Source organism: the organism of the source record quoted next, unplaced genomic scaffold, assembly GCF_019419815.1.
Source record: "Pyrus x bretschneideri cultivar Hongxiangsu unplaced genomic scaffold, Pyrus_bretschneideri_v1 Contig46, whole genome shotgun sequence".
NCBI lineage: Eukaryota > Viridiplantae > Streptophyta > Magnoliopsida > Rosales > Rosaceae > Pyrus > Pyrus x bretschneideri.
Genome location: NW_025999783.1, coordinates 3,230,020 through 3,290,967, shown reverse-complemented (window position 1 = coordinate 3,290,967; position 60,948 = coordinate 3,230,020). Strand labels below are relative to the sequence as shown.

At 37.3% G+C, this 60,948-nt stretch overlaps 4 protein-coding genes across 4 annotated transcripts in view; 1 reads left to right on the top strand and 3 right to left on the bottom strand.

Moving 5' to 3' along the window:
* Nucleotides 1-4,266: 4,266 nt before the first annotated feature.
* On the bottom strand, nucleotides 4,267-7,538 carry LOC103934854. The gene is made up of 3 exons (XM_048567730.1): nucleotides 7,158-7,538; nucleotides 6,574-6,671; nucleotides 4,267-4,771 (listed from the first exon to the last, which is right to left on the bottom strand). Exons 1-3 carry the CDS (start codon nucleotides 7,438-7,440, stop codon nucleotides 4,718-4,720), a joined length of 435 nt encoding a protein of 144 aa, XP_048423687.1. The 5' UTR covers nucleotides 7,441-7,538; the 3' UTR covers nucleotides 4,267-4,717.
* A 4,011-nt stretch (nucleotides 7,539-11,549) lies between these two features.
* Nucleotides 11,550-18,028, bottom strand: LOC103934855 (adagio protein 1). Its single transcript, XM_009344611.3, has 2 exons — nucleotides 17,477-18,028; nucleotides 11,550-13,604 (listed from the first exon to the last, which is right to left on the bottom strand). The coding sequence occupies exons 1-2, from the start codon at nucleotides 17,728-17,730 to the stop codon at nucleotides 11,993-11,995; spliced, it is 1,866 nt and encodes a 621-aa protein (XP_009342886.2). The 5' UTR covers nucleotides 17,731-18,028; the 3' UTR covers nucleotides 11,550-11,992.
* A 598-nt stretch (nucleotides 18,029-18,626) lies between these two features.
* On the bottom strand, nucleotides 18,627-20,963 carry LOC103934856 (pentatricopeptide repeat-containing protein At2g18940, chloroplastic-like). The gene has a single exon (XM_009344612.3). The coding sequence runs from the start codon at nucleotides 20,707-20,709 to the stop codon at nucleotides 18,769-18,771; it is 1,941 nt and encodes a 646-aa protein (XP_009342887.2). The 5' UTR covers nucleotides 20,710-20,963; the 3' UTR covers nucleotides 18,627-18,768.
* A 37,521-nt stretch (nucleotides 20,964-58,484) lies between these two features.
* The window catches only part of LOC103934858 (homogentisate phytyltransferase 1, chloroplastic), a 6,605-nt gene continuing 4,141 nt past the window's right edge, over nucleotides 58,485-60,948 (top strand). The window contains exons 1-6 of the mRNA XM_009344613.3: nucleotides 58,485-58,632; nucleotides 59,128-59,175; nucleotides 59,906-60,192; nucleotides 60,390-60,473; nucleotides 60,564-60,638; nucleotides 60,794-60,877. Of these exons, the coding sequence (XP_009342888.2) occupies nucleotides 58,590-58,632; nucleotides 59,128-59,175; nucleotides 59,906-60,192; nucleotides 60,390-60,473; nucleotides 60,564-60,638; nucleotides 60,794-60,877 (621 nt within the window). The 5' untranslated portion in view covers nucleotides 58,485-58,589. The remainder of the gene's footprint in view (nucleotides 58,633-59,127; nucleotides 59,176-59,905; nucleotides 60,193-60,389; nucleotides 60,474-60,563; nucleotides 60,639-60,793; nucleotides 60,878-60,948) is intronic.

Here is a 60,948-nt window from a genome sequence, read left to right as displayed (position 1 = left end):
TTTGTTACCATCCTAGGAAACCCAGATTATCCAACCGAGAACACCATACAACCATGCGAACTCTCTCTTTTCCATGCTAAATGGATGAACTTCTAGCTTCCACACCATGATTCTCTTCATCAAGTTATTATTTGCCCAATCATGCTATCTTTGAGTCATTGATCTAAGTGGGATATTTCCTAAGACATGCTAATTCCTTCGAGGTACTTGGTACGAAACCGAACTAAGGAAGATAAGAGGACATTCTCAAAGCCCAATTCCACCTTGTCCTAAAAGTCCCGCAACAACCCCAAAAACTGTTCGAATCTGCCAACATAGAACGCCATTTTCCCAACAATATAGCAATATAGGATCAGTGGTGAAACTAGGAATTGTCAAGAGAATGACGAAATTTAAAAGGGTAAAAGGTCCCCAAAAAATGTAGACAACCATTCAAGGTCTAGGTCCCCAAAATATGGGAGAGAGAAACTCTCTCTTCTTTTTCCTCTCTTCTACATTGGAACCAAAAACTGCAGAATTGCAGCTCTCCATTCCTTCTTTATCTGATTTGAAAAAAAAAAAAAAAAAAAAAAAATTTGATTTCCAATCGTAAAATAATCAGAGTCAAATAATAATGGGCGCACGCAGCATAGCAACGATAACAGCAGCCTTCATTCAAGTATTTTGTCGAACACCTTCCGTGCAAGTTCAGAGGGGCGAATTCCTCGCTCTTCATGGGATTTCTCACAAAAGGAGTTACGATCGCACCTCCTTCCGCCTCTGTGGCTTTGCCATGACATGTGGCCACAGTTATTTTCCTTCATCCCACTCCTCCTTGTACTAAACGTCATCCTCGTCATGATGTTGTAGATTACCCCAAATTCTTCAATTTTGTAGTTAACAATACACAGAGCAATAGAACTACGAGGATTCTGGACAATTTTTAGATTGTGAAGAAAGTTGGAGCTTCACCATAAAATCAATTGACAATATGGAGAGTAGTCTAACTACTTATAAGTACATGCAAGGTCCCTTCTTTCTCCGATATGGGATTGCCACTCTAAACACGCCCCCTCACTTATGAGAGATTTTCAAGCTTAACACGTGAACAACACAAATCAAATATGTAATATAGTCAATAGCGGAAATAAGCAAATCACAAATACAATTAACCACTAACCTTGTGAAGCCATTGCAACAGAAAAACTAGAGCTCTTCTACATTTAACACTGCTGTATACAATTAACAAGCAATGAGGCTTGTTCTCTTTGTTTTGCGTAATCAGTGTGAATGCAGGGACCTCTATTATATATCCATAGTGGTGGTGTTTGATTAGGTTACTTCCCATCATGTAATCCTAATCAAATTGTATAAACAAATATCCTTATCACCACAAACCAAAGTTATCATATCAGAATAGTTAAACCTATTCATACCAAGATTACTTCCAGCTTTATATTCGATCAAATACATTCCCTGATAGCTTTACAAGTCTAATCTATCTCAATCTCTTAAGACTTCAATCCCTTAAGCACGTGATTAACTAAGTGTGCAGCTCTAATTAGATTACATTCTCCCACTAGAGCCAACACTTGTTTTCACACATGCCACCATATAAGAAATCATACTTCAATGGCCATGAGAATAGGAACATCAAAATCCCAGTAACAAGTTTCTGTCATATGCCAGCATTCACGAAGAACTAAAAGGAGTCATGTCTTTAAAACATAAACACTATCCCCTGAATCACTATCATGAAACTATCATACACATGAAACTCTAACAAGACATGAAAAATTAATACAACACGCATGCTTGAATGTTTCCGTAATGCACTTTGTATTATAGTCCACCTTTAATAAAACTAGTAAACTAGTCTTCTTCATTGTCTCACATTGAGACCTTTAAGTTGCCTTCTGTAATAACAATTAAATATAAATTGTTTTCCAAATAACACATTAAAAAATGTATTGTATCATAACTATAAACCGCAAACATGGGAAACTTCTGCAACCAATAGTTTATTACACTTTATTAGCTAAGATAAACTGTAAACTTTAATGCATGTATCAAATAACTAAGGTTGAAAACAACAACATAATGTAATCAAACCATAGGCTCCCACTAGTCCACGATATCAAGGCTTTCTAGAACCCCCCGTCTTCTGTATGTGCTTCTTAAAGACCACCACTAGAATTGGCTTGGTTAATGGATCATCAATCATGGAAGATGTTTCCATGTAATCTATTTTAACCAAGCCCTCTACCACCTTCTAACGAGTAACAAGGAACTTAATATCCAAATTTCTGGTAGCATTGGACCTTTTGTTATTCTTGGTAAAGAATATGGCTGCATTGTTGTCACAATAAAGTTGTATTGGCCTTGAGATCGAGTCAAATATTCTGAGACCTGTGATAAAATTCTTCAACCAGACTCCTTGATTAATTGCTTCATAACATGAAAAGTACTCAGCCACCATTGTTGACGGTGCCACTATATCTTGTTTAACACTCCTCCAAGAGATAGCTCCACCACCCATCATGAACACATAACCAGAAGTTGACTTCAAATCATCGGGACAACCTGCAAAATCTGCATCACTATATCCTTCTAGAACCAGTTGATCATCAATTCTTTTGTAGACTAACATGTGTGATTTAGTCCTCTGAAGGTATCTCAATACTATCTTACCTGCATTCCAATGTGCCTCACCAGCGTTGGACTGAAACCTCCCCAAAACACTAATTGTAAAAGCAAGATCAGGTCTTGTACAACCTTGTGCATACATTAGGCTCCCAACTAGTGATGCATATGGCTTGTCTTGCATGGCTTCTTTCTCTAAGTTATTTGTAGGACACTGTTCTTTACCCAATTTGTCTCCCTTGGATATCGGCATTTCTGTAGTTCCACACATTGACATATTGAATCTTTTCAACACTTTTTCTATATATCCCTTCTGCGACAACCCTAGTAACCCTCTCTTCCTCTCCCTTTAATCTCGATACCCAAAACATATGCAGCCTCACCCAAATCCTTCATTTCAAAATGGTTTTGCATGACAGACTTGGTGTCATCTAAGAGACTCATACTGTTCGTGGCCAATAAAATGTCATCTACGTAGAGCACCAAAATAATAAAGTCGCTCCACTAATTTTCAAGTAAATGCATGCATCAAAGGAATTCTCAACAAAACCATGCTCCCTTATAACTCAATGGAATTTTAAGTACCACTGCCTCGACGCTTGCTTTAATTCATAAATGGATTTTTTCAATTTATAAACTAAGTGTTCTTTCCCTTCCTCCATAAAACCCTCTGGCTGAGCCATGTATATGTCTTCTTCTAAATCACCATTTAAGAAGGCTATTTTTACATCCATTTAATGTAAAAGCAAGTCAAAATGCACCACCATTGCCATAATAACTCTGAATGCATCCTTCGTTGATGCCAGACTGAACGTGTCTTTATAATCAACCCCTTCTCTTTGAGTAAATCCCTTTGCAACTAGACTCGCTTTATGCCTTTTGATGCTTCCTTTCGAATCTCTTTTTGTCTTAAGCACCCACTGACAGTTATGAATGCCTATCTCTATCTCTCTCACTCTTCCTTCCTCCCTCCCCCTTGCCTTTCCACAATTATCAACACGCGGCAGAAATAGACAGTGGCAGTTTCGTAAATAAAGTGAAATTCACTCCAAATCACTGTTCATGTGAACAGTGCAATTTCCCCTCCTCCTTTAGACTAAAGTAATTGTGTTATGCGAGTTTCCGGAAGCACACAAATTGTTGTAAAAGGATTCTTGGGAAGGGGCCACGACCATTAGAGCTAAGGTTGATACCATGGAAAAAAAAAGTACTGCAACTGAGACACAACCATTCCATGCGTAATATTTGATAATTTGACAACCAAGTATTTTTATTTGGTCTAGTGATTTTTCTCTTTCCAATGTATGGAGAGGTCCCAAGACTAAAGTGATACTTCGGAATAATTTATCACCTTCACCACTCGATCATGCACTAAGTTACCTCATCCACCTTGCATGGGAGTGAGTTCAAACGCTGTGAGTGGTTAATCTAACATCTAATCTACAAAATCTACCGCTTGATGCAAGTAAAACGAAACACACACATACACACCCCGCCCCCCGCCTTCCTAGAAGTCTCAGGACAGTGCATGGTTATGATCTAGTTGATGAAAGCAAGCTTTCCAGGGACTGATTCAGTTGATGGAAACGAGATTTCCCGGGACTGACCTAGCTCTTATGTGACTGACGTTTAGAAGTGAATCAGTGATGACAAACAACAAATAGATCACAATAAAAGCATGTCCTACAATCGCAAGCCACAAATTATGGCTTTCACGAAAAATACAAATACACCAATAAGCCGAAAGTACAGAACCCACAAGTACAACAGCAACAACAATCTGCTGGCAGCTTAAAGGAGTACATATAGAAAAGTTTGGTTGAAACTATGGACTCAGATGGCTTATAAATTGTTAGACAACCAAATTCAGCTGTTGCAACAGGCAGAGGATTGCATTAACCGGAAACCCAGAAGTTGGTTGGATTCTACAGATTCAGATGCACTTCTACTCCATATATATGTATATATAGTATACTCAAAAGATGTCTGCACGAGCTCTCTCTTGCAATTAATTCTGCAAACCAACGTAAATTCCCAGTTGAAACAAAAAGGGGTATTTAAACATCATGTTATCTTTACCCGTCCAGAAACCATGTTACACACTCTGCATTTTGCTAGATATCTCTTTTGGTTTTGCATCGTCCTTTTCCTGCAATCAAGTAAAAGCATCAAGTAGTTGGTTACAGATAACAGCAACAAAGGTCATTTGTAATCAAGTAAGCTAAATGGTACCGCTGTACTCAAGTTAGCAAAAACATATGCACAAAATCCTTGGAGATAAGGAAACCAACTTAAGAGTTAGACATGCTTATTTCCAAACAAGTTGGGGGTTCAAGGGGTTATATGGTTGTTAGACTAGGCACCCTTACATTGACAACCTGCCCCAGTAAGTTTTCTGGGGGTTATACCGAGGATAGGGATTTCAATCAAGGACAAGTATCTGTTATGGTTTCCATGTCACTTCAGCGGTAGGCAACGGCAAACACGGGTTTCCATGTCACCTCAGGATTTATATCAGAATAAGTTGGGAAACAATGCCAAAGATGATGCAGAAATAATAATAATGTAACACAAGTTCATAAGAACAATCTTAAGGATCAGCTGCTATAAGGCTGAATGTCTTACTCACACAAGTTTAGCACTCATTGGTCATAATTTCAATACTTGTATTACATCTCAGACATGTTCTGACATCATAAAACAAAATGGGGACGTGGAGGTTGTTCTTGTAAAATATTTTACAATTGAGTATTAATTTTCCCTTATGACATCGAAAGTATGAGGAACTGATACTACATTATAATGGATCTTTGATATTCTATATCATAAATTTGAATCATTTTAATAGAACAGGCTAGCCTTAAGTTGGATTCTCTTGGACCAACAAGTGAGTATATCCTAATTTTATGTCCTTTCTTTCATCGTTCTACCAATATTCCTTCACCCTTGTAGTATTATGTGGATCAAATTACAGTGACTATTGCGGAATTTTGATCACCATATTTCAAAAGGAATTGTAAGTTGCAGTAAGTCGACATGCATACTCTCCCAGTTGTAAATTTCTAACAAAAAATTAAAGGACGTTCTGAAAAAACAAAATAACAACCTTTTTCTAACCAGAGGACTTAAAACCCTTGATTTTCATGGCACTGGTCTTGGTCACTGTTCTAAGAATCCCAGCCTATTCCCTGCTTAGGCGACTGGCCACCACCCGATTATTCCCTAGGCGTTTGAAAATTAAGAAAGGACGCCTAGACCTGCCTAGCGCCCGCCCAGTACACCGAGACGCCTCCTAGGTCGTAAATCTCACTTAGATAGAAAATAGATAACTTTCATTTTGCATTCTATTTTTTCAATAAATTGTAAAAAACTTGTTGAATACTTGAAAGATCACTCATTATATGCCTGTTCCCATGTTTTCAATATGTCCTAATACTTGATAATCTACATGTCATTCAATTTTTCAATTTATGTATCCCAATCCAATTATGTATTTATTTTCAGTATAAGTAGACATTTAATTATATGTTATATAATAAGTTTAATTAAAATATTTAAAAATAAATAAAAAAACCACCCGGGCCCCCGTCTAGGCACTAGGCTCTGCCCGCCACCCAACTAGCGCTTAACGTCTTTTAGAACCTTTGTCCTAGGAAGGCATTTATAAATGCAAAACCGGAACATTAACGAAGAACTTAAACAATAGATTCAATACAAGACAACATATACATAAATATTGGTTGTATGAGCGTGCGTAATGAAACAAAGGACAAGAAAAATAATCCAATGATTGAACTCAGTTGCTTATATCAGCATCAATCAACATCTGCACACTTCAATCTATTAAATGCTCAATCCAACAACAAATCAATCTAAGCCACTAACCAGTACAACATAAAAACGCAACGAAAAGTAAACAAGTACTATGAATGCAAGGAAACAAATGGTTACCACTCCCTTGCTCTGGTAATAATCATCTAGCGCCCACTGATATTTTGACTGATTTAATCCAAACCAGCGTGCCAAATGGTCGTCCAAACTTGAATGAGCTGCAACATAATCAAAGAGCCACCCTTAGCTGTAGTTCACTAGGGAAGAACATATCAGTATAAGTATTCACCAAAACTCTGCCTAAAAGACTTCACAAGATGCAGGATTGGCGAAACTACAAAACAAAATTCAGCTTGCTGAACATTTGTTTTAAGTTTCTGCAAACCAGACACTGTATAATCTCCTATCTAGTTTCTCAGAAACCTAGCAGGGGCTGTAAAATCACCAATGGTCCCTGCGTACTTTCGGCAAGTAAAAAGAAAACAATAAAAACATCAATCCAATGGAAATTTCATCTTCCTAACAAATAAAATTATTTACAAAATTACTTACTCAACAATTCACAATAAAATCTGGTTGGCTTTCTTTCATTAATTTCATGCCAAAATCCCAAATTATCCTTCTTTTTCCTCCACTCCCCCACCCACAACCACAGAACAACCAAAAACCACACAAAAACATAGTAAAACAAAGACACACATTACCCTTCTGCACTTTGGTGACCGCATTCTTAAAAATCCCCAACACCGAGCCATCGGACGAGGAATCCGAAGATACGGCAATGGGCTTCACCAATTGCTGAGGCGGCGGCTGGACCGGGGGCGGGGCCACCTTCCTGGGGGACTCAAAGACCGGCGCGGCCACCTTCCGGGGAGAATCAAAAACCGGTTCGGGCGGTTTAGGGGTGGAGGGCGGCGTCATAAAGACAGTGTAGGGCCCAATCTTGCCGATCATTGGAGGGGGAGTGGAGTCCCTGTTGATGGCCATCTGGCTTGTGTATGGTTTGGAGGAAGATGGGAGAGAAAGGGAAAGTCAGGGAAAGCGAGGGATCTTCGTGAGTTTTGAGTGAGAAGGGGAGCGGAGCTGCTTTAAGTTAGAGAGACCGAGTGAAAGTAGTGAGTTGGTCGATAGGAGGGAGGAGGAGTAGTGTCGACTGCACGCAACCCCAAGTGGTCATATCTTTTGTCTTTTGTGAGTATATTTTTAGAAAAGCTAATAAAAAACGATTCGAAGATTTTGAATTTTAATGATACAGACAAAGTAAAAGGTAAAGTAAATAATACCATAATTGACTTTTTAATGTAAAAATATTATTTTTCGTTAAAATGAATAGTACCGAAAATTTTTCGTTAAAATTTTCTATATTTTTATGTGTTATTATTTTGAAATAATTGTAATTTTCCTAGTTGGCAGATGCGGGATGGACTAGTGGGAGTGTACCTATTTGTACCCGTATAACGCGGAGTTTGCTTCCACTTGACAGGCAGCCTTTAGCGTTTGGCAGTGACGTACATGAGTACATCTCCATCCGCTCATACGACTTTGGTTCCTCCAAATAGCCCAAGCCTATCAAAATTCCCTTGTCATCGTCACGGCCATTGTCTAGCTTTGGAGCGTGCTTGTTTGCGGCGCTGCACTTCTTGGGGTTTTAGGAGCAACCTCTGCTCTTTCTTTCTCCCTTTTGAGATTGAGTTCCAAGTTCTGGGTTGTGAAATTTAAATTCCGCTAAGTTTCTATGCTGTTTTTTATTTCGTCAACTTCGATTCAATCGTGCTAGGTTGTTGTAGCTGGGGTTATTTTCGTAGAAATTGAGATTTTATATAAATATTGGTGAAACTCGTATTGGATTGTGATAAATAAAGTTATGTCTGTGTAACTTTGAAGCAACAAGTTATTGATTTGAATTTCGATGGAGGATAACAAATAAGTAAACGAAAATATAGAAGAAACTGATGATGTACACAAGATGAAATTGGTGCAAGGAGGGCTGAATTTGTGATGCTAAATGTAGAAGATCGATCAGTTGAAACTCAAAGTGAATATGGAGTTTGATTCGTTGTTTAACAATAGTTATGCAAATCGCAGATGGATCCGGGAATATAGTAGTAAAAATGGCAATGGTGGTGAGGGCTTGGTAAGGAAGAAATTTGTTAGTTGCAAACCACGTTCAAGAAGGTGGATGCTTATCCAAACCCAATTGAAAAGGTAAGAGGCCAGACACTAGGATTGACTGCAAGGCAAAAGTTGTGTTGTGGAAGCCAAATGATCATGATTAGTTTGTTGTAACAGTTTTCAAAGAGCGACATAACCACTGTATGACAAGCGCCTCACACTTATTTAAATCTTATCTTCGAGTTTATAAAGCAAAAAAGGGGATGATTGAACAATGTGTATAAGGCAAAGAAGGTGATGATTGCAAAATGTGCGGAGATCAATATTTCCATAAGTAAACAAGTGGATTTATCGAAGGTACAAAGTGGACAAAGTGGAGGAATCGAAGATATTGGTTGCATCCCTAAGGATATGTTTCATGCCGAGAAGGACTTGCAAGTACTAATTGCCCACTGTCTTGCTAATAAGAACTTAATGGATCTACACCATGTGAGGTTGAGATTGAAGAAACAACGGGGTTGAGTAAGGACGAATAGATAGTTTAATTGTTTTTGGCTAGGATTAACTAATATGTTAATTAATCAAATGAATAAGTTCGTTTTAAATCTCATGTTAGTTTCAGGCCTCAAGGCCCATTGGGCTTTGAATAGTCAAGCCTAATGACTTGAGTTGTATGACAACTTAAATCACAAAAGGGCAAAAGGCTCACTAACACCTAATGGCCGGTCACAGAGGGTAATTACAATTCATGCCACTCAAACGTGAGTGGCTATAAAAGAAAATTTGTATGCCAAATTTCATTGGGGTTACATGAGGGAATTTGAGAGAACAAAAATGCTCTCCTTCCACCTCTAGGAGGCCGGCCACTTGGGCGAATTTTAACTAGCATGAAAACCCTCCCAAATCACTCATCTCTTTTTCATTCACCTCATGGATGTGAAAACATAGAGGTTTCCTTTCTTGGGAACTTGGAGAATCCATTCTTCCATCCTCCACCAAGAAATTCATGGAGCAAAGAAATTACGAATAAATGCCCTCTCTCATGGGTGATTAGCATTTGCTTATGCATAGAGGATTCAACAAATGTATAATAAATCTCAACTCCTTTCTTTAATATTTGAGTTGAGTCTTGGGTCACAACTACTAGGCTTTGAATTTAATGGGTAAAGTTTAAATTTGAGTACATTCAAGCATGGTTCCGCCTTTAATTACTAATTGCATGTGTAGATGTTACTCAAATGAACTTAATAAAATCAGATTTTTGCTTCAGAAGGAGATGAACAATTTTGAAGTAATATGTCAGAAGAAGAGTTCAACAACATTGAAAACATGACGGAAGCTTAGAACAGATGACTACAAATAACTAAAAGATAGAAAAGTAGCACAATAATATAACAAAGTAAAATCTCCTACAATAGCATAATGCATGACAACGCACAATAATTCAAGTATCAATAAAAAATATAAGCATCATTGTAGTCTTTTACATGAAAAATATCCTAAAATGAAATATAAAAAAAATTTAATTAATTCTTTTAAGAAATCCTCCCTGGGGTTTATTTGTACACAAAGCTCAAATTTCCTTATTTACATCATAAAGAATGAAAGTATTAATAAATACATACATACATACATACATACATACATACATATACATACATATATATATATATATATATATATTATAATGACCCAAGTGAACAACCACATAACCAACAATATTTACAACACTCCCCATGTCCACCAGTCAAGGGTTGTTGCATCATAAAAACAGATAGGAAAACCTAGTGGGATAAAACCAAAGCAAAGGGAAATTACTACAAGCTCTTTGTGAATAATTGATAAGGTGTTGGACACACTTATAGCTAGCCCTACTAAAACCTGTTGGATTATAGGATCCCACATTGGTCGTATGAAAAATAGTATACAATTGATATATGGGAGATTTCACCCCTAATATCACTGAGGCATTTTGTGATAAAATTCTTCACCTAGTAATAGGTTGTTAAGTAAGGACAATATCAGTAATGTTGGGGGTGGACCATCTTAACCTAAAATGTTTAACATGATATCAAAACAGATTATTCTCTCGACACATCATGGGCCCAAGTTAGTAGCACGAATCATGCTTCCACAAGTTCAAATTTTAAAAGTTGTACTAACTCCACCTTAAGGGTATTAATTAAACAATTGGGCCTTTGAAAAAGTTGGCATTGGCTCCAGTGAGTGAATACTAACCGAGAAAATTGGGTCTTCGAAAAGATTAGCATGGACTCCAAAGACTGAATACCGACCAACTAACTAGACTCTCGAAAAGATTGGTGTTAGCTCTAGTATAATGACTTGAATAGTTCTCAATATGGGAATTGGTTTCTCATGTGACCTAGTGGGGGCCACTCGTAAAGGGGCATGTTAGAGTATAAGATCTCACATTGGTTGTATGACAAAATAACATACAACTAATATATGAGAGATTCCAAAATATCACCAAGACATTTTGTGATAAAACTCAACACCTAGTAATACGTGGTTGAGTTAGAACAATATCACTGGTGGTGAACCATGTTGGGTCTGAAAATTTTCTCTACATCTTGCATGAAAACGGAGTAGGATAACATTTTGATCGATAGGAAAAAGGATGTGCATACAAACGATATCAAGTCACAGCGGCAGTCAACTTTATATAACAAATGTATCTGGCTGAGGGTAATGAGGAAAATGTAAGATAACACGGAATCACAGAGAACCTAAAGAGCAAGGATTCAGGGCAGCAAACCAAAGAAGCCGCATTCCTTCGAGACTGGAAATTCTTGAAACTCAGTCAGAAAACTTGGTCTGCACCCAAATATGACCGCCATGTTCTGCAGAGTTGAAGGCTGGCCTCTACACAAATCTGCCACACAATCCTTACTTGTATATCATCTAAGCTGGATGCCATGTCTTACTCAAATGGAGGTTAGCTGAACAAGGATTCATTACATATAGAGGAGAGGACTAGCAATACGTTACTATAAACATGCATCATTTTTCACGTTTGGTTCAAATTACAGAACGTAAAACAAAACATAAGCATAATAAGACTAGGCCTACATATATAAACCTACCTATCCACTATGTACTACTAACCTGACCAAGGAAGAATAATTCACTCTCCGTACTGAAGGGTAGTCACACAAACCTCACAAAAAACAAACATGGTTCAAGTCACTCATGAAATCATTGAAAGTTCATCTCGAGCCAGGAGAATTCCATATAAGAAACGTGCACTACCACTAACACCCAAAACAAGCCCCGACTAAAGTAACTTTTGTCAAGAGCTATTAGCGACTGAAGCAGCAACCTCTGCCCGGCCGATTCCTCAGAATGAACCCCAATCTTGCACTTGAAGGCTAATGTGTGGTTACAGCGTGTTCCCATATACTCTTAATCAGATTACAGAGTTTGCCAGTGAAAGCTCATGGAGTTCACTTAACATCCACTCTTCTCCAGTTTGACCACCAAGGACAATTGCCCTTGTCCCTCCAACAACACAAGTACTATGTCCCCAGGCGAATCTTGGGGGCCGCCCAGGTACATTCAATATCCTCCATGTAGGTTTTTCATCCGTTGGATCTAAGAGATAAAGTTGCGACGCTGAGTGAAGACCAGCAACAGACCCTCCAAAGATCAGTATTCTCCCACCTGGAAGGCTCACAGCTACATGATCCAGTCTAGGAGGAGGAGCCATGCCCCCTGGATTTCCAGAACCGGGCATTCCACTCCCTGTAACACACCTCCAACACGGTTCATCCTCACTCAGATCCATTGTGAACACATCACTGGAACGAAAACGAAGTGGACCACTTTTGGCCAGGCCCCCAAACATCAAAATTTTTCTACCACCATATACAGACAGGGTGTGGCCCAATCTTGAAGGGGGCTTCCATGCTACTGGTATCTCTCTCCACACAGGTTTCTCCATTGAGAGATCAAGCAAAAAAGTATCACTTAGGAGTACTCCAGAATCTGCACAGCCACCTGAAACTATCAACTTGGTGCCATCAAGAGTGCAGGAACTGTGCCATGATCTAGGAAGCGGAGGAGCCAACCCAGATATTTCACGCCAAGTTGGAGGCTTTGCGTCCAAATCCAGTATGAACACATCATTTAGCAAGCCCTGCCTTCCACAGCCTCCAAATACCACCAAATGGGACCCATTCACACAAGATAGTGTATGGCCCCAACGACCAGGTGGAGGAGAGCTGACTTGGACATGCTGCCACTCTGGGTTACTGGCATTTAGATCCAATATGAAGGTGTCATTCATCGGTTGCATATTAACCCCTTCACCACCAAAAAGGACAACACGATTTCCAACTGCACAAGCACTAAAGTTACAGCGTGAGGGTTCAACAGAACCTCCAACAGTCACCTTTCTCCATGTCGCTGCTTCAAGAGTAGTCAGCTCCCGTGCCAACCTACCCCAACCTAGCCTCTTCGCACCAGGCACGGCCTCTAAAACCCGAGTTGTTTCACTACCCCATGCATTTTGGCAGACCATTCTCCAAAGGTCTTCATTCTTCGAAAGCTCATACAGCCGCTTACAGACTGAACCAATAGATGCAATGTCTCTAGGTGCCAATTTCGATAGAATCTTGAGAGCAAGTACCTCATCACTCAATTGCAACATTCCACAAACCCCACGACACATATTCCGCTCCCCCAGGAAGGCAGCAGGACGGAAAGCAGAAAGACAAGAACGAAACCGATCAGAAAATTTTGCTGACTCCTTGATTGAAGTGCCGGGCACAGGACCTAGATCAATGTCTGCCTCCGTGAAGAACTGAATCCCGATGACGTGAGTTATCACATCATCATCCCCATATATTGGTGTCAGCCGCAATCTATTCATCATTGGAGATCCATCTTTCCTAAAGTTTAATAACTCGCCTTGGAATTCAATACCCTCCTCCAGACATCTTTTAATTTCTGCAACTACTGCAGAGTCTACTAGTGGATGCCTTCTTTTTGCAAATGGCCCTCTATATTGCAAAAACCGGCTGCAAAAAAAAAAGCACCTACATCAGAACAAAGCAGAGGAAGGAAGAGAAAGAAAGATGCACTATTTCTTTAGTTAATATCCAACTCTAACAAAAGAGAGCCCTCAAACTAAAGGAAACACAAAGACTATTTGGTTTGTCTCCAAATATAAAAATAAAAATAAAAAATTACACTCTAGTATATAGCAACAAAATCATATTTTTATTTATGCTTTGCCTTCAATAAGGTCAGGTTTAAACACAATAGAACCAAATGTCAAAGATGTAGCAAAGTTTATACTGACCTCCCCAAAAATTAGGATATCTTACAGCAGTAAACTTTGTAATAACTCGCATGTTGCAGCTTTGCTATTGTAATTTTGACTCAATTACTGTCATTGTTAACTTAATCTCAATTTTGCAATACTATAAAGTGAAAGCAACAATTTTATCAGATCTATAAATAATAATAAAAGTTTAAAACTGTCAAAAGTACCAAAAATTATGAAACTTCAATCTTTTGTTTCCCCTCAAGGTGAATCGGCTACTCATATAATGAAATCAATCTTTTCTCCCATGGTTTGTGTTGAAAAAACCCCTTTCACTGGACCTTGTTCTTTGATGTAACCAATGGCAATAGACTAAACTAGCAAATATAGAAAACTTAGAAACACACAAGAATTATACTGGTTCGGCAGAACTTATGCCTACGTCCAGTTGTGATTTCCCTAGGTAGAGAAATCACCGCTTCTTTGATTAATAATAGAGATTACAGAACTTATGCAAACCCTAGAACTAATCTCAAACCTCTCTGCTGTTTGGCTGTTTTCTCTCTGCTGTAAAACCAGCCTTGCCGCACCCTATTTATAGATATAGGGTTGGCTTACATGTCCTTTACAGATTATAATTCCTATTCTAAGTGGAATAGGAATTTAGACTTCCTTTCCAATTCCAAATAGACTTCTAGGATTTCTAATCTACAACAATCCTAGACAGAAAAGGACACAAACTGACGAGCCAAAAACTAACAGTTTGAACTTTGGAGTACACACTCCATGTGATTCGTAAGGCCCCTAATGGATCAAATACTAGGAATCACAAGGGCAAATAAATTATTATTGTCATGACATATGGCCATTAGATATTACTATCCTAAGCTCAGGGCAAGGCAATAGGTAAGGTCATTTATACAGTGACCATAATTTCAATGATTCAACTCAGGTTCAATTGAATGCTAGTTGCATCCAGTACAAGAGAGCCATTGATTCAACTCAAGTCATTGATACAGTGACCATAATATCAAAATATTCAACTCAGATTCTATCGAGTGTTCTAGTAGTTGGTTTTTTGATTTCGGTTGTTCTTTTCACATATCCAAGTGTGGTTCTCTTCTGACAAGAGTGAAGAATGTGTTGCATTCACTGTCGATGGCCAACCCTATAAAATAGCCAGTGGATGAACAATTAAACGTGTCTAGTACTAATACTTAAAAAGACCAAGAAAAGAAAAATAAACAAGCATTTAGCAATAAAACTTGAAGCACTATCCTCAATGCCATGTTACATGTAACCAAACAATAACCCTAGCACATAATTTTTCCTTCTTTTTATATACACACACACACATGTACATAAATACATATAGTCCTCATCTTAAGAGGGATCTATTTCGATAAGAACCAAAAGGGGTTGCATTGGCAGGGTCACCCAGCAATGTGGCCCAAGGGTCCAAATTGACTAATTTTTAGATTTCTTTATAACTCTCCCATTTAAATTTTGATTTTGTTGATTTTCCACATAGATACTTCCTAAATGGAAATCCAAATTAAACACTTTGCATCATTGGACAACAGTGTAAAGTGGGACCCAAAATTACAATCCCTCTTACATCAGGTTTTTATATTCGTAAGCAATCGAATACACACCAACTCGTTCTTGATTACAATCCTGATAGCTTAGTTATACCTAAATGTGATGATCAAACATTCTTAGACTGGATTAGATCATTTTTAGAGCTTGTTCAATATCTTCATAACCCAGTTAAGCCACAAACACCAAGAAGCTCACAAACAGAAACATACGCGAATTTCAGAATGCCCAGCTCCTTAGTAGTCAACACTTATATTTTATGACTTAAATGAGCCAATACAATGGTGCAATAAGAAAAAACATTTTTCTTATGCTTTACAGCTGAGCTTCGATGACTAACACCTTATGATATGCATAAGATTGCACTATTCCAAGTTATATAAATAAAATGAATACAACAACAACAACAACAAAACCTTTTCCCACTAAGTTGGTCACACAAATTTTTTTGTAAAACAACTGTTTCTATTATACATACTTTGTTAAAACCCCGAGGGAAACTTTGAAGGAAAATTTACTTCAATCAAGTTGGATATGTACAACCTCCAACAACTCAACTTTGGTGTAGAATTTAGGTAATCTTCCCTACCGACACAATCTCTATGCTCAAACAGGTTTATCAAATGACAATTTAGTGGTGAATATTTAAGCTTTATCCTACTTCAAAGTGGCCAATTATGGTGCCTGTAATATCATAAGAGTCTTATGCTCTTTCTTCTTTATCTGCTTGTAATCATGGAAAATCTAAACACTTTTGAGCGACATTAGGCACTTCACTACTCAACTAGTTAGGACAATGAAAGAAAAATAGATGGACCATATCAGATACCATCTAGCATATGAATCTTCAAAAGTTAACTTGATGCTTGCAATTTGATGTTTTCATTGTATGACATTTACTCATGATGCTACAACCAGGAGACAAAACCATAAAAAAATAAAAAAAATAAAAAAAGCATGAACCCCTTGCATAAAAATATTTCAACTAACAGGTAAAGCACCAAAAAACATACCTACAACATAATCTTTCATATTATGACTAACAGAAAGAAAATAAAAGCATTTAATTCAACAGTATTATAGATTTTAGCTAAACAAACCTACTATACAACTCGTGTCAATGAACTTACTAATAGATTTCAAGCACTATAGTAGCAACAATCAAATTCCCCAAGCTTACACCCTAGATTAGAGGCGGAGAAGACTTTGTATTAAAATACACATATTCAGAAAATAAAATAAATTTTGAAGATACAAGGGACGATTAGAGTTTTCATTTGGGAGAGCCAGACTTTTGGCCTCCTTGAGCACTCTAGAGATGTATTTGGTGTGGTTCATCAACTACAGTGGAGTTCTGTATCGAGTGTGGCTTGTTTTATTCCTTTTATGTATTGTTTTCTAATTGGGGTACCTTGAAGGGCTACTTGTCCATCCCATTTACAATTATTTTCTAATTTATATAAATTTCTCGTTTCTTATGAAAAAAATTAAATTAAAAACTTCAATAAAATAGAGCAACAAGGCAACACCCAAACACACAACAGAAACCTATCGCATCAAATTTTGTTATAATTATATCCTGATATTATCATTTGCTTTGACATCTACACCATGAGAAATTTGTATTGGTCCTACAGGAAGTAACACTAAACACAACACGCCGCCACTAGTCTCATGACTGGGTTTATGACCACAAAGAATCAACAAAACAATTACTTCCAGCTCCAATTTGCTTAATTTTCATCCAATTTCCGAGCACATACAAAACCCTCGAGAACTCACAAACCCAATGAGCTGCCCAATACCAACCACAATCACCACAGAAAAAATCTATTCAATCCAAAATACACATCACGCAGCTTCTTTAATAACGCAAAATACAATCCCCACGGTTTTCTCAACAAAAAAATAAGTATTTCTGAGAACCCCAAATCAATCCCCCACCAAAAGCACCCAAAACAAAGACGCACCTATAAAACCCCCATTCAAAACCCTAATATCAAAATCCCAAGATAGAAAACTGACCAATTGCGACCAAGAACCTCCTCGGCACGGTACCCCGAGACCATTTCAAACACAGTGTTGACGTAGATGATGGGGTGGTCAGGGTCGAGAGCGTCCGTCACAACGAAGCCACACGGCGCCGTTTGGAACAAATTCTCGACGGGGAACGGAAGCGGACCCGGGGCAGAAACGTCGTCGTCGTCAGGGAAAATCAAGCTCCCATCCTCGTCCTCCTCCTCCTCGGAGCTCAGATCGGAATTGCTATCCCACTCCATAGATATTGCTTTCAATCGGCCAGGAGAATTTGAATCGTCGTCTTCCTCCTTCAACCCATGGAAAGTTCGATTGGAATTGTTGTTGGCAGAGATGGAAGGGGAACGGAGGAGGTGGGAGGTGGGAGGTGTGGGTGTGGGTGTGGGTGCGGGTGCGGGTGTGTGTAAAGGTTGAGAAATACGAGTGGTGGCAAGTGTTTGTGGAATTTAGATTAAAGCCTAACGGATGGTCGGCTGGACCTTTAACTGCCTTGATCGTAAAAATGGAAACTCTCTGGACCGGCTGGAGTTTGTAGGGAGCCGGGTCGGGTTTCACCAGTGCGCGCAAAATAGATCAAGTAATATCACGAAGTTAAGAAACAAAAAAGTGAGATAACCTATGTAATGGGATGCATATTAATTTGAGAATAAGAAGTTAGGAAAGTCAACATAATCAGAAAACAAAGCAGAACGAATATCTAATAAAGGGGAATCATGTCATATCATAATTTGAGAAGACAAGCTCATGTTAACAAAATTGTCCGTAATATTTCCTTAGCGATATATGTGAGAGATGTAGAAAGTCATCTTCTAAATGTAGTCCAAACAAATAAACTATTGCATACAATGAGGCCAATGAAGATCAAAATCAATAATCAGGAGAATAAAAATAATATTAGAATGATAACTTTCCAGCCAAAGACAATTTTGAAATTGACCCCGGATTCCTAGGGCTTTCAGTGTGGATGCCTTTCCGAGTATTAAATCCTTATCACTCTTGATTATTCCAATTGTTACCAGCTTGTGGTCTGATTAATAGGCACATTGTAGCAACTCCATTTTACTATCTTTTAAGTGAAAACGGCACCAACGCCCTTATACTAGGAAATAACCATATGTACCTAGTATCTAATGACGGCTTCAGCCAAGATTAACCTTTTCTATTTGAAACAGGACAGCCAAATAGGTGATTTTACATTCTTTTACAATTACATTAGCCTTGGAAACCCTATATATGACGGTGTTAAGCCAAAAAGAAACCAACGGCGAACAATCAATAATTCATGAATACAAATTGCCCCGAATGCGAGAAGCAAGTCTTTGCACATATTGATCATCAAAAGAAGTATCAATTTCCTTAATCTTCGACAGAAAGTCCATGGCTTCTTTATATTTTCTCGCTTTACAATAGCCATCCACCGCAATCTTGTAGCTTAGCTCATTTGGCCTGCAATTGTTCTGCGTCATATAGCTAATCACTTCATCCATTTCTGATAACATTCCCTGCCCTGCATAGCCTGTGATGAAAGTATTGTATGTGAAAATACATGGTCGAATCCCTCTAGTTGTCATCTCCGAGAGAATTCTTATGGCCTCCTGCATGTACCCTTGCCTGCAAAACCCTTTGATGACTGTGTTATAAGAGACGAGGTCTGGTTTCCCACCAGATTTTTGTAGGGTCATGAGGATTTCTTCTGCTTTCCAACACTCTCCCTTTCTGGCGTACATGTCCATCAAGCTATTATAAGTTATGAGATCTGGCTGAAGGCAGTTTTCATGAATCATGTACAGCATGTCATTAGCCCGGTCATACATGTTGTTTCTAGCAAAAATTGAAAGCATAGAGTTGAATACAACCAAGTCAGGTTTGTATCCGTTGTTTTGCAATTGATGGAATGCCCTCTCCATGCCGTCCAGTGCTCTGCACTTGAAATTCGCAAGAATAAGAGTTCTCAAAAGAATCCAACTGGGGAAAATATGATAGCCATAAATTTCTCTCTCAATTCTCTCGATCCCCTTGGCATTCCCTCCTTTGGCATGACAGTTGATCATCAATGAATATGATGTTTCATTAGGCTTGAAGCCCTTATTTCTCATGTCTAGCATAACAGCTTCTGCTGCTTTCCAGTCCCCTATCCGAGCCAGAGCATTTAGAAGTGCATTGTAAGTTATAACGCATGGAGTAAATCCTGCTTTGATCATCTCATCGTACATCTGTGTAGCGTCTATTTCTGATCCACACCGTCCATATGCACTGATTAAGGTATTGAATGTGTCTCTGTCTGGCTCAAAACCACAATTCTTCATTTCTCGAAACACCTGGTTCACATACTTGTGCCTACCCTTATCACCACACATGGCAAGCATTGTGTTCCATGTAATACGGTTGGGGGCACATCCACTTGACTTCATTTCACAAAGTAACTTTATCATCTCCTCGGGCAGTGACTTCTTTCCCAGCATTCCGAAAACAGCATTGTAAGTGCAAACATTAGGAACACAACCTGTCGCCTTCATATGATTGAACAACCTTAGAGCCTCTTCCTCCTTTCCAGCTTTACCGTATGCATTTATCACAGTTGTGTATGTAACAGCATTTGGCATTGTTCCTTTTTGGGTCATCGTTTCTATGACAGACGCACCTTCCTCAAAGAATCCTGCCCTCACATAAGCTGCCACAAGCTCATTGTAAGTAACAGCATCAGGTGGGCAATTATTATCCTCCATTTCTTTTAATATGCTCAAGGCCTCCGTAAATACCCCTGCCTTGCCAAAAACTTGTAACAAAGCATTATAGGTAACAGTTCCAGGTACATAGCCTTGTGACTTTAACCCGACAAAGAACTCATTTGCCTCGTTCAACAAACCCTCACGCCCACAAGCAGATGTCACCGTACTACAAGTAAACTCATCAAATTCAAATCCCTTCCTCCTCATCTTATCCAAAAGTCCTAAAATCTTATCCCAAGATCGACCCATCTTCCCATATACATCAAGCATGACATTGTAAGTCACCAAAGTTGGTGAGATACCAATTTCCATCATTTTGTCAAACAAGTCAATTGCACTTTCGTACTTACCACTACGAGAGTGCGCATGAAGGATAGTCGTGTAAGCTCGGACATCCAACGAGTATTCTTCTATGGGAATTACATTGAACAGCTTCGATGCAAAAGTATGCTGCGACTCTCTCCCAAGAATTCTAACCATTAGTTCAATCATCTGGTTGAGTTGAATTTCACAGGAGGGTTTGGCTGCGTTGGTCTGTTTGCTGGGATGGGATATACAGGTCGAGATGGAAAGAGAGTACCTTCCATTGTTCCAGAGAATTGGGATATCTGGGTTTTGTTACAGTGGAGGAGATGAAGCTACATGGGTGTGGAGTTGAAGACGGGCCAGAGGAGATTGGATTTGGATAGGAGGGATTGATGAGGAGAGCATTTCTGTGATGGTTTTGATGGTTAGACTCCATATAAAATTCATGTAGAATTATAACCACCATTTTTATGTTTATGATAAGTATAATTAAAAGCAGAGATAAAAGTACTAATATACAGTATAGTGGTATTTTTCTTCACTTAAAAATGAGAGGTCTTGGGTTCGAATCTTGTGATGTCAATTTTGATACTAAATTGAGTTGCCCATGATGTGGCTTAACCGAATGCCCCATCCTCCTAATGTGAAAATAAATCAGACTTTGGAAACACACAAGGTTATGTAGATTGGTTATAATTATCATAAATTTGAAAAAGTAACTAAAATTCTATACGACATTCAAATTTTGATTATTTTATCCAAATTTCCTCATATAACCTTAACTAACTATACGTAATTTAAATTTTAAAAGGAAAACTAATGAAAATGGTTTGAAAACTTTAAGTTTTAACTATAAAGATAAAATAAAGGGTAAAGTAAATTGTACCCATATAATTTTTTGTTAAAGTGAACAATACAGGAAACTTTTCGTTAAAGTTCCCAATTTTAAAAAGGTTTTTAAACCTAGGTTCAAAAATATAGGTTATTTTTTAGACTGGATTCAATTATCTAATTATATTTTATTTTATTTTATCGATTTGTCTTTTTAGATTAAAAAGTTTAAATACAAACTTTTGTTATAAAGGTAGTTTATAAAAAGAAAAAACAAAGAAATACAATTAATCTGTGTTACATGTAGACTATGCACAAAAACCTAGTGCATAGGTAAATAAAAAATACAAGTTACTTAATATTACGGTTTAATTATATTCCTCTTCACTTATAAGTGAGAAATTTTAGGTTCGATTCTCACCAAAGATGAATTTAAACCACATTATTGTTAGCCAATTGTGAAGCTTAGCCCACTCTCCCACCCCTTAATGTAGAAATATTGTTTATTAAAAAAAAAATACAAGCCACTTAGTACTATTGTCTAATGGTATTCCTTTTCATTTGCAAATAAGAGATCTTAGGTTCAATTCTCGATAAAGGTGAATTTGAAGACACAAAAACATAGAAAACTGATACTAGAGGTAGCTTCGAAATTCAGCGTCTTATCGGGCGGTATGTTGTTCCCAAAGATCCTTATACTCAACTGAGTATAACAGATCCTATGAGACCCCGTATTTCCAAAAAAAAAAATATATATATATATATGTGTGTGCGCGCGTGCGTGTGTGTGTGATATATATATCATATTAAATATCTTTTGTTTCATATTTATGTTCTATGTATTGTATACGTATGTATGCATGTATATGTATATATAACAAACCATGGTAGTCTTGATATCTTTCGTTTCATGCATTAAGGTTAGTACACCTCCTACATGCAAGTGTCGGACCCTGCTATTAACTGAGTCAGCCATATACCCAGATGTCCACTTCTTATGTGCACCACCATATTGACCATCCAATCATTCATTCCAATCTTATTTGCATAGTCATTACATTGGAGCTTGAGGTGAAAAATGATTTTCGACGGATTCTTTTCTTAGGAATTTTAGAGATTTTGTGATCGTGATCGTTTATCGTATATCATGCTGTCAGTTTTCGTTAGGTACTATTTATATTTAATTTTAAATTTTAAATTTTGGAATGATTTTTTACTGCATGATATACGATGAACAGTCACGATCACGGGAGGCGCTTGAGGTTTCTTCACGTGTACCATTCATCCTCTGTAAGTGACACCTATTTATCCACTTGGCAGCCAACACTACTACCCTAACAAGTGTCAATTTATCGTACCTTATTATCCAATAATATTGGACACCTCCTGCTGTATTGCCGACTCTATATATATATATATAGAGAGAGAGAGAGAGAGAGAGAGAGAGAGAGAGATTAGAAAAGGAAAGAGAAAGGGAAAGCTAGGGTTTGAGGGGTGCGGAGATGTTAGTTGGGTTGTCTTCTTAAAGCTCGGATTATCAAGATGAGTGGTTAATGTAATGTGTTTTAAAATATTTTTATTTTATGATAAATGAAAAGCACGAGCTATAGTGGGTTTTGATCTATTTACAAATATCTATACATTTCAAGTCAAGCATATTGTATTTTGTGAAGTACCTTCAAAGTTATTATGTATCTGGTCAGTGGAGCATGAGAATTTTAGTGTTGCATTAATCCGAGGGATAAATTTAAACTGCATACGGGAACATTAGGGCAGGAAGGCCATTAGGGGTCACGTAGCGAATTACAATTTATGAAAAATATAATGAACAGATAAAGGGATGATGTGATTTGGGATTATGTGGCTAAAACTTTATATTATTGTTGTACTTTCTAGCGTGTGTAAAACAACATCGCTTGACTGACATATTTCATATTCTACTCAGTGAGCGACAGTGGTTGTTGCTCACCTCTCACCTTTTATTTTATAGATGAGTTATTTGGCAAGACAGGTTGTAGATGAGTTGCGGTTGTGTTAGAAGATGGATTAAAGTTTATAATTTATTTTTTAAACCTGTAAGGATTTTGGAGCTATTTTTATAAGAGATGTTTTGTATTTCATTTTATTTTTACATTTATTTGCGCGCCGGGCGCAGGGTTAATTTTTCCCCCGACCTTGGGTCCAGGGCATGACAGATCCGTGTAGAACTGAGTATGGTGCGCGTTAGTGGAAAGAGATAGAAGAATGGCGGAGAGCGCCAGTTGGTTGAAGGTTACGTTCATTCACTCGAGCACTAACTCAACTGCGATCGAATTAAAACTCGAGAATGAAGAAGCCGAAATCCTCCTTTCCAAAAAAAAGAGTTTTCAATTGTCCTAAGCAACCTGTGGTCACCTCAAATCCTTGTAATAGTTGGAGATATTCTTTGTCAAGAATTTTCCATACAAGCAGGCAAATACAATTAACTTGTGATATAGATTAATTTTAAAATTAAAAATAAAATTTATAAATGAGGTTTGGAACAAAGAACAAGAAATAACAAAGAAAAAGAAAAAATTAAAGAGATAATTAGAAAGACATTAATTCTTATAGTAAATCTTATCAATAAATAAAAAATTAGTGATAATAAAATAAGCCTAAAACAAGTACAAAATAAAATTAAAGGAATGGTAGCTAGTTTTTCCATTTGCCTTCCCTCACTTGCTTTTCCCACTCAATAGATGTTATGTGGGCTAATCTTATACCTAAATATATATTAGTTGTGTTTAAAACGTCTTACTTCTCTTTTCACTATTAAATCTCCTATGTCAACTAAATCATTAAATTATCCACCAAAATTTGACAAATCTAATTATATTTAAGGAAAACTTGATATAAGCCCGATTTTTTTAAACCAATATTAGAAATAGTCCATGTTATTAAAATAAGTCGAATCCCATATGTTTAGGATTATTTCTGACACACCCTGACCCAGAATGTCCACTTGGACTTTGAATCGAGCTGTGCTGGCCGACACTTGGAAGGTGACGAAGCCATAAAGTGTAATGATGTGGAAAATGTGAATAAATTTAAACTTAAAAGTGTCTAAATATAATAGTGCGATGTTAAGCGGGAATGAACCCATTTCATACGTGATGATAGAGCATAAGTGAAGTATAGTAAGGCAGGATAAGGATTATACCATCATGGGTAGCCACCTATACTAGGATTTACAAAGAATCCTCGTTGATACGAAAGCTCAGCTATTAAAACCTGAAGAAGCGAAAAATAAGGGTGAGTGGGCCTGAAAATAAAGTTTTATAAAAAAAACCTTTTTGAAAACATTGTAACCCCTTGCCCTAAAACAAGTATAGTTTCCAAAATATACTTACTACGTATAATATAAAAATACTTATCGTAGCCTGCAAAATCTCAAGAATTCATTACGGCACAATATCTCGTAACTAAGGTAGGACATCCAAAATCACAAAATCTCAACAGTAATATAAGTAAAATCAGGTGCTTCTCAATCTATGCTAGCACACAAGTCGGAGTCGCCTAATGTGACTTGTACGACTGAATTGATGCTTATCAATATATGCTAGCACACGAGTCCGAGTCGCCTAATACGACCTGTATGACAGGACTGGATGTAATCATAATATACGCTCTAGTGCTACAATCACGTGAAGAGTCGCGCTATTTGCGGTCATCTGTGAGTCGGAGTTGTCTAATGCAACTTGTACGACAGGACTGGCACCTACTTGGATCCAAAGCAAGCGTGCGGTGCGGAGGTGAACATACACATGAAAGACTGGCACTGACCCTGTGCGAGCACTAACACCAAGGTGCAGTAATGATGAGTAGACTACATAAATATAAGCATGCCACAGTGATTCGATATTTCTAATCAACATACTAACATTCATAGCTGTAGATATAATTATGGCATCAAAGATTATAACCATACCTGTGCATCCCGTAGGATGTAGCATATTTCATAAATTCTGTCATTTAACTAATTCTTATAAACTTTAGTCTAATGCAGGCATACGTAAGAAATTCTTTTTCAAATGCATAAATGGAAACTATCAATCACACACACACACACACACACACACACACACACTATAAAAAGGAAAAGACCCACTCACCTGAAGTCTGTGCTACAACTCCTTAGCATGAATATCGAGGCATCACGAACAATCGTCGCCTAGAACAAATATCAAATCACGTGTCAGAAGTTTTATCGATAGAACATATAACTTATATAAAACACATCTCCAATAACGTTCTAGAATGATTTGAAATCCATTGCTCAAAAGTTAACCGTCGGTCGAAGGTCGACAGTAGGGTCCACAACCCAACGTAACTCGATTCGGAAGATCTGCACCTCATATTCCAATCCGTAACTTCCTAAGAGTTTTAATAAGCTTCTAGAACAACATCTTAAAGTTTCAGAATGATCCAATAGTCAGATCTCTGCCAATTGCTAAAATTAAGTGGCGGCCGACGTTTAGATTTACAAATTTAGAAAATCCATCCAGAAAGATCCGTATGCCAGATTCTTGATCCATTAGTTCTTAATATCCTTAAACTATTAAGTATTAAAACTTGGTGATGATCCAATGGTCGGATCGTCGAATCATATAATAACCAAGTGGCGGCCCATAACGGAAATATAACCAAACGACGGAATTTTGTCAATCAGATATCTAATATGAAATCGGGGCACCCATTTTAGCCTAGGAAGGTTAAGGGGTGTCTCTGGCCACACGCCGCCGCATGTGGCGGCCGGTCGCCCGACTCACCAGAAAATTCAACTATTTCCCTCAAATTTTACTAGAATGAAGATCTCAATTAGTAGAGCAAGTTTTATACATGTGCCCAAGTCCAAATTGGCCGGGAAAAGCTCCAATTGTCTAAAACCTCCAAAACAACTCTGCCGCCCCTAAACTTGTTTGGACTATGTTCCTGAGCTCATGAGGATGCTATAGGTGGTGGTGATCGAGGGAAATTGTTTAAGAATTGGTGGATCACCAACAAACTTCCTTCGCACCCACCGGTGTGGTTTCATGAAATCAGAGCTAATTTTCATCAAATTTGGGGTGTAAAGGGAAGAGGGAATATTGGGAAATATTTTCCAGGTGGTTAGATGATGTGGTTTGTCGGAAAATGGACGGAAAACCCATCGGAATTGGTAGCAATGGCGCGGGTCGGTTCGGGGTGTACGGGTCAAAGGGGAAAATATCTGGGTTTGGTGCTTCTCACCTTCCTCCTTTCTCTCCTTTCTTCCCTCTCTAGTTGGTCACTCCTCTTTCTCTTCTTTTCCGATTGGTTGGTCTCTCCTTTACCTTTCCCACGATTGGCAGCACCCTTCTCTTTTCTTCTTTCCTTCGTCCACCATTCCCCTTTCCTTCATTTCCCTCAACCAAAAAAATAAAATAATAATAATAAAAAAAACTATGAGAGATGTATAAAATAATAAATAGAAATTTTTACAAAAGTATTTTCCAGATTTGTAGTTCTGTAAAATTTTAACTGTAGCTCTGAATTCGATTCCGCTTGCGCCTAAGCGTTCGTATCATTGAGTACTTCAAGGATACGCTAAAAAGAATATTTCTAGCGTTGCACTATATGTTGGTCAACAAAAGTCAATACCCTCGCCTCTAGGGCATTTTCATAAATTCATTTAAAATTTATAAAATCGTAGAAATAAGGACGGGTTGTCACAATTTTATTATCAATAAATATTTATTTATTGATAATATTTACTATAAAAATTAATTGTATTTATCTTCTTCTTTTTTTGTTGTTATTTCTTGTTATTCTTCTTTTTGCTCTAAAGATAATCAAAGTATATCACAGTGTTAATTGTATATATCTATCTATACGAATGATTCTTTTTTATAATCAACATGTATCACTGATTAATGTGTCATACTTGTAGGTATATTATGTTTTGGTACCCTTTAGTTAGGTTTAATATCTCTCTTATATGTATAATGTGTGTTTAATTATTTATCTACCTATACCATAGGTTTTGTTTTTTTTTTTTTTTTTTTTTTCATATTCTACCTATAACACAGATGAATTGAATTAAATTTTTTTTTCTTTTTTATAATCTACCTTGGCACAAAAGTTAATGAATTTAAATATTTGTCTAAAAAGACAAAATTGGTATAAAAATATATAATTAGATAATTAGACTCACATAAAAAAACAACGTATATTCTTGAATCTGGATTTAAAAGCCCTTTATTTTAATTATTAGTATTATTTTTATACAAGTTTCATTTTTGGCCTCTACTTTTTATTTTTTGTTTATTTTTTTTTTTTTTTGAAGTAGAGGTATTGAGAGTATCAACATTACTTTTTTTTTTTTTTTTTTGAACGCCAAACGAAACCAAATATATATAGGAGCCTACAAAGAGGCAAATACCAGTACAATAACCAAGCATGACAAGGGATAGACCACAAAGACCCCCCCCCCCAAACCAAGTAGAGGCGTCATCCCCAACACCACCACAGCCAATTTAGGGAGGACAAGGAAGTCCATCATGACTCAATACAAAGATCAACGAAGATGGGGGCCTATCGACCCAAACAACATCACATATCTCCGGAAAATCAACCGACGCTAACTCATGCACCACACCATTAGCTGATCTGGGCACCTGCAACCAGCGGCAATCAAGAAAATCCCTCCCCAACTGCTTAACCCGAGCCAACACGGGGAAGGCCTCCCAACTACCCACAGAGAGCGAACTAGAGAGACATTACTTTAGTCTAAAGTAAGGGATGAAATTGCACTATACGAATGAACAATGTTTTGGGGTGGATTTCAGTTTATTTACGGCCATGCCATTTCTTTAAAGAATGGGCTTTGTGGGTTCGGCTCCGTCTGGGGTTTTGTTGTTGTCTGGTAGGCGCTGGTTTGGTTGCTTTGGATCAGATTTGGGGGTGGCGATGGGGTAAGTTGGCTGCACTGGCAGAAATCAGGGGTCACCTGCAGGGCTGCCAGAGAGAAGAGGAGAAAGGGAAGAGTACGGTGCTTTGGAATGGAAAGGTTGGGATTTTCGATCGGGTTTAGTGGGTGGGGAAGAGGTCACGTTGTTGGACCGACAAAAATGAGAGATTGCGTGTATACAGGCCAGAGATATGATGAGAGAGCGAAGGGTAGGATGATTGAAGCAATGGGTAGCGGTGATTATGGTTTTGTCTGCAAGGGCTACAAAGAGAGAGGGGGGCGAAGCAGGGAGGGAAGACGAGGGAGGGGTAGGGTTGGTTTTGGAATTTTAGTTCCAGCTGGCGGTCCCTTCTACAATAATTTATGTGCCTTTCTCCTCATTTGGCGGTTTCGTTTGATTGAAAGAGATAAGTACCCGTTTTGAACTATTTTTGTCCCATTTAACTACTCATCTTTTGATCGTAACTGGATGGGATGTTTTTTTTTATTGTTTATTCACTGTTCGATTCTGGTTCAGTTGCTTACCTTTTGATTGGAAGTATAAGAAATGCTTTTAAATTATTAAATTAGGGGAGTTAGAAGATATTTTGTTCTGATTTTTATTTGTTACTCTATTTACTTGCTCTTAATTTCTCTTTTTCTCCCTTCTTTGCTGCTCTTTGATTTTTACAGTCTCTATGCAGAAATCACACTGTACATGTTTTGCCCGATTTTGTTCATGGTCATATTGTTTGCTATTGTAGTAGTGATCCTGCATTTTTATTTATTTATCTGTTTCTATGTTTTGGAGGTTTTATTTGGGATAGTCCATTGTTTATTGCTTCTCATGTCTGCTGGTTTGATTACGAATTTTATTTATTTATTTATTTATTTTTTTTTTTTGTGATTGGGATCTTGACACATCTAGACTGGAGTCGAGGTATGCTAGACGTCACGTGAGGGTGATGTAGCCAAGTGTGCAACAGAAATGATATTAATAAGAAAAAATTTGAATAATAAAAACCAAAACTAAACCTATTTAATTAGAGATAATATATAAGTGTGTGAAAGTGCTCAAGTATATAATACACACATATCAGAGCATAGGTAAAACGGAAGTGCAGTCGAACTAACTAAGTACTAATTATACAAACAGGGAGAGGATCCCTACATTATTTAGTAGTGCGTCAGAACCGCTAAGTAGTCATCGTGAGCCACCAAAGATGAACAACTACCTAGAACCTGGAGGAGCGCAAAACAGAAGGGTGAGTGGGAAAAAACAAAGCGTGTGAAAACATATTTAGCTTTATGAACATAATAACCCCTCTCCATAAAACCTGTATAGTTTCTAGACAATACTACTACGTAGGTACGAAAAAGCAATACACAAGGCCAGCGAAAACTGAAGTATGCCATGTCATAATATTTCAGCACTAAAAATGTAAGCCATGTGTGAAACCAATATGAAGTAGTATGCCTGTCGGAGTCACCTAACGTGACCTGTACAACTAGATCTATAGCTTATCAACATATGTCTGCACACGAGTCGGAGTCACCTAATGTGACCTGTACGATAGGTTGGGTGTAAATAAGTACGCTCAAGCGCTACGATCACGTGAAAGTTGTGCGATAGATCGCGGGTCACCTATGAGTCGGAACCACCTATTGTGGTCTGTACGACAGGTTAGCATCAAAACTTGGATCCAAGGTGAGCGTGCGGTGCAGGAGGTGAACAATCACGTGAAAGTTGTGCCCTGGCCTCGGACGGGAACACTAATACTGAGGTGCAACATAATAAGCTCTAAATGCATAAATGCATAGCAATATGCAATGCAACAAGACCAATCACATGCTAACTCACCTGAAGCTTACTTGAGCCTCCGCAGCATCAAATAGTATAATTCACAATTCATACTAATGCAACAATATAGTAATAAGAGGTATAGACATGGCATACAAGGCATGAATTCATTTAAAAACGTTTTCTGGGAATCGTAAAGCATATATACATATATATATATATATATGTAAAACAAATGCCCACTCACTGATAAGTAGCAGGATCGTAACCCCCTTGCTTCGCTTGTCCATGCTCGTCCTCAGGGTACATCTCACCTATATGTGATACAACTATTTTAGTATTAATTCGATAGCACATAAACAAAGCCTAGGATTAATTCCTCACACGTTACTCAAATGGGGTGTTAGAATATACCAATGTGATTTACTTGACAACATGAACACCCCTATATTTTTAGAAAAAGTTTTGGACCTCTGACGCACCCCTACGCGCGGCCAGTGCCAGACGGAATCTAGGAATATTTCGTCCAAACTAACGAAATATTTCGCTAATTTAACTGACGGAGTTAACGGCGTTACCTGACGCCGTCATAATATTCTGTCAACTTTGACGAAATATTCACTTTTTTCTTCGCTCACCCTTGCCGTCCACTGCCGTCCGCCGTCTGGTTCGCCGGTTTCTGGAAAAATATAGGCAGATTTTTGGAAAATTTTCAGATCTTCATTACCTTGTCATTTCTTAACCAAAATCTGTGAAATTTATATGGATTTAAAGCCCTTGAGGAGTAGAACAAGTTCGTACATCTTAAAAGTCCAAAATCAAACTAAAATCGGCCTAAAAATCCCTCGAAAGTTCCGGCCAAAACTAAAACTTCTCAAACTTACTTGTTCTGATGTCAACTTCACTCCAAACTTACTCTAGGGTCTCCATGGAGTTGCGTAGATGTTTTCTTGAGCCTTCAAGTCTCGTAACTCGGCCACGATCACGATGACCCAAGAACCACCGAGTTGGCATTACCGAGTCCACGTGTTAAAACTCGTCAAAACCCCAAACAATTGGTATGGCTAGGTTCGTGAAGTCGAGATAAGTTCGATGGTGGTATTTATAAGTTCGATCTATGACGATTTGGTGATGGTTGTGCTGTGGTGGGTGCCTCGGGTGTAAGAAGAACAGAGAAGAAGGTGCGATAAGGAAAGATAGAGAAAAAAAATCAGTTCTGATTGGCAGAGAAGAGAAAGTGAGTAGTTTTTAATTGGTCCAAAAGAAAGAAAATATCTATTGGCTAGGGAGGATAGAAACTAAAATAATTGGTAGACAAGGATAGTAATAAAAATAATATAGAATCGCATATACATCTGCGTCACTTTATTATTAAGAGCACAAACGTCAATTTACGTATTCGGGGAGAAAATCACATCGAAAATAGGGATGGGTCGTCACAGATCTTATTGAAGGTTCTTCTATTTCTTTGTATTTTTTTTTTTTTTTGCTTATTTACCTTAATTTTAAGCACTAAGGTAATCTTGGGATTGTGTGTGTGTGTGTGGTTTTTTTTTTCTTTTTTTTTTTTTTTCCCAAAAGAAATCATGTTTGATAAGTGTTGTTAAACAAATTTGATTTGGAAATTAGGGTTTAGTTTTCTGTTTTGGTAATGGGTTCAGTCTTTTTCGTTCTCCAAACTGTCAGTATAGGGATGGTTAGATTAGGATTTTTTTTTTTTTTTTTTTTTTTTTTTTTTTTTTTTTTTTGTGATTGGGATCTCAGCGCAGTTTCATGTTGCATATCTCGATCTTTAGATATAAATTATTTGATTGGCACATATAGATGGCTAAACATTATTCAAATTGAATAATTTTTACAAATAATATCTTTAAATGATAATAATGAAAATGAACTGTTTCGATTATAATGTTTGTACGTCGAAGATATGTTAATCATAATCCGGCGGGACACACGTAGGTTCCCTCATGGGAACACAAAATCATTGTTGTTCATCACTTAAGGAGATGACATATATATACGCATATAAGTCATTCAAATAAAAACGATATTGAATAGATGACTGGAGAAATAGGTTGGTAGATGAGAATATAAAGTACGTTCATGTGACGTTAATTAAATTTGGCAGAATGAGGCTTTCATCTCTCAATATTCTTTTTGAGAGCATATGCATTCTACGTGGTTGGCTCTAAGTTTTTGAGAAGAATAAAGGGAGTTTTAATGAAAAGGGTTTGGGCAATAAATATTTAACCAAAAATTATCCCAAAATGTTACTTAACCAAAAGAGCTCAGAGTTTAATAAAATACTATCCAAAATCATTGTCCACGGGTCAAACTTACAAGCCCAACCCGTTACAAATCTACACTTCTGTAAATACCCTTAAATGATTTGATATTGTCCTGACTCTTCACCAACCTCAACCCAGCACGAAACCTCCATAATAACTCTTTGTCTTTCTATCAAATCGAATTCCCCCATTTCAAAAACAACCAAATAAAAGTTGAAAAAGCAAGCATTCATCGGAACAAAAGCCTTTGAAACAAGTTCAAATAAGTTTAATGGCAAAAACTGGCGAAAAAGTGTCTGGAAAAAAAGAAAAACCAAAACATAAAACTGTTTCTGAAGAACCCAAAACATAACACTGTTTTTGAAAAAAAAATCAGATACAGTATTTGTTTTGTCTGTACACAAACACTGTATCTGAAAAGAAAAGAACCAAAATCCAGAAATAATGACTTAAATTCCTGAAACAGTGACTTAAATTTCAGAAACAATGACTTAGATTCCAAAAACAGTGATTTAAATTCCAGAAACAGTCTATGTTTTAACCTTTGACCGTTTCTTTTCTTTCATGCATCAGTTGATTATATTTAAGAAACATGGTGTTTATTTTGTTTGAATCCAAATACAGTGAATTTCATTATTTCTTTTCTAGCTTACATTTAAGAAACAGTGTGTCTATTTCATTTGAATCCAGAAACAATGATTTAGATTCCAGAAACAGTAACTTAAATTCCAGAAATAGTGATTTAGATTCCAAAAATATTGTTACTTAAAATCCAGAAACAATTTATTTTTATACTCCAGAAACAGGGACCCGTCGTTATTATTGAATAGCATGCATATCTTAAATTTATCTTCTGGATAAACAAACGATGAACTCCACTGACGAAGAAAAATTGAAATACAGTACCTCGAATACACTATCAATAATGACAATCACATTTTATGGAAATAATACAAAATATAAATTAAATAGCATGAAGATCTATATTTTTGTTTCAAAGAAAAAGAAGAATGTTTGCAAAACAACAATGAACTCCATTAACGACAAAAATCTAGAACTCAACTTAAAAAAGTTATGGGTAAAATCGACAACTTATAATTTATTATAGTTGGGCCATTTTTAGTTGGACTACTTTAATATGGGTCTTTTACTAATCATTAAACAAAACTTATAACATGGTTTTTTGATTAAAACTAAAACTTTTCAAACCCTTTTCATTAGTTTTCCTTATAATATATCCATTTGCCCATCACAAGTCTTTTCCTTCAATTTTCCTTTATTCTTCATAATTCATACGGGTACTTATGATGTGCTTGGTTTTTAAATAGTTATGATGATAAATTGTGTAAAAAAAATAGTTCTGATAAATTGTTGATCATACTCCAGATGAGAGCACATGATGATTTCTTATTAATAGTTAATTAGTATTTCTTAATTGTGTACATTACTTGGGTTTAGCTCATTGGTGAAAATGAGTATAAAATGATAAGAGTATAGATTAATTACAAGGTTTGATACCTTCAATGACACACCCCGATCTGGAATGTTCATTTGGACTTCGAATCAAGCTGTGCTGACCGACACCAGAAGGGTGGCGAAGCCATAAAGTGTAGTAGTGGTGTGGAAAATGTAAGTAAATTTAAACCTAAAAGTGCCTATGTATAAGAGTGCGCTTGTGAGCGGGAATGAACCCATTTTACACGTGATGTCAAAACATAAGAAAAGTACAGTAGAGTGGATTGAGAATTATACCATGGAAGGTAATCTCCAATACCAAGATTTTTCATAAATCCTCGTCGATACGAAATCTCAACCACTAAAACCTGGAGGGGCGAAATACAAGGGTGAGTGTGCCTAAAAATAAAGTTTTGTAAAAACCTTTTCGAAAACATAATAACCCCTCGCCGTAAAACAAGTATAGTTTCCAAATATACATACTACGTATAGTATAAAATACTTACCATAACCAATTGTATTTCAAGAATGCCATATGTCACAACTTTTGTAATTAAATACCTTATGTCTGTAATCACATATTCTCGCATAAGTAAATATATCGTATCGAGTGCTCATCGACACATGTTGACACATGAGTTCATGCAGAGGTATTCTGATATGAACAAGATTGGGTGTAACAATGATATACGCTATTGTACTACAATCACGTGAAGACTGGAGCTATGCGCAGCACATACGAGTCCTAATTGTCTATAGCAATCTAGGATAGGACTAGCACCTACAATGGATCCAAAGTGAGTGTATGGTGCGATGTACACATACACATGAAAGACTGGCCCTAGCTCGGGCGAGTACTAACACTGGTGCAACAAACGATGAGCAGTTAACACAAATATAATCATGCCACAGTGATTTGATTAATTCTAGTCGACACAACATTATTCATAGCCGTAAGTTTAGCTAAGGCATCCCATAGGATTTATAATGATTTCCTAATTCTCGTCGTTACCTCATTTTCTATAAATGTTAATTTAATTACGGTAGTTATATAGAAAATTCATTATTAGATGTATATATGGAAACTAAATAAATATATGCATATATCAAAGAAAAGACCCATTCACAGATCATGTTGTCGAGTCGAACCTGCCTCATAGCACCGAGAGTCCTTGTGATGCGTTTTGCCTAGAAATGAAACCATTTATGTAAATGCGTAACGTACGAACGTATAAACGCGTTTTCGTACAAAGTAAGGCTAATAAAGAAACTATTTTAAAACGGTCGAATTTCGAAAAACGGATGACGGATTCGGGTCCGGTACGTCGAGAAACTTAAAGAGGGACCTTGAGTTCCTCCTAGCACCGCCACATGCACCGCCACATGCACCGCCACGTGTTGCCACAAGGTGGCTGCACTGGTAGCCATAACCTGCATGTGCTGGCACCATGTGTGCCTCACATGCTGCAGTACAAACGTACTCACCGTCTTTCCGAAGCGTAGGTATGGCTCGATTTATGGGCCAACTTCCAAAGCTAATATCTAACTTAAGTCACCACCAAAATCGATGATACAAAAACCCATTTGAAGCTAGAAATGTAGGGAATTAGTCTATGCCTACTAGAAGTCTAAAGTGATTGGTGTTGATCGGAAATTTGGTCTGAAAGTGACCAAATGGCCACGGGTCCTTGTTTTCTAGAAATATGGGAAATTTTTCCGAGGTTACTTCATGCATTAAATCGTCATCAAATCACCATTTTAAGATTAACAACACTATAAACACTTCGAAACAAGAAGGATTTATGGTTCTCGAGGTTCACCATGGTAGGGGTAGGGAATGAACATTGATAAAACCACTGTACAACGCAGGTTCCATGGCTGGTTTGAGTTTGCAACTTGAAGTCCTAGTTCTTTGTCTGGAAGGATGATGAAATCCATTGATGTGGCTAGTTGGAGCAATCGTGGTGGTGGTCTCGGCCTCCTGGCCGTTCATAGTTGCAGAGAGAGAGAGAGAGAAAAGAGGATTAGGGAAATGAAGGGGGTGAGGTTGCAGAGGGAGTTCGATCCCCTTGAATCTGAGTTTTGGGAAAGATGATAGGTAGTGGCAACTAGGTGGCGGTTCAGTAAAGCTCGCTGGAGGCGTGGTGGCGGGTCTCTGTATTTATAGAGGGAGAAAAAGAATGAAGAGAGAGTTAAATGGGAGAGAATGAAGAGTGTTTGACCAAAAAAATGAGAGAGAGATCCGGGAGTTAGGGAAGAAAGGACACGGGGACAAGGGTGATTGGAGACCCGCGTGGGTGGGTCCCATCATGCAAAAAATCTACACATAAAAATTAATAAAATAATGAAGGGTGTTTATCTAGAATAATGAATTTTCCAAAATGCCCTTGAATTTCGTAAGTCCATAAAATCTTCGTTGTAGCTCCAAATTCAATTCCGTTTGCGCTCGAGATATGCTAAAAGAATGTTTCATACATCTCACGACACATTGGTCAACTAAGGTCAACATCCTCGCCCATAAGGGCATTTTTCGTAAATTCACTGTTCTAAAATTAATAAAATTGTGAAACTAGGGATAGGTCGTCACACTCAAATATAAGTGATAGGAGCATATTTATGCGACTTAATTGGCTTGTTCTCATGCATTTACGTTGTGTTTCTTTAGTTATTTTAGTCCTTTATGCCATTTTCGTGTGTGTCTAGGTTCATATGGCTAAGGAAGCAAAAAGGTGCATTTTGGAGCATTTTGGAGCAAAATTGGGCTTGGAATGGATAGCTTATGCTTGGAGCCAAAGTGTTTGACAAAATTGAAGGCCTTGTATACACCTTAGGACATAAAACAAAGGGCCTAGCCCATTCTCTTCTCAAAAACCATCATAACCCATGCATAACCTACCAATTTCAGCCACATGCACACAAAACACATTCTATGCCGTGCAAATCCATCCCATTTTCAGCCATCCCACTTCATCATTGCAGCCACCATTCACCCTAGTTGTCACTCACATGCTTTCCCATTCTATAATTCACCCACATGCACTCTTAATCATTCATCCATTTTCTCCCATCACAACCAAACACACCTTTGCCGTGCACATTCCCTTGCATTTCTAGCCTTCTCACTTCATCATTGCAGCCACATTCTTCCATTCCCACTTCAATCATTCACCCTAGTTGGCAGCCACATGCTTTCCCAACAAATAAATCAGCCATATGCACACCAAACACACCTTTGCCGTGCACTCCCATGCATTTCCAGCATTCCCCTTTGCATTTCCAGCTTTCCACCAACCAACCTAGTTGTCATTCCACATGCATTCCCTCTTTAATCATTCCCTCCTAGCTGCCATTCACATGCTCTCCCATCCATTCTCTCCCTATAAAACCATGCAATGCATTCATACACACCATTCCCATTCACCACAAAACAATCACACAACACACCATCACAAAACATCCCCATTCTTGCCGTGCATCCCCTTCCATTTTCTACACCTTTTCTCCTCCATTGCTTCCATTTCCACCACTCCCCACTCCATTCCATATACAAATACCCTCCAAAACACTATCCTTAGACCTTGTGCCGCAACAAAGAGGAAGAGAAGAGGACCTAAACGTTCATACAATTCAAGTTTGAGTTGTTGGAATTTTTAGGTGTTTCTTTTCCTTTGATTTCAATGTTTAATTTCAATTCTCTTTGTCTTGTACGTATGAGGAACTAAACCCCCTTTAGCTAGGGGGTGATTCGAAACCATGTTTATGCTTGCAATATGAATTGATTACCTTTGGTTGGAATTTCATAAGTTGTGGATTCAATTTGTTTAACCGTTTGATTGATAACTTATTTATGTATGTTTATTGAGAGTGCACGCTTAATTTTCATGCATGAATATGACGCTAGAATATAAGTGAGTTTCACCTAATAGTTATGAACTTATATTCACAAGTAGTGGAGGTTGCTTATAAACAATCGCGTTAAATGAATTCTTGGCACTAGTTTCATGCTCATCATAGTAACGAAGGCCTCGTCAACACTTATAGTTTTCATGATGCTTAATGATCTTTGATTGTATCTTTATTGTGCTTTTCACGTAAGGGACTTTTGGAGAATGTTGTGAATTGCGTTGCGCAAACCCATACATGTTATACTTGCAGATTGTAATAAACTAAGCAGATTGTAAAACGAATTTGGATTTAATGAATGGAATGAAGGCTAGCTAAGGGGTTCATCTCCATACATGTTATACTTGCATATAAAACGATTTCCAATTGCTTTTCAATAAACCATGAATTCTCAACGCCCCAGATTAACCGTGAATTGCACTAATTAACCCTCAGATTTTCCTAACGTTATTGAATTGGATGATTGCATACGACAACCCAAAGCATTCCCCACAAGTTCCCTATATGAACTGCATAATAGAGATACAAGCAAGAATCATTAAGTTCTTTGAAAACCATAAGCATTGACGAAGCACTCGTTACTACGAACTGCATGAAACTTATGCCAAGAATTTACTTAACGCGATTGAGATCATCAACTTTTACTACTTGTGAATATCAGTTTGTAACGATTAGGTGAAACTTCCTTATATCCTAGCATTAGATTTACGCATGATAATTAAGCGTGCACTCTCAACCAACACACACAAATCAGTTTAATTCACATAGATAAGTAAATTGAATTCACAACTTATGAAACACAATTAGAAGTAATCAAATCATATTGCAAGCATAAACATGTATTTCGAATCCCCCCCTAGCCAAGGGGGGTTTAGTTCCTCACACGTAATTTAAATTAAACATTGAAATCAAAGGAAAAGAAACACCTAAACATTCCAACAACTCAAACTTGAATTGTATGAACGTTTAGGCCATCTTCTCTTCCTCTTTGTTGCGGCACAAAGTCTAAGGATAGGTTTTGGGGTGGTATTTGTATGGAGGAATGGATGTGTGATGGTATGAAATGTATATGAATGGATGAATTTCTGGAATGGTGGAATGGCACGGCATAAAAAGGATCTTTGTTGGTGTGAATTTGTGTATGAATGAATCCCCCTTTTGTGGCTGCAATGGATGTTTATTTATAGGTGGATGAATGATTAAAAGAGGGAATATGACAGCTAGGAGGTTGGTGGAAAGCTGGAAATGGGATATGAAATGCACGGCAATGAAGGGAAGTTGCTGCTAGGTTGGAAATGCATGTGGAATGGCTGGAATGAAGGTGTTTTGCACGGCACCAAGGGGTTTGAATGATTGAATGTGGATGAATGATTAAGAGTGCATGTGGGTGAATATGTGGCTGCAATGATGAAGTGGACAACCTGGAAATGCAAGGTGAATGTGCACGGCAAGGGGAGTGAATGATTGAATGTGCATGTGGGTGAATATGTGGCTGCAATGATTTTGGAAAAATGATATTGAAATGGGAAAGCATGTGGCTGCCAACTAGAGTGAATGATTGAAGTGGGATGGCTGGAATGAATGTGTTTTGCACGGCAAAAGGGAGTGCATGTGGAATTGCAAGGGGGAAAGGCTGAAATGGGATATGAAATGCACGGCAATGAAGGGAAGTTGCTGGAATTGAAAGGTTTTGCACGGCTTAGGCTTTGTTTGATTGGGCTAGGCCCTTTGTTTTATGTCCTAAAGTGCATACAAGGCCTTCAATTTCGTCCAACACTTTGGCTCCAAGCATAAGCTATCCATTCCAAGTCCAATTTTGCTCCAAAATGCATCTTTTTGCTTCCTTAGCCATATGAACCTAAAAACACACGAAAATGGCTTAAACTACTAAAACAATCAGGAATTAACAATATAAATGCACGAAAACAAGCTAAGTAAGTCGCCTAAATATGCTCCTATCAAATTCCCCCATACTTAGCTTTTGCTAGTCCTCGAGCAAAACAAAACAACAAAAGAACACGAAACTAGACAAAACGAACAAAACACAACCTACACCTTCCAACATTTGCCTCAGGGATTTCCAATGCACATGACATGTTAAAAATCATCATTCCCATAGATTTTAGTCATCTTCACACTTAAGTACATTCTTAATCATAGTCACCACATACTAGTTCACAATTAAGCATTTAAAACCATGTTTTGAATGTAGTAACATGCCTTAGAGAATTTGCTCAAATCCTTACAAGATATGCACTCAATTTTCACTCAGATTTTCTAACTACACACCCTAATCTAGTTACATGTGAGAAGATTGATGTAAACATGAAAACGAACACTCACATATATGTATCTCAAAGGAAGCAATTTCTGGAGTTAATAAGCATGTTTAGGTATGATCTCATGAATGGAATGCTCTTACTTAGATGCGAGAACCAGTGACACCATATGCTCATACCAAGTTCAAACTCCACAAATTGAAACACATAACACTCAAGATTGAAGTCACGGGTTGTAATGGGGCTTGGGGTGTGTGGATAACAAAGAAGGGATATGGAAAACAAAGGTTCTTAAAGAAATAGTGAGCAAAGCACTTGAATCAACTTAGAATTCACTTTTGAATGAAAACTCAACGTTTGAACAAAAAGGGAGAACAAGCTCTTTTCCTTTCTTTTTTTCTTTTCTTTTCTGTTTTTCTTTTTCATACGTTTTTCACAAATTTTTTTTTTCTTTTCTTTTGAATCTCAAAACATACATATAAACTTAAGAACAAACTTTCTCTCCCCCACACTCATTTTCTTGCATAATGTAACTCAAAAGGAATTCATTTAAGTCATGCTCACTATCTTTTAAGAACAAGGGTGTGGACTGTCCTAAACTAGTCTAGGTGAGGATAATGTGGGTTAACAAAGAATAAAGGCTAAACAAAGCTCAACGGGGGTAAAACTTACAACATATACGAAATATGGGAAGTAAGGCTATTTGGCTATGGTGGCAACTTCACAACTTCATCTTGATATATATTATGCAATTGAATGGCATGCTTTGAATGAAACGGATATAAGTTCTAGCATTTAGTTTTATCATGATACAATTGCATTCTAAGTAGCAACCAAGCAAGGAATAATGAGATCATGCAACAACCTTAGAAAACAAAGAATCACAGATTATAACTCTCCAAAGAAGGTAATGGCTCGAGTCTCACAGGGTTGTAGCGTTTGTTTGAGTTCCTTCCTTCAAGGATGTTACAAAAACGAATTTTTCTTTTATGATTGCATGTGAAGTCATACATTATAATCATAACCAAGCATATACCAAGAGTAAATCAAACTTTTCTCTATGTTTATAACTTTTTTTAACAGTCATGCAATTACAAACCAAATCCTTATCATTGTGTTGGAAGGTACCCTAAGACACACACACAAAAACGACTCAAAACACTCTTTTTTGGCTTTTCAAAACATGTTTTTCAAATTTTTATGTGATTTTCGGAGTTATAAAAACAAAACATACTAAAACACTCTAAAACAACTTAAAAACACCTTAAAACAGCAAGGAACAACATTTGAAGTTATGGGTGATAAAATCCCACGAATTTGCATCAAATATACTTAGTTACCCCCCCACACTTAAATCAAACATTGTCCTCAATGTTTTAAGCATAGATTCACACAAAACATAAGTAAACACACAAACATCACTTAAACATACTAAACATGGCAGAATGTAACTAGCAAAGAGAAGAGTTTAAGGACGCAAATCTGGTTATGGAGTGTAAATTCCATCTTCTCCTTGGTGATTGCATTGAGGCTTTGATCTTGGTGATTCCACAGGCTTACTCTTGAACTGGGTTGGAGGATTCTTTTGGTCTCCCCCGAAGGTCTGAGCTTACTCCTTTTATCTGTTTCTTTGTTCAATCTCTCCAATTCGTATTGAAGAGGGTTAGAGGATAACTCAGCATATGCAGTTGTTGCTTGTCTCCACATGCTTTAATGTATCATTTTCACTTGCCTTACTTGCTCCCCTTGCAGAAGTGGTCCCTTCTCTGGAAGTGTATCAACCGTTGAAGATGACTACTCGAGAGCAACGCTAGGTAAGCAACCAGGGAATAGATTCCAGGTAGTCGGTTCCAGATCGGAAGACTGACTCCAAGTGCCGGCTGATTGCTTCTTTCACTTTGTCATGCGAATAAGAACAAGGACAAAGGAAAAGACAGGGAAATAGCATGATATGAGATACCTTTGCTTTCGCCCTTGATGATATAAGATACTTTTGCTTTTGAAGAAGTTCCTCCTGCCTCATCTGTTCTCCAGGCATTTGGTATCTTCTTTGGGGGTACATTAATGGTTGAATAGGTGTTCTCAAGGGAAGAAGAAAACTGAGCATGTTGAGAGGCTTTGCTGGGAGTGCGCCCTCAGATGTGAGGAAGAGTTGGGCATTTTCTTCAAGTCTGCCTTGCCATAAAAGATGAAGGTCGACATATATAGGGATTTCCCAATAGCAAGTGGTGGTATTGTTCTTTTACCATTGTCGACAAAAGTTTTGATCCAGCAAATCAAGCTTTTTGAAAAAGAGTGATGATTCTTCGATTTCTAAACGAACGCCTCTTTGATTTCTGAGCTAGCGCCTCTTCGATTTTTGAACAAATGCCTCTTCGATTTCTGAACAACAAGTAGTAGTGCGGAAGCGGCTCTGTCACCCATGCTTGTCGGCAAAAGTGTGTAGTCGGGATGATGACCTCCACGCGTTTTCAACTTTGTCAGAGATCTTTTGACAAAGTTGCACGGGTTATCTGAAAAGCCGAGAGTGTGTCTGAAGAGCGTCGCCGAGCTTTACGCAGGAAAATCTGGCTTTTTGAATCGGTGGTCGTGTCGCCTTTCCTTTTTATAGAGGTATCGATCACCTCCAACATGCACACTTTGAAGATTGCCCATTTGTGAAAATCGTCTCCGGCCCTTTTAGATTTAACTTCATCCACCCTTCTCTTTTAACACCTTTGAAAATGGCTAACCCATCTAACATTTGCTTAGATTTGAGTCTCAGCAGTGATCCGGGTGCGCCGCGTCAGGCTAAGGTATGGTGCCCGTCTTTCTTATCTTCTAATGGCCCTCTTACAGGTGAAGACTCCATGATGACGGATGCAACAACATCTACGATAGTAGCTAGGAACCTCCTCACTCCTAAAGATAGTAGGCTGCTTTCAGGATAGTCCGATGAGTTGGCCGTTCAAGAGTCCCTAGCTCTCAGTGTTCAGTCTGCGGGCTCTGTGTCCAACGTGGGCCAACGCCTACTTGCTCGATCCCGTCAAGTTGAATCATTGATGGCGGAGGTGGAAAATCTTAAGCAAGAGATCAAGCAGCTTAAGCACGCGAATAGAAGTTTGCACGTGCTTGCAAATAATTATTCGACGGGCATAAAGAGGAAGCTTGATGAGCTGCAAGAATCTGAAGACCGAATTCAAAGTGACCGTCAAAGGCTTTCGGCTTTCCTCCAGAGGCACCTTTTTCCTGGGTCATCTAGCGTTCCACTAAGTATTGAGGCCTCGAATGATCTATCTTCGATGCCTCCCACTTTGATGCCTCTCGCTCCGATGCCTCCCGCTCCGAGAATTTTGCCACGTAGTGGGGCTTCACGTAAACAACCTTTGTGAAAGTTACATTTTTTTTTTCCCGCACTTGTAACTTCTCGGAGATCAATGCTTTATTTTATTCAGTGTATTGGGTTGCCTCCCAAGTAGCGCTTTCTTTATCGTCTTGCAGCCGGACGATGGTATGCTCATTCCCCATTGGAGCCCACGGCATGAAATTGATCTTTGAATGGGAAGTGATACTTGAGATGATCCGTTAATGGTTTAAGTTCTAGAGTGGATGCCTGAATCATTAACAACATATTAGTATAAAAGAAAATTGAAATTCGGGGAGGCGGCTTACCTGTGTGCTCCGACATGAACTCAAGGATAAACACATCTTCTTTGAACATTTCAGGAACTTTGCCCTTGGACAGATTATGTGTGAGGATTGTTCCTTGTCCTGTGTCATAAAATTCAACTTCTTTGGGCTTGTTTATCTCAAGAACGTCCTCTTTGATGAATTCATGATATTCCCTACTTTTCACCTTTGGAAGGGCTTCCAAGGTGTCTTTTTCACTTTCTTCTTCCTTGGAAATCATGAACCTGCAAGGAATAGGGATATTAGGTGGAATGGGGTTAGAACTAATTAAATTTGGAACAACCTTACTTGAATTAGATGGCGTAGGAGCAATAGGTGCCTCCAGCAAAGGTGTTTCCACCCTTGCCGTGGGTTGGGTGTATTCCTCTTCCTCAAATTGCAATCTTTCATCTTCCTTGTGATTTGATTTTGATGGTTGAGGGTCCGTTCCAACCTCCTTGCCACTTCTTAACATGATAGCATTGGTGGTTTCAAATCCTCCCTTCGGATTTACAATGGTTGAACTAGGGAGTTTGCCTTGGTCGCAAAATTGTTCTACAAACTCTGCTATCTGCCCAATTTGCTTTTCCAAGTGGTCCAACCTTTTGTCTTGATTTTTCCTCTCTTTGTTTTGAGTTTGGACTCCCTGCGTCAAAGTAGTAAGTAATTGAAAAATCTTATCATTATCACTTGAATTACCTACATTGCTTTGGGCAGGTTGTGGTGGCTGCATAGGCGTTGAATAGAACTCCTCATATGGCGGCCAATATCCTTCTTCTTGAACATGTTGAGGTTCCCATCACATAGAGTTTGAATGATCACTCCAATCTGAATTGTAAGTATTGGAAAACACGTTATTCCTTGATTGAAGATCAAATGTACCAACGCTTTGCATTTGGGACCTTTCCATGAGCTGTGACAAAAGAGAAGCATTATCAAGTGCCATGTTGTGCTTCTCTAGTACTTGAATTCAACAAACAAAACACAAATCAAAAACTAAAACTAAAATAAGGGGTTCTTCTCTTTGTTAGTTACATTCTGCCATGTTTAGTATGTTTAAGTGCTGTTTGTGTGTTTACTTATGTTTTGTGTGAATCTATGCTTAAAACATTGAGGACAATGTTTGATTTAAGTGTGGGGGGGGGGGGGTAACTAAGTATATTTGATGCAAATTCATGGAATTTTATCACCCATAACTTCAAATGTTGTTCCTTGCTGTTTTAAGGTGTTTTTAAGAAGTTTTAGAGTGTTTTAGTATGTTTTGTTTTTATAACTCCGAAAATCACATAAAAATTTGAAAAACATGTTTTGAAAAGCCTAAAAAGAGTGTTTTGAGTCGTTTTTGTGTGTTTGTGTCTTAGGATACCTTCCAACACAATGATGAGGATTTGGTTTGTAATTGCATGACTGTTAAAAAGAGTTATAAACATGGAGAAAAGTTTGATTTACTCTTGGTATATGCTGGTTATGGTTATAATGTATGACTTCACATGCAATCATAAAAGAAAAATTCGTTTCTGTAACAAGCTTGAAGGAAGGAACTCAAACAAACGCTACAACCCTGTGAGACTCGAGCCATTACCTTCTTTGGAGAGTTTTAATCTGTGGTTCTTTGTTTTCTAAAGTTGTTGCATGATCTCATTATTCCTTGCTTGGTTGCTACTTAGAATGCAATTGTATCATGATAGAACTAAATGCTAGAACTTATATCCGTTTCATTCAAAGCATGACATTGAATTGCATAACATATATCAAGATGAAATTGTGTAGTTGCCACCATAGCCAAATAGCCTTACTTCCCATATTTCGTATATGTTGTAAGTTTTAACCCCATTGAGCTTTGTTTAGCCTTTATTCTTTGTTAACCCACATTATCCTCACCTAGCCTAGTTTAGGACAATCCACACCCTTGTTCTTAAAAGATAGTGAGCATGACTTAAATGAATTCCTTTTGAGTTACATTATGCAAGAAAATGAGTGTGGGGGAGGGAAAGTTTGTTCTTAAGTTTATATGTATGTTTTGAGATTCAAAAGAAAAGAAAAAAAAAATTTGTGAAAAACGTATGAAAAAGAAAAATAGAAAAGAAAAGAAAGAAAGAAAGGAAAAGAGCTTGTTCTCCCTTTTTGTTCAAACGTTGAGTTTTCATTCAAAAGTGAATTCTAAGTTGATTCAAGTGCTTTGCTCACTATTTCTTTAAGAACCTTTGTTTTCCATATCCCTTCTTTGTTATCCACACACCCCAAGCCCCATTACAACCCGTGACTTCAATCTTGAGTGTTATGTGTTTCAATTTGTGGAGTTTGAACTTGGTATGAGCATATGGTGTCACTGGTTCTCGCATCTAAGTAGGAGCATTCCATTCATGAGATCACACCTTTGTTGCCATGCATTTCCAGCATTCCCCTTTGCATTTCCAGCTTTCCACCAACCAACCTAATTGTCATTCCACATGCATTCCCTCTTTAATCATTCCCTCCTAGCTGCCATTCACATGCTCTCCCATCCATTCTCTCCCTATAAAACCATGCAATGCATTCATACACACCATTCCCATTCACCACAAAACAATCACACAACACACCATCACAAAACATCCCCATTCTTGCCGTGCATCCCCTTCCATTTTCTGCACCATTTCTCCTCCATTGCTTCCATTTCCACCACTCCCCACTCCATTCCACATACAAATACCCTCCAAAACACTATCCTTAGACCTTGTGCCGCAACAAAGAGGAAGAGAAGAGGGCCTAAACGTTCATACAATTCAAGTTTGAGTTGTTGGAATTTTTAGGTGTTTCTTTGCCTTTGATTTCAATGTTTAATTTCAATTCTCTTTGTCTTATACGTATGAGGAACTAAACCCCCTTTAGCTAGGGGGTGATTCGAAACCATGTTTATGCTTGCAATATGAATTGATTACCTTTGGTTGGAATTTCATAAGTTGTGGATTCAATTTGTTTAACCGTTTGATTGATAACTTATTTATGTATGTTTATTGAGAGTGCACGTTTAGTTTTCATGCATGAATATGACGCTAGAATATAAGTGAGTTTCACCTAATAGTTATGAACTTATATTCACAAGTAGTGGAGGTTGCTTATAAACAATCGTGTTAAATGAATTCTTGGCACTAGTTTCATGCTCATCATAGTAACGAAGACCTCCTCAACACTTATAGTTTTCATGATGCTTAATGATCTTTGATTGTATCTTTATTGTGCTTTTCACGTAAAGGACTTTTGGAGAATGTTGTGAATTGCGTTGTGCAAGCCCATCCAATTCATTAACTTAAGGAGAACTTGACGGTTAATTTAAACGGACCTAATTAACCCGGGGTGTTGAGTTTCATAATTTATCGAAAGACCAACTGAAAATCATCTTGTATGCAAGTGTAACATGTGTGGAGAAGAACCCCTTAGCTATTCCATCATCCATTGATTCATCACAATCTGTTTTAATTATAATCTGTCCATTTAATTTAATCTCGTCCAAACACAATCCCCCCATATTTTGTTGAGTCTTAGTCATTCAAATCTGTTTATTTTGTGTCTTTAAGCATTTGGAGTCATAAACACTTTCAAATTCGTCCAAATCAAGTTCTAGTTTCTGTTTGAGTCAATTTGATTGTTTTAGGCAGTTTGAGTGTTTCAATGCTGTTCTGAGTCATAGTAGTCTTGTTAAGAGTCTTTACGTTTAGTTTTTATGTTTTTGAGTCAATTCAAATTAGATTAGCACCCCTAGTTAATCCCCGATTAGAACGATCCCTACTTACATCATTACTACAATTGTCACAAATAGGGTTTAATTTGTGTGCGTATAAGTTTCGCATCAATAAGGAGTAAAAAATTTTCTCAGTTAGCTTAATTATTTTTAGGCTAATTCAATGAGAAAAATAGAACATATATGAGTGAAAATGCAGTTGAGGACATTGTTGGATTTGAATAAAGGTAAGTGAACGTGGTTACATCACCTAAAGCTAAGCTTAACCTTGAGCAAAGGTCCCCTCCCCTATCTAAAAACTAGACACAATTGTATATTACTATCCAATATTTACCATATAGAACTAACAAAATTTACTATATAATTAAACTGATTAACTGTTTACCTACTCTTAAGTGGTACCTGAACTGCGAATATTTGAACCTAATGGTTGTTGCTTGCGCTAAGCAAGCAGAACACCCTCATGTGTGGCTAAAGTTGCTGCTTTAAGAATAGGATTACTCCAAGTTAGGTCTGCTGGGTTCCAAAAACTTCCTTATGGATTTTTTGGTCCTTATCAGCTGCTTCAATGGGAGGTTTTCTTAATTTTTTTTATCAAATGTTGTTAGACATTCTACATTTTTTTTTTGTCAGTTGCTTTCTTTCTTTTTTATGTTTTCAATTTTCTAAATTATTGTTCAAAGGTCAGTTGCTTTGGTTGGTTGGTGTTTCGATTAGGTTTTTTTGGGAGTAGACTCTCTCATCCTCCCCAAAGTACTTTAATGAGTGTTGTTGATAAGTACACTCACTCAACGAACAAGAAATATTTCAGGAAAAATTGCAACTTACATGTTTAAGAAAATGAGTAGCCCTTTAACAATACATGAACGCAACTTATATATTCAGAAAAAATCAGAAATATTTACATTCAACCTGTAGGTATTATTAACCCATAGAAAATTAATCTATGTATTTTCTTTGTCCACTACCACTTCCAAATTTGATCTAAAAAACTATCAAAATGGTTTTTGGTTACATTTTCTTTATTAATTATCTGACTTTCTCAAACTTTTATGTATATTTTTTTATTAATTTAAGTTTTTAAGATTTTTGACAGTGTTGCTCTTCAACCTACAAGCTAAAAAAGGATTTTTTTTTAAAAAAAAACATAAATATTTATGCTATATTTAATTTGTGATTCAAGGTAAATAAAATGGTGAAAGAAATTGATCGAAAAGAACAACTTCTAAAAGGAGTTTTGGTAAAAAATTTAAGAAAACTGGTTAAGACTTGAAAAGATGAACAACTTTGAGTGGACATCACTGACATATTCAAAAACTACTCTAAGACCTCGAGCATCGAGAACACTAAAAATAGAAGAAACAAGGATGGGTTTACGTGTTTATGGTAAAGGTGCAAATTGAAACAAGTTGGTGGTCCACACTATGTATTCGCCTGAAAATCATAGTAATTCGCCAAATGAAATGTTGAATGAAAAAGTTTCGCAACACTTTTTGGGGTTGTTCGATTGGATCTACAACAAGATATCAAGCAAGGTTGTCCCTCATGCTGCCATAGTTAAATTGAATAAGAAATCTACAATCCTTCCTGTTGATAAAACAAGCCAAGAAATCCCAATGCAGTGGTTCAATTTAATTGAGTTAGATAAGCTTCATAAGAGAATTGACAGGGATGCCAAGCTTACATGTAACAAATTTAGTTTTAAGTGCCGCTACAAAATCTGAGATGATTATTTTAAGTTTTTTGTTGACTTTAGTGTATACTCATTCCTGCTGTTAAACATCGCTTGTAGATGTATTTAGTTGCTTGACGGCTAGACAACCGAGTGAAGAAGTCACTATCCAGAGCACAAGAATTGCGAAAAGAAATCTTAACCTCCAAAATATCAGGTAAATTGTTCTTACATTAAATTCTGATTGCAATTTTCACCTCACCGTATTTATGAAATATAGAAAACTGTTGCCTTTTTTATTAATCACAGAGGAGAAACAATACGGATCACGTTATGGCGAGAAACTGCGACAAGTTTTTAGGATAGTGGAATGCAATCACTTTTGCCATCCGTCTTCGTTGCTTTGGTTGCCCTCAAAGTAAAACAATACCAAAGTTATACCCTGATATACTTTATTAGCTGCTTTAAATTTCAGTTTGTTGATTGTTATGTTTTATCTATAGGAAACCCTGTTCTTGGAAGCACGGTATCAATTGTTTGTTTTTTTCAATGCAGACATTGCACAGTTCTCCGAATACAAACAAAAGTAAATCAACACCCTTCTTCAATATTGGTCGTGTTTATATTTTTTCCATCAATCTTTCTTGCCCTAAACACGCACAAAACAAGTTTGAGCCTCTAAAATCACTTGTTCAAATCCTACCCACCTCAGCTGAGATGTATACGAGACGTACTATCAATGCTGATTCTGAGTTAAAAAGATTGATGGGTTGCTTTTGCTTGATCTTGCGTTGCACAAGGTTAGTCTGTTATCATCAACTTGTTAACAAAAATCCCCTCTTTTTTTAAGTTGAATTTTCGTGATGCATCTTACTTAATTGTTTGACGATTTGTTTCTCTGTTTGTTTATACTTCATGTTTGCGAGATGATGCTTAAATGTCTTTAATGATTTGAAAACCCTATGATTTCATAACATAATGCAACTTTCGCATGCCAAACAACTATTGGATTCGATTTAACCAGGGGTTGGTGGTATAAGTCGTACCCAACTTGCCATAAAGCTGTCAACAAAACATCTAGATAGTTTGAGTGCCATGAACATGGTTTCATAAAAAATAAAAAAATTACCTAAACCATGGTAATGTTCTTTTACATCTAACGGTTATACTAAGTTGCTAAGTTCTTTTTGAATTTCTTATGATTATGAAATTCATGACTAATAATGTTTTTATATTTGTCATATTTTATGCAACAAGATTGAATGTATGATGAAACTGTCATTTCATATGTATTTGGACTTTATAGGAAGATTAACGTGCATGTGTGATGAAACTGCCATTTCTATGTTTACGAATTGTTAATTTTGCTATACCAAAGAATGTTTTTGGATATATCTTTGTACTTCTGCTCATGAAACTGAAACTGCACTTATAACAATGTTGCTTTTCACATATGTGGCTTTGAAGTCAATGCATGTTTTGGTCCCTGGCTTGGGGATCACATATCTTTTTGAAGTGCTTAGGATTTGAAAGAAAACATGAGAAAATTTGGATGGAAAATGAGCAATTAGGAATGACTTTATTTAATAGGGACAAAAGTTTCCTTACGAATTCTCTAATCCTCCATAATTAATGAAAATATTATGAAGAAAGCTCAAAAAATATCTCAGAAAAGGTCACAAGTTCACCCACTCTTCCGATAATTTCATGGCTTAAAAGGCCCTGAAAGAGGCTTAAAATAGAAGAAATCATATCCTGCATATTGTGGTGTTTGATTTGAGATTTCTATTCGATTTACGGATGAAGGTGAATTTCATATGTATTTGTGATGTTTGTTTTAAAAATAATTTCGCAGACAACAATCGCAGTGAGGAGTTTTGCCATGGCAGAAGGCTCTTTGAATTTTGATATGAGTTTGTTTGTTTTTGGTTAATTATATATAATTTTTGCATTGCAATACTTTAGCACTTTTTGGCTCTGGTATCTGGATGAATGGTCTAGGTACTTATTATAGTTGTATTTCATTTTCTAAATTGCTGGCATGATTGATATTGATAGTGATGGTTGACTAACACAAGAATATCCTATTCTCTTGCATAGGTTCAAAATCGATCTTATTGTCAAAGATATCACGAATCAGCACAACTTTTTGATGATTGGAAAGCACGCCGAAAAGCTACTTTGTGTTTCTTACCACAATTTGGTGATAGATGACGAGTATGTTGATCTTTTCGTGGTGCCGCCAAATCTAAAAAGTTTGGTTGGTGAAACAAAAAAATTTCAACTATATTTTGAAAACTTTGGGAAGAAAGACTTCATTGTTCATGGACTGCTTGAAGACCAAGCGTTCTCAAACCCAACAATTGCCTCAATCAAACCACAAACACATGCTGCCACCATCGGAAAACAAATTATGAGTGAAGCAACCCTTGCCTCATTGACGCCTTTGCAACGACTAGATTAGCAACCCCAATTAGCAACCTCTAGCAAGACTTCAAAGAGAGTGTTATTCACTAATCATCCAGACAAATTTGACAGGTCAAGTTTTCCTCTCAATTAATGTTCTCATGTGTAAATCTTAATAAATATACTCGCCTCTCTTGGGTTTAATGAATATGTTTTGCTGCTCATGAAAAACTGTTGACCAATCTTTTCACATCCCTTTTTCGCACTCTTTTTCTTGTTTTTCATGTTTCTCTTTAACCTTATAAATTGTACCTCGATTCGCAACAAAAAGCTTGGCGGTCAACAAGCAAAGATAACCAATTCTGCCAAAATTGCTGGAGAATTCACCGATTTAGTTGTCCCCAAATTTGAACACATGAACAAAACACTGATAACCACACTCAGAAATAGATTTTAGACCCAAAAAAAAAAAAAAAAAAGAAAGATAGGTAAATTACAATTTGTTTTTCGCCCACACGCCTAAATAGCATCCATGATGACTACATTTATTAAACTATGATTTATGTTTTGTATTGTATTGCAGAAGATGTCCGCTCTCAAAAGAAATAAGCTACCAAAGTCTTCATGATCAATTGGTGCAAGAATTTCTCCATGTTTTTTTCTTTGAAAATTTGTACTTAAATTCTTAGTTGCTGGAATAAGAACACAACTTTTTATATTTTTTGTTAATTGCTAAAACAAATACCTAGCTTGTAGGACATATATTTTGTCATCTTAACTGCACGAATATAATATAAGTGAACTGCATGTTGCTTCTGTTTCTTATGGAAAGAGTATTTTTTTTGTGACCACATCTTTTGTAATCAAGAGCGTTTAATTTCATCTTGTTAATTGTACGTCCTTTCATGTCAACTGAATTGAATGTATATAAAAGCCAATCTGCTTACCTTACCAACCCCATTCACTCATTCATAATTGGAGTAGGATTCTCTCTCCTCCTATTCTCATTTCCTTCCCTCCCCTCATCTCACACATTGCTTTTTGTCTTACCGTCTCTATAAAAAAAAAAAAAAAAAATCAATATAAGATGTTGATGTGGCTAATCCGTAACCATTCAAGTAGGATGGGAAAGGAGGGGAGAGAATCCTTTTCCTTCATAATAGTGTTCAATTTATTTAGGTCAAATATGTCTTATTCATGCAGTTGAGGCTAATACATTCAATTCACGCAGCAAAGTGAGGACATATTTTCTAGTGTTATTGTAAAAAAGAAATGGAGGAATGAATGGTCATGATTTACAAAGTTCAAGATTTTGAAAAAGACAGTAGATATGGTGGTAGAGTTTGATGGAAGAATAAAAAATGTTTCTTGTTAAGTTGCGAGTTTGAATACAATGTTTTCTGTTAAATATATGTTGTGAAGTTTAGATTTATTGTTTGGTTTCCCTTGTCAAATGTTGTAAATTGTATCATACATGCTCTTGTTAGTTTTAGGGTTAAAATGTTATTTTTGGGATCATGCTGCTGGAAATATTATTTCAAAAGCTTAACTTCTCTCATCAATGGCTTGTTCATACATATTCATTTCATGCCATTATTTCCAATTTATTCTGGTAGTGGTTCTGTCTAGTTAAAACTTCTCGCTGCTTACACGCGAGCTGGGCGCACACTTTAAGACAACCCATATGGGCTTTCTGGTAGTTTTTTCCCCGAGAATGTTTTTCAACCCTAGATTGATTTAGCACATGACATGTGGCTTTTATCTGAACATCAAGCCTTCTTTAAAAGCTAAATCTAGGGTTCATTTGTGCTTTTGGGTTAGGATTGGAAATTTTTTGAAAGCTTCATTTTTCATCTCCATCTCAGGTCTCCTAGGAGCATCAAGCATATTTTATGGGTAGTTTTCTTGATTGAATATTTCTAAAGCTATCTTTGAAATTCCTTGCTTAAATTCGTTTTATATGCTCATTTTTTTTGCTAGGAGTTTTAATTTTCAAAAAATAATTGTTTTAGCTTCCTCATCAGAAACCCTTGCCACAAAATCACACTCATGCATTAAACACCTAAATAGTTGCATATTAGGGTAGCATTGTCATTGGAACTCAAAAAGTAATTGCATTTTTTTAAATATGGAAAATTGGAGTGCAAAATGACTTTTGAAGTACCAATAACAGCAACACTAGGTACTATTTTGAAAGCATATTTATTGGGACCAAATTTTTGCACTACTGTGTTGGGATGAACAGTTGTCGAAAATGTGCGACAAAGTGCAAACAATCATGAAGGCTTGGCATCAATGTGGTATCGCCTAAAGATTCTTTGACGATCAAGTATATAACGAAGTATAGAATTCAAGCAATGTGTTACTGAGCAAAATTCATGGTCCCACAATATTGAACGAATAATGGATCATTCAATATATATTTGTAAAAATTGTTTGGCACTCCTGAATTTTCAGTGATCATTTGATTGTTATTGTGTTGGGTTGACATTGAATTAGGCTCAGGGTCAACAAATTCATTTGCCTCGGTAACATAATCACTGGGAAGAGTGCTCGGTATGACATGTATGCGTTCTTCGGGTTTCGGTCAAGCAACAACTGGACAATTACAACACAATCAAATCATGCTTTGAATATTACAACAAAAAATATAATGTGACTCAAACCGTAAGTGATAATTAATTTCATTGCATACTTTGTGTCTGGATGTGGACAATTTTTCTTGCCAACGTTGCGTCTCTAATATTGACTTCACTTCTCTTTAGTACTTGTTTTCGACGCCCCTTTTCTTTTAACTTGAAGGGATCTTGAAGCATTTCGATTTAAGAACTCATGTCTCTCTCTTCAGTTTCTTTTCTTTTCCAACCACGATTACCACCAAGCAAAGAGTTGAGTTTCGTATCCAAGGATTTCAAAGTTCGGGACAGAAGTTCACTATCTTGTCAATCAACTCTGAAGTTTTTCTTGAAAATTGAGCTTTTTTTTACACGGTAGAGTTGTCGCTGTCTTTGCTCACTTCTTTCCTTTCCGTGTCCAACACAATGCCGGCTTTGGCGATTTGAGGTCTCCTTTTAAGAATGTAATGTTTTAGCAGTAACCCTATTTGTTTCATTCTCAAAAAGGCCAATATCTGCCAACAAGAGACTCCTCGAAACTCCATCTCTTTGCAGTTGTATTTAGCATAACCCGACATCGTATCAACCACTAACCTCTTCATCTTTGTCACCCCTATAGGTCTCTAATGCACTTTGTATAGTGCCTCATTCCCAGCACCCGACTTTTCCCTCGATAAACAAGTCAAACTCTTTAATTCCTCCACTTGAACTTTTCGAACATAAACCGTGTAAACAATTTGGTCATTTAAGCTTAATTGGGGTGGGAAGCTGCAATGAAAGGGCACGATTTTCATCACAATGTTCACCAAATCACGTATTTCTGATGTTGCCGTCCAAGTACTTAATTAAACTGAATAATGAATTCAATCAAAGAGTGTTTTCTATGCATATATTGCTATATATATATAAAGGAACGAGAACTCTCCGCACGTATTCCTATGCACATACTGCTTGACATTCTGATGGAGAAAACATGCTTACAAAATGCCAGAACTCAATTTGCATGCAACTTATAAATGTCCTCAAGCCACTCTTTATCAACTAACTTATGTTTGTAACATCCCACATCGCCCAGGGAAGTGGATCATGTAAGCCTTATATGTATATTCCCATCTTTACCTAGCACGAGACCTTTTGGGAGCTCACTGGCTTTGGAGTTCATCGGAACTCTGAAGTTAAGCAAGTTCGGCGAGAGTATTCCCAGGATAGGTGACCCACTGGGAAGTTCTCGTGTGAGTTCATAGAAACAAAATTGTGGGGGCGTGGTTGGGGCCCAAAGCGGACAATATCGTGCTACGGTGGAGTCGAGCCCAAGATGTGGTGAGGGTACGGGTCAGGATGTGACAATTTGGTATCAGAGCCAACCCCTAACCGGATGTGTGCTTATGAGGACGTCGGGCCCCTAAGGGGGTGGATTGTAACATCCCTCATCGCCCAAGGGAGTGGATCTTGTAAGCCTTATATGTATATTCTCATCTCTACCTAGCACAAGGCTTTTTGGGAGCTCACTGGCTTCAGAGTTCCGATGAACTCCAAAGTTAAGCGAGTTCGAGCGAGAGCATTCCCAGGATGGATGACCTACTAGGAAGTTCTCGTGTGAGTTCCCAGAAACAAAATAGTAAGGGCGTAGTCGAGGCCTAAGCGTACAATATCGTGCTACGATGGAGTCAAGCCTGGGATGTGGTGGGGGCCTAGGCTGGGATCTGACAATGTTTTTCTACCAACCCCTTCTAACTTGCCTCAAATTCTTCTTTGCTTTCGATATCCCATATGCACTTATGCAAATCCTTGGAAACATTTTCAACCCAGCCATTGTCATTGAACTTGTTAATAATATATCATATGTAGGACTGATGAAAGGTGGTTGGTAGTTTATTGCCAACAACCTTTGCTATGGTTGCATTTTGATCTGTAATTACGAATTTCGATAGCTCACCCGCCAAAGCTTTAAGCATTTTTTCAAACAACCACTCAAAGCTCTTGGTTTCTTTATTTTTCAAGAATGCACAACCAAAAACCGTGGTTTGACCATGGTTATTAACTCTTAATAAAGGAGCAAACATCATCTCATATGCATTGGTGTTGAAAGTGGTGACAAACACAATTACATCACCAAAATGGATGTAAGCATGTAGGGACTTAGGCATCTGTCCAAAAGAAATTGACAAGTGTTCTGCCTTTGTCAATCTCCATCTTGAAATAGAATGAATCGTTTTTCTATTTCTCATCCTCAAAATGCTCTTTCAACATTTCTGCATCTTGAAATAGATGATCTCGTAATTGTTGTTCAACGCTATACATATTCGTGGGGGTGCAACCAATATTTTCAATTCCTCCTGTTTGCATATCCAATAAATCCACTTGTTTACTTATGAAAATATTGGCCTATAGATATTGTTCTCATTGCCTTCTTTGTCCCGAAACCCGACGTTATGATCTAAATAAGTGTGACGCACTTGACATTAGGTGGTTGTGTCCTTCATTGAAAAATGTTACAGAAATATTTTCACAACCAATTCCCTTATTCAGCTCAATTTTCATCTTACAGTTAGTTCTAGCATCTCCCCTTCTACCTTTCTTATTAGGTTTTGGATTAGCATCTACCATCTTCTTGCCTTGTTTGCAACAAACAAATTCTTTCCTTAACCAACATTCATCATCACTGGACTGTTTACTACTATGCTCCAAACCGCTGCAAGTGCATAATTGTTGTAAAAGTATAGCCTTCATCCAATGACTCAAACTTCATTTTCAATTTTGATTTCAATCATCGTCCACCATTGGAAAAATTAATTCAACCATCCTTGCACCATATTCGTCCCCTACACCAGAATGATCCCACTATATTTACATCCTCCTTTTTCATCACAATTTCGTCTATTTCTAACTCATCCCCTATCGAATTACACTTCTATGTCTACTTGCTACAAATCTATACAACTACAACACAATTTAACACAACCCATCACAAGTTTTGCATCTATATATCTAAAATCCAATTTCACGATTTCAACCAAGTCTAGTGGTAACCACCCACCTTTATGGATTCAAATCCTAAAATTATAAATACCAAATTGGAATGGAAATGGATTATAACAGAAGTTCTGGATTACTTGAAAGATTGACCATCACAATCTCGGTTCCTTCAGAGCTTCTGGATGAACCACCATTGTCCACAACCCAGACACAACTTCAATCCATACCAATTCGAGCGCTCACACCCCTCACCAGCTCCCTCTCTATGCCTCTCTTTCCTTGCAAAGACAACCTGAATCTCTCTCTCTCTCTCAGCAACAAAAACACACCTAATAAACTAAAAAAATAAAATAAAATAAATGTACAAGATTATTGGATCACAGCTGCAACATACCTTCACTCTAGTTGAAATCGATTCCTTACCCCAACTCCCTCTCCCAGCTATTCCTCTCTCTTTGACAAAAAAACACACCCAGTGAACAAAAAAGAAATTAAAGGTATAAGATTTACGGGGTCCCAATCAATCTACTTGAAATCGAATCGTCCTTCTCTTGACTAGCTCCCTTTCTCTGCCTCTCTTTCTCGGCAAAGACAACCTTAACCTTTCTCTTGGTGAAAAAAATCACATCCAATGAACAAAAAAAATAAAAAAAATAAATAAAGGTATAAGATTACCGGGTCACAGTCCCAACGCACCTTCAATCCAGCTGAAATCGATTCCTCACCCCAACTTCCTCCCTCCACCTCTCTTTCCCTCTTCAACGCGCCAAAATCCCTCAGCTACCCGCTTCCTCCTTTCTCTCCAACCAAAAGATATCCAGTGAATAATTTTTTTTTTAATTGCACCGGGCCACAACAACAACCCGGTTCTACCGTGAGCTCAGCAAATCATGACAGTTCGATTTCCATATGCAAGGTCCCTTTTTTAGGTCCGCCCCTTAGAAACACCCATTCTAGGATTGGCATCATGTTCAAGAACGAAGACAACATTTTTCAGTTTCACTTCACGTGAGCTTTGATACCATGTAAATACGTAGATGGAAAATATATGGGGGTAGGTAGAAAGGACAGATTTTTTGGTCCAGATATTTTTGTAAGGTAATGAGCACGTAAGGTCTGTTTCTAAGGTCCACCCATACTGAAATTGGCATCATGTTCAAGAACAACGAAGACAACGGATTTTTCATTTTCCCGAGCTCTGATACTATGTAAAAATAGAGGGGGAAAATATAAGGAAAGTAGGTAGAAAGAACACGGATACTGGTTCGTTTTGTTGGTCCAGATAACTTTTATGGTAACGAGACAAAGGGTCCCAAGCATGTCCCCGACTCTTTTGCCACATCTAAAATTAAAAGGGCATTGTACTCGTGTGAACAGTTGAGTCGCAAGTCGTATCCTTTCAATTTTATGGTATTAGTTAACGTCACGAATTAATATTTGATTAGACTCTCTCTCTCTCTCTCCCCTCTCCAGTGCTTGTTTTGTTGAGTTTTTGTTTTGCATTTTCACCCTGGTCTCTCAGTTGATAGTTGAACTGAAGCAAATGGATTATGCGCTTGTTGGGTCCTTCCCCAAAGCATCTTTAGGTATTGCGATTTCAATTTACAGAAAATAATTAGAATTAGTTCTCTGCTTTCTCTGGTTCTTGAGTTGATGGCTCTGATTATTAATTTATTTTCTTATTTTCTTATTTTCTTTGTAATTAGTAATGGTTTCAGATCTTCAAATGCTGGGTTATTTGTTAATTAATTAATTTATTTAATTTTGTGCTGTTGGAGGTATTTACCATCTGGGAAAATCATCTTGTCGAAAGGTTCTTTCTTTTTTAGTGTATGGAGTCAGCAGACTGAAATAATTTATATTACTCATCTGTGTCTTTTTTTATTTTTTATTTTTGAACAAACGATATTATCTATACTGAGCGCCCTCAGTGTGTGCGGTTGTGTGTTTCTCCCAGTTACCATCTATGGCACAAAAATTGAAAACGAAATGGTTATGAAACGGGCCCTTACTGTTTGGTTGTGAGTTTCTGCTAATTGAACTGCTTAGTGTGTTTTCTGATGCATTATCCGAATTCATAGGTAGTAGCGTTTGGAGAAGGGACAATCCCAACAAGAACTACTTTTCAGGTATTGCTGGTCCCACATAACATCTAATCTCCCTTTAAATTTTCAGCGATGAAAATTTCGTATTGTGATTCCATACGTGCGTATGCTCGCCAGCATGGTTCATGTGATTGAAATGTGGCCTTAGTGTAAATAATTGTAGTACTGTTTGAAGACATCTTAGTCATCAATGTTTGTCGGTAACCGTGCAGCATTGCTGTGTTGAGATCTGTAATATTCCATTGAGAGAGCTTTCTTCACTGTCATATTAACTTATAGATGCCCATTTCGATTGAAGTGTGGGTTGCTTACGCTTTATATCTTAGTCGGGGTTACATATGGCTGGAAATTTTGAAAGGCAAAGTGGTGATGGAGGTTTTTATTAGCTTTGAGAAACGAATTCAAATTACATTGAAGTGTAAGGGCTCCTAAACATTCAGATTCCAAGATAAATCCATAACTCGTTAGTTTAGGATTCTGATTGGTGAACCCAAAGTGGGCCAACTGATTCATGTTTTCCTATATGAAAGAAAAAATTTACCTCACAGTCAGAATTCTGTGTATTATTGATATGGTGCATCACTTAGCAATGTATTGTGCAATCTACTCTTCTTATACTTAGCTTATCCAAATGTAAGAAACGGTAAGACAGTAAGCTTCAAACTCTCATTTGATATGAAAAGTGATGTATGATTTGCCTTTCTCACTCCTCCATGTTGACAACTTTTTGTCACCCCGATCTTTGTGCTTATAGGTTCATATGTAGCAGTCAGGGTTTCAAGGTGCAAAGCATGGGACGTCCTAGAAAGATACTGTGGTGCTGGATCTCAGCAACATCTTTTGAAGCGTCATACCATAGGCACTAAGGAAAAGTCTACATTCTACAGGAGGCATGATAAAAAGTTCTTGGTGAATGCTACTGCTGGCCACCCTCTTGAATCCGAACCTGATACTTATAATCCAAAAAGCATATGGAACTCTATCAAAAATGGTGTAGATGCTTTTTACAGGTTTTCAAGGCCGCACACAGTTATAGGCACAGTTAAGTTTTTAACAGAATCATCATCACCAATCTTGACATTGTCCCATTTAGCTTGTTGACATAGAACTCCCACTAATATATGCTTGTGATTAGTAGTGAGTGGAAATCACTTAGGATCGTTACTGTTATATTTTTGTCCTTTACTTTGATGTTTAAAATTGATTTAGAGAGCTCACCAAAGTTTTTCTCTAAGCAGGCATTGAGCATAATGTCAGTTTCTCTCCTTGCAATCGAGAATCTGTCTGATTTCTCTCCATTGTTTTTCACGGGGGTGCTGGAGGTGATGCCTCTGAAAACTCTTGATAACCTTGAAAGATTACATGGGTACAGTCGTCATTGCTATTCTCACACACTGTCTTTTGTTTTTCAGGCTGTAGTTGCTGCTCTGTTTATGAATATTTATATTGTTGGTTTGAATCAGTTGTCTGACATCGATATAGACAAGGTAGGTTTGTCAATTTTCTGGTAGCATTGAATGATTGGGAATAAGAATTCCATTACGCTGATTCGACTGGTAGAATTCCAGGATAGGCTCTTTTATTTACATGGAAGATTTGTGAATTGTCTAATTGTATAGTTGTATTGCATGTTATGTTGCAGGTTAACAAGCCTTATCTTCCATTGGCATCGGGGGAATATTCAATTGGAACTGGCATCATGATTGTGACATCTTTCCTAATTATGGTATCAAAAGTAGTGTGGAATACATATATACCTAACTTTCGCATTTATTTTACACCTTTTGATAATTCCTT

Excerpts from the sequence above, each read along its gene's own strand:
- LOC103934854 (XM_048567730.1), bottom strand. The coding sequence starts at position 7,440 with ATGGCCATCAACAGGGACTCCACTCCCCCTCCAATGATCGGCAAGATT. Across the intron at positions 6,672-7,157 it reads GGTCACCAAAGTGCAGAAGG|CTCATTCAAGTTTGGACGAC; the intron begins GTAATGTGTGTC and ends ATTATGTTGCAG. Across the intron at positions 4,772-6,573 it reads ATTACCAGAGCAAGGGAGTG|GAAAAGGACGATGCAAAACC; the intron begins GTAACCATTTGT and ends ACTTGATTGCAG.
- LOC103934855 (XM_009344611.3), bottom strand. The coding sequence starts at position 17,730 with ATGGAGTGGGATAGCAATTCCGATCTGAGCTCCGAGGAGGAGGAGGAC. Across the intron at positions 13,605-17,476 it reads GAGGTTCTTGGTCGCAATTG|CCGGTTTTTGCAATATAGAG; the intron begins GTCAGTTTTCTA and ends TTTTTTTTGCAG.
- LOC103934856 (XM_009344612.3), bottom strand. The coding sequence starts at position 20,709 with ATGATTGAACTAATGGTTAGAATTCTTGGGAGAGAGTCGCAGCATACT.